The sequence below is a fragment of the Protobothrops mucrosquamatus genome, unplaced genomic scaffold (assembly GCF_001527695.2).
Source record: "Protobothrops mucrosquamatus isolate PMUCROS unplaced genomic scaffold, P.Mucros_1.0 scaffold1367, whole genome shotgun sequence".
Taxonomy (NCBI): domain Eukaryota; kingdom Metazoa; phylum Chordata; class Lepidosauria; order Squamata; family Viperidae; genus Protobothrops; species Protobothrops mucrosquamatus.
Window position 1 is genome coordinate 213307 of NW_015387558.1, and position 72089 is coordinate 285395.

The 72089-nt window shown below is 38.6% G+C and overlaps 2 protein-coding genes across 2 annotated transcripts in view; both read left to right on the plus strand.

Annotated features, from left to right (window-relative positions):
* Window positions 1-12626: 12626 nt before the first annotated feature.
* DCP1B (decapping mRNA 1B) lies at window positions 12627-59083 on the plus strand. The gene is made up of 9 exons (XM_015821626.1): window positions 12627-12779; window positions 18733-18773; window positions 26634-26761; window positions 37856-37922; window positions 41875-42010; window positions 48285-48395; window positions 49180-50004; window positions 57508-57756; window positions 59003-59083. Exons 1-9 carry the CDS (start codon window positions 12627-12629, stop codon window positions 59081-59083), a joined length of 1791 nt encoding a protein of 596 aa, XP_015677112.1.
* Window positions 59084-69532: 10449 nt separating this feature from the next.
* Window positions 69533-72089, plus strand: part of LOC107292530 (voltage-dependent calcium channel subunit alpha-2/delta-4-like) — a gene marked incomplete at its 3' end in the record, with an annotated part of 34378 nt that continues 31821 nt past the window's right edge. Inside the window, exons 1-2 of the mRNA XM_015821627.1 lie at window positions 69533-69564; window positions 70308-70376. Of these exons, the coding sequence (XP_015677113.1) occupies window positions 69533-69564; window positions 70308-70376 (101 nt within the window). The remainder of the gene's footprint in view (window positions 69565-70307; window positions 70377-72089) is intronic.

Consider the following 72089-nt stretch of genomic DNA (forward strand, 5'->3'; position numbering starts at 1 on the left):
TACATGCCAGTTGTCAAGCATAGGAATCAAGGGACCACAGGGATGCTGCAACAGTCGTGTGAGGACCAGTCATAAGTCACTTTTTTGCAAGCGCCCTTATAACTTCAAATGATTGCTAAATGAATGGCTGTAGGTGGAGAATACCTACACTACTTACAGTTAAGCTCTGAACTATTTAATTGGGTTATTTAAAATAACTCTGTTAAATTTAATATCTGCTGGAATAAGTGGCAAAATTTAGCGCCTGTATTCTAACCTTGAATAACTGAGTTGATTTTGCTTTTTACTGAATGTATGTTTTTAATGGTTATTTTCTCCTTAGATTTTGCATGGAATCGGCCAAAGGACATGTTACGTTGAGTCCCTGTAGAGCAGGGGTGTCAAACTCAATTTCATTGAGGGCCGCATCAGCATTGCGGTTGCCCTCAGGGGGCCAGGTGGGTGTGGCCAGGGTGGGTGCAGCCTACTGGATGGGTGTGGATGGAGTGGGTGTAGCCTACTGGGCCAGCTCTACGTCATTCACGTCAAGGGTGTCTGTGGGGGCCTGGGCAGGAGTGGGACAGATCTGAGGGTCTCTGGCAGAAGTGGTGGGATCGGGGCAAGCGCCAAGGCATGGTCCATTTCTTCATTCCTCACAAAGTATGACACCTCCCCAGCATGCACCCAGGGGGCGGGGCTGACACAGCAAGGGTTGGTTTCTCGCTGTTTCTAGACGGCCTTGTGAAGCTAAGACAATGTGTTTCAGCATAGATGGCCATCACAAAATTGTATATTGGCTCCTGGCTGGCCTGGGCCAGGGCCAAGGCAGCAGGGGCCGTTCCCTCACTGTTTCCAGGGTGGCTTCGCGGTCCACATGAAACCACTTCATGGGCCGCATCCGGCCCCCGGGCCTTGTGTTTGACATGTCTGCTGCAGAGCACTGACTCCGGTGATGATACCTGTTTTATCTTAATTCTGCATCTAGCTGGAGGCCAGGTTGTGTTATGCTCTGGCTAAAGTAGAACAATCTCTAACCAATACCTTGAATTTCAACATATCCATGTTCAAGCCGATATATTAGGTATGCACTTCCTGTTTGTTACGTTCAGTATTCTTCTAAGACAGTTCTCAGTTGCTGCTTTACCCGAACCATTTCCATGGCAACCAAGTTCATCAGGATAACATGTCACAGTATTTGTAAAATCTGGTATTAACATATCCATTTTTAAAAAAAGTTAAAAAAAGAGAAAGAAACGAAGGCTAACTTCTCCCTGATTTGAAACAGGGTTGTTTGTCACATTATATCATTTGAAAATGACAGTTATGGAGAGATGTATTATCCTTGTCATAGGTTTGTTAGATTTAAAAAAATGCTCCACAGATGCTATCTATTCTTTGCATATCTTATTAAACACAGCAAAAGGGACATCTGCAGCCATTTTTCCCCTACATAATGTTTCTTAAGAGCATTAATGAAAACGTTAGTATTGATAATTCATTGTCAGCTTAGTTTCAGTGAAGTCCTTTCTCATCATTGTGCCTTTTGAGTTTTTAGAGACTGTGTGGGTATTAGAGCCCAACAACGATGCATAACAAATGTTTTATGCGATTTAGCTTTTCTTGTTGTAAAATTCATAAAAAGTGTCACTACTTGATGGTTGATTAAAGGCAATGTTTCCATTATTAGCGCATGTTTTCTGCAAAGAAATGAATTACCAGCCATTTTAAAATAAGAATTGCTCCCAAGTGCCAATGTCTCGTGAGAAATTCAATTACAATAGAATTAGAAGTTTGTGAAGACCTGCATTGAGATGAGAAATGAAAGGCTGTCTGGATAGATTCAGCATAGTCAGTCCAAAACAGGAACAAAAAACATTTTGAACAGCTTCTCTTAAAATCACTTTTCGCTACAAATAAGAAAATCCAAGGAAACATTTATTTGTGGTCTAAGATTCTTAACAAAACAGTAGCTCTTTAAATTCGGCCTTGTGGTCCTCAATGGAACTGCATCTACATGGAGGGAAGTGTGTAGTGGAGTGCCCCAGGGCTCTGTTCTGGGCCCAGTGTTCTTCAGTATCTTCATCAATGATTTGGATGAGGGGATAGATGGGGAACTCATCAAATTTGCCGACGATACCAAGCTGGCAGGAATAGCCAACACTCCAGAAGATAGGCTTAAGATACAGAAGGATCTTGACAGATTTGAGCATTGGGCGCTATCTAACAAAATGAAATTCAATGGTGAAAAAAGTAAGGTTCTACATTTAGGCAAGAAAAACCAAATGCACAGGTATAGTATAAGTAGTACCTTGCTCAATAGTAGTAACTGTGAGAGGGATCTCAGAATCCTAGTGGACAATCACTTAAATATAAGCCAGCAGTGTGCTGCAGCTGCCAAAAAAGCCAACACAGTGCTAGGCTGCATTAACAGAGGGATAGAATCAAGATGAATGTGAAGTGTTAATACCACTTTACAATGCCTTAGTAAGGCCACACTTGGAATACTGCATCCGTTTTGGTCACCACGATGTAAAAAAGATGTTGAGACTCTAGAAAGAGTACAGAGAAGAGCAACAAAGATGATCAGGGGACTGGAGGCTAAAACATATAAGGAACAGTTGCTGGAACTGGGTATGTCTAGTTTAATGAACAGAAGGATGAGGGGTGACATGATAGCAGTGTTCCAATATCTCAGGGTTTGCCACAAAGAAGAGGGAATCAAGCTATTCTCCAAAGCACCTGAAGGCAGGACAAGAAGCAATGGATGGAAACTAACCAAAGAGAGAAGCAACCTAGAACTAAGGAGAAATTTCTTGACAGTTAGAATGATTAATCAGTGGAACAACCTGCCTCCAGAAGCTGTGAATGCTCCAACCCTGGAAGTTTTTAAGAAGAGACTGGACAGCCATTTGTTTGAAATGGTATAGGGTTTCCTGCCTGAGCAAGGGGTTGGACTAGATGACCTCCAAGGTCCCTTCCAACAACAACAACAACAACAACAACAACAACAATAATATCTCAAGCTGGCAATGCTACAATTGATTTATTTGCTGCAATCTTAGCTCATTGTCTTTTTGGTTTTTTTGATCTAAGCATTTCTCGTCTTGATCTTATCAGCCTTATTACTAAAATTTACGAATTGCTGATTTAGAGAATTTAACATGATATGAATTTCAAATAGGTTTTTTTTCTCATGAGGGAAAATATCAGATGGGATTTCTGGGGTAAGGATCTCTCTCTGTCTTTCTCCTTCCAACTTTATTATTATTATTATTATTATTATTATTATTATTATTATTATTATTATTATTATTATTATTATTATTATTATTATTATTATTATTATTGTAAAAGAAAGCAAAGACAGTAGCAATAGTAATAGGTGCCTTGGATGCAATTCCAAGACACTTGGAGCACCATGTGAACACACTGGCATTGACAAAATTACCATCAGTCAATTGCAAAAGGTAGCTTTACTTGGAATAGCTTACATTCTGTGACGATACCTTTAACACCATCAGACAGCATCTGCCTATCTTAGGTCCTTGGGAAAAATTCAATAGGTGGATAAAAATGCCAGATCCATTCTAAACATTTGCCTGGCTTTGCATCCAACCATAACAATAATCAGATAGTAGAGGATTGACTGGCAATCAACCCACTAGATTTCAAAGATCATTGGAAAGGACAAATTCACATATTGTAGCTAGATTAAGTCTAGACTTTTCTATCATGTGGTCCCTGATATTTGGACCCTATTAATATCCATGCTTTACATGTATTAGTTTGTCCCTAATCTCTTCCTAATGAAGCAGAATTTATATTTTGCATATAAAGCAAACACTCTACTGATTCTTTAGTCTGGATATTTTGATGAGCATTTTGTAGAAAGGAGCAGTGAATGCCATGTGAATGTCTTTTGTAGAGAGGATGAGCTGAAATACATATATGGTCCAGGATTTGAAGGTCACCTTGCTTTTCTATAGATGATCCAGCGCTTTGTTCATTGACTAACACAATTTGTGGAAGGTATTCTACACAAATATTTTGGGTCTTTGATTTGAATGCTTAGTGAGAAACAATTTTGAGGTTGCCTGTCTATCCTGTGACATAAACCCACAATGATTTCAAGACAAGAAAGGAGTTCAAATCCCAAAGTGTTTGATATTGGTTTCATAAGGTGAAAAGAGGAACAGAACCTCTCCATACACAACACACTCCACACACAGAGAGACATTGTTCTTTTCCAGTTTTGTCTCCATATATGTCAGGCTTCCCAGCTGAATCAGACGGGAAACAAGGCTAGATGAGTTCATCCTACTTTACTGTAAAGCCACATTAACAGAATCTTGCAAGTCTGAAGGTACAAACTTCCTGCTGCCATTTTTAATAGAGTAAGTCTTTCCTAAATCTCTTCCTCTGACTACTAATCCATCGGGGGCGCCTCCCTCTGTTGTCTGATTGCTTCCTAGACAGCATTTCTTCCCTTTATCCCCCAAAGTCATCCACACATTCCATTACAATGTACCTGTTCATATACAGGTCTCACACCCATTGGGATTTGGCAAAGCAAAACATCCAGGTATGCACATGTCATTCTGAAGAACATGGTGGTCCCACTGCTTTAAGAAAGATAGTTGATTCATGTGAATGTGCCTTGCAAAACGCTGCTTTGAAAGCGTCGCACACTCCTAATATCTTCACAATGGAGTTCTTTATAATACATGAGAAAACGGCGATTTCTGAGAAATGACAGGCTATACTTCCTTAGCAACAAGGCCAGCTCTGAGAAAAGGAGATGCCCACTCAGGAGGAAACAAAAAAGAAAACCAGCAGCTTTACTTAATAGTGTGCATAAAATATCTCACAGACTCCTCCAATCCTTTTAAAATTGTACTGCTATTACAATCAAACCCAAATCCCTTTTCTCATTGCCTTCCCCTAATGAAGGATGGTGCACTCTGTTCCCAACACATCTGGAGACTAGACAGTAACATTGGATTACTCTGCAATGTTATTACATACTGTATCACTCCCCACTCTTGATCTCTTGGGTGGTACAATGTTCTTACTCAGAGTTCACTCACTCTCAGGCCTTCTTCAGCTTTTTTGTGCTATTAATAAAGCAGTGCTATACAGCGTGTGCATGTGCATTCATTGGTACGACAGCCTTTTAAAATGTACATCACATATTTTTTAATCACCAATTTGCAACAAATAAGGTACAAGATATAAATAATACAAACAAAGGCACCCATGGAAAGTTACTCTGTGAAGCGAAAGAAAATATGGACACCTCCTATGGCTGGCCACTGCTAATAAAAGGGGTTGGAAAGAATTCCCAAGTCCATGGTTTTTGGGTTTTCCCTACCTTATTTATTTAACAAAAGGGGCAGAAATACATCTTTTCCTTTAAATTTTAAATGAACCAGCTTTTTTTTTTTAAAGGAGCTGAATACCTAACATTCTGGCTCATCCATTTTGGCCTTGCGAGTTGTTATGAAATATAGACCGGTACTTTTTTTCATGTGGATCATTGCTTCATGGTCATAAGACCATCACATAAACCACAAATCATCACTCTGGTGCTTATTTCTCAACCAAAGTTTGTTTAATATATTTATATGGTTGCTCATTTCACAGCAGTAACTCTAGGTAGCAAACAGAGGTTAAAATGGAAAAACAGCCCAAGAGTATTGGTTAAAAAAACAACAACCCTGAAAATTGTCAATAAAACACATCCAAAAACATATTCACATGTAAACCACAACCCAAGAAATCAACCAGCATGACTCTCTTAACAACCAAGGTCAAATAGCCAAGAGAACAACCAGAGCATTAATGTCTTTAGAAGGACAACCTTGAGATCCTAATATTAAAATAAATAGAGGAAATTGTTTAAGGCCACCAAAGCCCACAAGATGAGCTGGTGAGAGACAAAAGCAGGATTAGGAAACACATCAGTTGGGTTCACTTATATTCTTCTTTCATTTTTCTTATTTATGATTTGTTGCATAAAACACAGTTCGCGATGTTTATAGAACATGCTAAACCTCAAACACATTTATTTAACGATATGTTATAGTTATGAAAAGCATCCTACAGCAAAGAATGTAGATATGCAAGGCAGGAGTCTTCCTGTCTAGGAAAGAGACCAGCCTGAATAACTGTGCTAATATTTTATTGCCAGATTATTCCCAAATGTAACTCTTACTAATTGCCACATGGGAAAAGAATAGGCACAAAATGAATTCGTAATTCAAGAACATCCTGCTATTATGTAGGAAGACTTTATAGCTACCTACAACTCTGTGACCCATTAATATATTGCAAAACAAACATTTGATATTTGCACATATGACAGTCTATGTTTATATTCAAAACATATATATGCATGTGCATTTGTATTCATGCATATATATACACTGGCATGTACACTAAAGCGTTTAAAGTAAAACAAGAAGGAACTTTATAATGTGCTCCACATTCTTGCTCCTTGAGAAAATAAAGAATTACCAAAACTGCAGTAAGAAAAGTACATGTTGTGTGTAATGGATCACTGAGATTTGATGGATCACTTTCATTAAAGTTTTTGGGGAGGATACCTGCTGTTGTAATATCTTGGTGTTTAGATTTTATGCAGGAGTATAAGTGTGTGTATGTGTATAAATAGAATATTGAAAGCGAACAGAGCTTAATACATGTTCTTACCTAGGTTGAAAAGATGTTTTCAAAGTCGGAAGTGCTCAGTACTTACTTTAAAAAATAAGTCTTAGTTGAGACTTATTATTTTCTACTTAGATTCTGGGCAAGGACATAATTCAGAACCATTTCTCCCTGTGAAAACAATCCTTTTCAATATTCCAGAGTGCACAGCTAATACATACTTATGAATCACAGTTACAACGCTCACAGAGATGTAACAGAGTGTGCACTGCCCACCTGAATAAAAGAAGTCAGGCTAAAAAAAAGTGCTATATTCCACAGGGAATGCTGTAGTGGCATTGCTGGAAAACCAATTGATACAAGTGTTTGAGAGAAAACAAAACAAGAAACAAGTAATCCTATCCCATCTCACAGCCAACATGTCTAGTGGAGGATTCCGAGATCTGGTGCACCTTCATAAATTTGTGCAAACCACTCCCACTTTATTTTAATTCCAATTTATTTTAATTTCAAGACTAATAGCTTTATGTCGACTTCTGGAATTCCCAGTAAGCATCTTCAGCCAATCATTCCTCAGTCAAGACTACCAAACATTGCATTTGGAATTACAGAATTGCAGAATAATAGAGTTGGAAGGGACCTTGGTTGGTCTTCTAGTCCAACCCCATGCTCAAGCAGAAAACCCTATCCAGGGGTTCTCAACCTTGGCAACTTTAAGACTTGTGGACTTTGCTGGCTGAGGAATTCTGGGAGTTGAAGTCCACAAGTCTTAAAGTTGCCAAGGTTGAGAACCCCTGCTTATACCATTTCAGACAAATGGCAGTCCAATCTCTTCTTGGAAATCTCCAGCAATGAAACACTCAAACTTCTGGAGGCAAGCCATTCCAGTGATTAATTGATCTCATTGCCAGGAGATTTCTCCTTAGTTGTAGGTTGGATCTCTCTTTAAAAATTTTCCATCCATTACCGGTACTTCTTGTCCTGCCTACAGGTGCTTTGGAGAATAGGTTGATTCTTTTCTGTGGCAGTCCCTCAAATATTGGAATTGACTGCTATCGTGTCACCCCTAGTCCTTCTTTTTGTTAGACTAGACATACCCAGTTCCTGCAACTGTTCATCATATGTTTTAGCCCCCAGTCTCCTAATCATCTTTATTGCTTTTCCCTGCACTCTGCAATCTCAGCATCTGTTCTTTTGTTCTGTAGGACCCCAAGACCCTATTCTAAATGGAACTGCAGAAGACAAAGCTCTTATGATGATGAGCTTTCGAAAGTTTCAAAAACTCTTCTGTCTTGGTAACCCCAAGCTCACTCTGCTTCAGAACTGATAATCACTTATTTTATGTTTATCCAGTCCTAGGAACTTGCAGAATTTTGTGAATTAACAAACAAAGAGGTGAAAGATCTGATTCGCCAGGGTACCTTTTCAGCAAAGTTTTTTATTTCAATAAATCCTGATAGTAATAAAGCAGTAAAATCTCATTGGTGAATTTCCCCCTGAAAAGGGCTGGGGGCAGGAATCATAGCTGGCAGTTTAATCAGAAAATACATGAGTTCATTGGCACTGGAATTTCTTCTATAGCTGAGGCAAGTGAGGTTGAATAAGGGGAACCCTGAATTGTAGAGAAAAGTGAGAAAGTTGAGTTTTTAGAGTTTATTCCTGTTTGCTGTTGTCTTCCTTGCAGTAGAAAAAGTAAGAAAAAAACAATAGTATACTATTATTCTTGACTAAATATCCACCATATGGTACCTGTCATTGAGAAAGGCACAATAATGCTTTGCTCTAAAGCCCATGACAAATAAATGGAAAATAAAAGTATCAAGGATGTCGAATGGGAATTGCATGATATATTTGCTGAAAGGCTAGCAGCAAAAGATGTACCTCCAATGAATTTTCCAAACGTAAATAGCTCCAGCATGCAGAGTCCCATCTTACAGAAACAAAGGAAATAGGAATATGCAGTCAGAACCAACAAAAGTGAGTATACCTTTTTCCATTTTTACTTGATTCATTCATGAAATTGTCATGCCAAAAAGAGTGGAACTTCAAAGAGTTCAATGAAGGAGAGAGCATCTATCTACGTGGACAGGCCTAGAGCAACTGTATCGATGCAGAACTCACAATTCACAGAACAACACCCAAATCTAAGAAAGTAGGAGAACCTGTCAACCTGTCTCCACTCCACAAGAAGGTTGATCCCCCCCAAAGCAAATGCAGAAAGTTTGAGAAGAAATCTTTTGAGAAACACAAAGTTCTGTTGAAACAATAAATCTGCTTTTGATGCTGCTTATCTATAATTCCCCCCCCCCAAAAAACAAAGGAATCCACAGGGGTGCAATTCCACTATCCAGGCCTCAGTACTATCCATTCTAGATAACCTAAGCAGTTTTGTCTGAGAACTTGATTAGAATATGAAATGGGATGGAATCCCAACTGTCATTTTGACCCCGAGTTCAGTTCCAAGACCCTGGTTTCTGTACCAGAAAGCCACTTTAATAAAAAGGCTAGGAATGACAACCTAAATCTTTTCACCAAAATGGCCTGTGGACAAGTTCTGTTGCCACAAATGTTCGTTCAATTCTGAATTTGGAAGATGGAGCAGGACATGTACAGATCATACGTGGTTCAGCATTTGCCAAGATTTGATTAAACTATTTTAATATATGTGCGCAAATTATTTTAGTATATTTTAACACAGTTAGCGTATTTTGCTAGTAGAGGAACATCAGCCATGCTAAGAAGCAACCTATCGAGCGTTATCTATTTGAATATTATAATTAATCTGTCAATAACCAATGAATTAGTAAAATATTAAGACTTTCTTTGGTTGAGGATAGATTAGAATTTGAGTCTTTCTACTCCAAGTCCTGAACCTTAATCACTGTATCACCCTGGATCTTATTTAGAAAAAAAGTTTGACAAGATAGGTTCAGGATTCTGAAAATACAAAACTCTAGCATTCATGATTTAACTATATGGTTAATGGTATAAAATTCGTTAAACTAGGGCTGGCACATCTGGGCTGCTGATCTGTTAGAAATCTTCAACTCTGGACTACCATCTGGTGATTGCTGGTTGTTTGCAGCCCAGATCTAGCAATCCTAACATAAACATTTCCATGTTAGGTTAAGGACTTAAGGAAGATTTCAACAGCAATTACAGTATTACTTTGTAGGCAGCATTAAGAACAAAGCACTAGAGGGCAGTATTACCCATCTGTGTGCTGTATAAATAAATATGTGCATTTTATCTGAACCCTTTTCTCCCCCTAACCTTCATGAGTAGTTTTTCCAGTATTTTCTGGTTTTGCCAGAAAAAAATTATATAGTCAGAGGGAAGAAGGGTCTCGAATTCAAAATGAACAATCAGATGAAACAAAGGAGCCAATTCACCCTACATCTGTTTCATTTCTATTGAACCAGTATTTACTAATATACAGTATATTGCACATTGATTACGCTGTCATCTAGTTGCCTAGTTAGTTTTCCTATCTCTGTTGAGTGAATAGGAAACCAGACAAACGGGGAGCCATGACACATTGGACAATTGTGTTTTAAAATATGTACCTCTTCCACAGAGATTTGTGATGGTTTCTGGTTCACTACCATGACTTTGGCTGATCTTTTAAACGGTAATCAGAAATAAATCTTAGTATTTGGATGAGGGACTGTAAAGGTTGGAGATGAGACAAAAAAAAATCTAAGACGCCAATGACTAATTTTCCGTGGTCAAGAAAATTGCCTACGTGTGGTTTGTGTAGTTACCAGGCGATTTTACTTTTCCTGTTTTAAAAGAGAAAGCCTTAATGACATGTGGTTAGGCAACCAGAGCATGCTCCATTTGATGGTTTATGGAGGAAAGCTATATATTAGTATGTCATAATTAAAAACAGTTGTTTGGTGGGTGATTTATTATCTCTCTATTTAAAAATGGAGATAAATGGCTTAGTTAGAACTACTGTATCTCAGCTTTGGAAAATACAGACAATCTTGAAACTGCAGCAAAAATAATTTAATATAGAAAATAATTATTTTCTGCCACCTAATGGGCAGCCAGATTCTTTTTTTTTCTTTTGTTCAGTCATGTATGACTCTTGGAGACTGCCTGGACAAGTCCCTGCACTTTCCTTGGCAAGTTTTTTTGGAAGTTGTTTGCTATTGTCTCCTTCACAGGGCTGAGAGAAAGTAACTAGCCCAATGTCACCCAGCTGGCTTTGTGTCTAAAGCAGGATTAGAACTCTGGTCTCCCAAGTTGTAGCCTGGTGTCTTAACCACTGCACTAAACTGGAAAATCAAAAAAGGGAAGAAAGCTATGTTAGTCTCTTTTTTTTCCTAGTATTTTCTCACAATTGCAAGGTCCTTTTTTTCAGATTGTGAAAAAAACACCCTTATGTTGGTTGCGACAGGAATTAATCAACAGGAATTGTCACCCTATGTTAGTTTATGATGGCAAAAAAAAAAAATAGGACACATCTGGGAGCAGTTTTCCCAGCTACACATTTTATTAAAAGGCATAGGTTCTAAGATTAAAGTGTACTGTATTCCCTTTAATCTATTTTATTTTTTACAAAGTTGGAAAAGGTACTCCCAGACTCCTCCGCATCTCTAGTTTATAATAAAAGAAAGTATTTCCCAATATCATCAATCATTTGGGAAATTCTAAAGTAAGGATCCCAGAAACTTAGGGAATTATCAAAAAATGAGGGAGTAGCAAAAATGTCTAATATTTGCAAAAATAATTTTAACATCTCATGAAAAATAAGTTTACAGGATCAATGGTGACTGTGAATTATAAATTTTTATCCTCTCCCTTTCATTTGTTTGCCTTGACATAGAAGCAACAATTTGTAGTTAAATTTTGAAGAAACAAAAGTTGGAAAAACCATCCCGACACACCACCTTAGTATTTGATTTAACCCCAAAATAAGAGCTACTAGTATCTTAAGCTGAAGTCATGGGATGGGCAGGTCAATCAATCTGTCCTTTCAACAGGTTTAGGACAAGTCAATTAACCCACTAGCAGACAGAAGCTTTTCTAGATTAGTAAAATATATAATGGGGTGGGGGGGGGAGAAGGAGGCTGTCCTTTCTTTCAGTGCTGAAGACCATCCTTTAAAGCAATTTTTCTGGAGCTCAGCAAATTTAAGAAGTGAAGACTTGGTGTGGACGGCCTCTTAAAGTTGCCAAGGATGAGAAACAGTGCTGTAGAGAAAGATCAGGTAACTTCAAGATTATCTATTGTTGTGCGGTGGCTATCAGAGTTATCTCCTACTAATCTATCAATCTATAGAAAATTTAATGCAGCAGAATTCTAATTCCTTTTCAGCTTAACTTTTTGTAAAACAGGGCAGTTTGCATCAGCCAAGTGGTATGGTATTTTTTTTTTTAAATTACTCCTAAAGAATTGTAGACTTCAATTCCCAGAATTCCTCAGCAGACTGAAGTCTTCTGGATAAAGACTGCAGTCCTGGCAATAAGATATCAAGATTATACCCAATTGCAAAATGAGAAAATTAATAAAATATTATAAAAAAAGAATATAGGAAACTATTCAGTTCCTCCATCGAAATCTAACGTGAAAATTCAATGATGTTGAATTTTCTCTAATTTGGGGGGCAAGAGATCTCCCCATATTGATTATCTCATTGGCAGTGTCTTTGGGAGTTGCCAAGAATTTGCGTTTTATTTCCTAAATTAAAATCAATGTCGCACGGAGTTGGGTTTTTAAAGTTAGTTGGAAAAATTCTTTTAAAAAATGCTAGAGGGAGGAATCAAAAGCCAAGGAGGGGAAAGCTGGAAGGGTTGTCAATAGCAACAATCCTCTGCTAACGGGCAATCGGTGCTCGATTGTCAGGGCTCCCTATCACCCAGTTTTGCAATTCCGAGCGATCGGTGGAAAAGTCGTCGTGTTGAATCTATTTCTCGGACCTTGATTAGTTGTGCCTGCTCCGAACGCGGGGAGTTATTTTTCTCGGAGGCAAGATGGCTGCGTCAGTGGCTGGGGCTGCCCCACTGGGCAAGGGGTTGGACATCAGCTTGGCGGCTCTCCAGCGGCACGACCCCTACATCAGCAGCATCTTGGACGTGGCCAGCCAGGTGGCGCTCTACACTTTCGGGCATCGGGCCAATGAGTGGGTGCGTGAGCGAGTGCAATCCCGGGACGGTGGTGGGGAAGTGGAAGAAAGACGGAATAAAGTAGCCGTCGTTCCCGTACCGTAAATTCCATAATATAGGAGCGGGAGGAGGAGGAGGAGTCTTTCAAGCCTTTACGTGGCATCCACTCAAACGGGAGGTCCCGTAAACCTTCTAAATGACTCTCCCTTCGCTTTTAACTCGAGGTCGTTTTTCCTATTCAAATTTGCCTTGCGTATATTTTGGGCAGAGATCATTATGCTCATTGCCCTTTTACCGAAATGGTTAAAGGGGGGGAGGGAGCCTTTTTCCAATTTAATGCCGTTTTATTCTTTTTAGGAGGTATTTGACTATTCTTTGCTGCCTGAGCTTATTTCAAAAGGGACAAAGAGGGGTTAGGTCTATGGAGATTCTCAGTCACCCAGGTCATAGTTCTCCCAAAGGTGCTTTTTCACAAGGCAACTGGACTTTCTTGCTGGTTTTTTTTTTTTTGAAGACGTTTCGCTTTTGGGAGGAGAAGTGAAAGGTCTTCAAAGAAAAAGCAAGAACGTCCAATTGCCTTGTGAAAAAACACCTTTGGGAAAGAGGGGTCATCTGCCCAAGGTCTAAAAATCAGGGGACCTCAACCTTGGCAACTTTAAGACTAGTGGACTTTGCTGGCTGAGGAATTCTGGGAGTTGAAGTCCACTAGTCTTAAAGTTGCCAAGGTTGAGGACCTCTGGTCTAAATGAAGCACATGCCAATTTTGCTTGCAGAAATCCCTTTCTTGCATCAGGGAGCACTTTCTGCTGATGAACTCCAGAGATCTGCCAGCAGAACTACCCTGGCTGCCAAGATAAGCAGAGAGGCACTGGAATAAGGAGTGGAGAGGGGCAGCCTGCCAGTGGAGGAGCAGCCAAAGTTACATACCACATCCAACTTCCCATTCAAAATAGACATAGCCACAATCTAGCACCAAGTTAAAAGAGTCCGAGAGTAGATTTAATCCAGTGGTTCTCAACCTTTTTAATGCCGCGACCCCAACCGGTCATAAGTCGAGGACTAAACCGGTCGTAAGTCGAGGACTTTCCCTGCCCGGGAGCGCTGCGCATGCGTGTTTCTGCCCCCTGCGCCGGCCGAGGCATAGCTGGCAAGCGGCAGAGACGGAGCAGGCCGACCACCAGCTGGCCCAGCCCAAGGGAGGTAAGGCACCCACCGGAAAAGGGGGAAAAAATGGCGGACAAAAAAAATGGCAGACAAAAAAAATGGCAGACAAAAAAATGGCGGGCAGCCTTGCTTGGCGACCCCCGTGAAATGGTCGATCGACCCCAAATGGAGTCCTGACCCACAGGTTGAGAACCTCTGATTTAATCAGTTTCAAGAATAATTAACAATATGGATGATCCAAAAATCAATGTCCTAAATCCCCCCCCTTTTCATCTCCTCCGTAGTATAAGATTATGAAGCAGAACAACCCCAGCCAGCCTGTTTTTAGTGCACTTGGCCTTTAGTCACCTAGTATTGGGCTGTCCAAATACATTGAGGTTAATAACTGATGATTGGGATAGGCGTTTTTCAGCTGGCAAAGATGGGAGTGCCTGGAAGGGAGCACCTTATGGCAAAAAGCTTCACTGCGCATCCTCGGTAATCAGGTTTGGGCCTGTTGGGAGCCCCAGGAAATTTCAGATTTGAAGGCTGGCCTGGAAAGTAAACAAATCCCCATTACGGAAGAGTTTTTATTTTAATTGATTATGTGCCATCAAGTCATTGTTAATTTTTAGCATCTGTGTGGATATCAGATGTTCTCCATGATGAATCCTGGAAAACCGCTTCCATAATGGTGCCAAGAAAACTGCATGGGTGTGTGTGCATAATTACTGGGAGCTGACTTTATTTATTTGTTTTATTCCTCCTGTGTTACAGGCAGTCCTCGACTTACAACCGTTAATTTAGTGACCATTCAGGGCACTGTGAAAAGTGACTTATGATGACCATTTTTCACAAGACCGTAGCAGCATCACCATGGTCATGTGATCAAAATTCAAACGCTTGGCAACTGACTCATATTTATGATGGTTGCAGTGTCCTGGGCTCATGTGATCCCTTTTGCGACCTTTGGATAAGCAAAGTCCGTGGCGAAATCAGATTTGCTTAACAGCCGTGTGACTAACTTAACAACTGCAGTGATTCACTTAACATCTATGGCAAAGAAGGTCGTAAAATGGGGCAAAACCCACTTAACAAATATCTCGCTCAGCAACCGAAACGTTGGGCTTAATTGAGGTCATATGACGAGGACTCCCTGTATTTTAATAAATAACTCGAGACAGCGAACATTTTTCCCCACAACAACAAGCCTGTGGGGTGGACTGGACTGAGAGTGACCAAGATCACCCAACGGGCTTTCATGCTTAAGGCAGGACTAGTACTCACAGTCTCCTGGTTTCTGCCTTGGTGCCTTAACCACTAGATCAGGGGTAGGCAACCTTGGCTCTTTTATGACTCGTGGACTTCAACTCCCAGAATTCCTGAGCCAGCATGGCTCAGCTTGGAAACCTCTCCCTTTCTCCTCAGCATGGCTGGCTCAGGAATTCTGGGAGTTGAAATCCACGAGTCATAAAAGAGCCAAGGTTGCCTACCCCTGCACTAGATCAAACTGACTCCCCCAATTTGCTACCTGCAGGAGTAAACCAAAAGTTTTGATTTCAGATTGTTGCCTATTTCCAAGGGAGAGATGATAAACATGTCTGTTAGGTCAGATCTGGGCGTTTTACAGCCACATCCGGCCCTTTGGCTGCCTGTGTCCAGTCCACATGAGGTCAGTTGGAAATTAGAAATCAAATGTAAATAAGTGTACACCGTGCACACAATACAACTGCATGGCTTTTATTTTAAAGGTGAGTGCTGTTTTTTTTTCCAATTACGTATGTGCTTGCATGTGTGCCTACCGCCTTCACAGCTCTGTGTTTTGACCTTCCACAAAGGCCCAGTTTCTCATGTAGTCCCTTGGAAAATCAATTGTCCATGCCTGTGCTAGGTAGAATACACCAGCCTCTCCTTCCACAGACATTGGCAGGGTATAATGCTTTGTCAAAATAATGAAATCAGCATCATGTTTTTGCAGTGTAAGCACCACCTTTTTTGTCTGATCTGTGCAATATGAAGCACAGACAAAAGAGACAAAGCTTGTGGGTAATGGCACAACATGACTTTTGTCATCTGTGTCTCCTTTCCTCCCCTTCTCGCACCTGGAATTGGCTGGGTGAGGGATAATCTTGTTTCCAGCCACCTCGCTCAGAAAGGTTTAATTCTAATTTTGAATTAGTTGCTTTTCTTACCCTTTCCTCTTCAAAAAAGATTACTTGCAGCTACCCTATTAAAGCAGGAAAAACTAACTCCCCCTTTTTTTTCTGTTCAGTCGTATCTGATTCTCAGAGACTGTCTGCACGAGTCCCTGCAGTTTTCTTGGCAGCATTTTCAGAAGTGGTTTGCCATTGTCTCCTTCCTAGGGCTGAGAGAGAGTGACTAGCACAAGGTCACCCAGCTGGCTTTGTGCCTGAGGTGGGACTAGAACTCATGGTCTTCCAGTTTCTAGCCTGCCTTAATCACCACACCAAGCTTCCTCTTAAAATTCCAAATTAACAATAAATAGACCATAACACATCTATATATTTACGCTGTTCATTGTTTTGATGAAGCTCTTTTCAAACAGAAATGAAATGTATAGATCAGTGCATATATCTGACTCCCCTTTCAGTGTCAGTTTATTATTTCTAATTTTATACCACTTCATTAAAATGTTTCAAGTGGTTTTTTTCATTGGTTGATGCCACTGTCTCTTTCGTTCATTGATTTACATAGCACTAAGTGATTCTTCTACTTTTTATTTTCTTTAAGTGACCCTTTCCTGATACATTCCTTGACTCACCACTTCATCAAACTTCTCTTTCCTTTCTGGAATACGTAAAAGATATTTTGCCTGTTAAATTCCAAAATATGACTATTGAGTGTGATTACATTACAATTGAATTATTTGTGCTTTTATTGGACCCAGCATTTATGATCCCCTGTGCATACTAATTCCAAAATCCAGAACTAGACAATATGTTTGTTAGCACTGACCAAAATGGGAGGGAGGGGGGAAAGGAGACATTTTAGACCAGAGGTCCCCAGGGACCGGTTCCATGGAGAGAGGTTTTTCCATGGACCAGAGGGTGCGTGGTTTTGTGTGCTGCCTGCATCCCACAAATGGGGCTTTGCTTGTTTATGCGGACCGGTTGCTGGCATGTCGCGGCCCGGTACTGGTCTATGGCCCAGGGGTTGGGGACCCCTGTTTTAGAGTTCTCCAGAATTCTTCAATACTGGCTGTCCTTGGAAGTCCTTGTACATGATACAATGATTGCTTGTCTTATCTTGGACTCTACATGAATTCAAAATTCAGTTTTTCTCTTTCCTGAATTATATGTACTAAATTTGGAACTCTTAAGTTCTCAGTGTTTCCAGGAACAATCTTTCATATTTGACTGGCATTTTTACTATCTTGACCCTTTAACTTCAACATATTTGACAGGGGATATTTGAACGTATGTGACTTGTTGAAAGTTACATTTCTGAAATAAGGTTTGAAATCATATCTAGAATATGAAAAAAATAATTAGCATTTATTAATAATATAATATAGCTGTCTTTAAAAGGTGGAATATATGTTAAGCATACTATATGTGAATTGTAAAACTCTGAGTGTCTTGTAGATGGCAGTAAAGATAGTTTTTTGTATGTTCTTGTTCACATCCAGATATTTTACCAGCCCGATACAGTATGCCTATTTTATATGTATTGCTATGTAGACTTTTTTCTTTTTATATAGCCTTTTCAGGATAATGGTAATACTAAATTAAGACTAAGGACTCGCTGTATAGGGCAGTGATCCCCAATCTTTCTGGCCTGGCAGACTGGCAGCCAGGGGAGAAGGGACGGTTTTCTGTGCTTGTTTTTGCCTGCTGCTTGCGTGGCCCGGTTCCCAATGGGCTGCGGACTGGCTCTGGGCTGGGGGTTGGGGACCCCTGGTATAGGGTATATAAAAATATTGGTATCCATACCAATTCTTTTAACCTGTTAGTGCTTTCTACTTTGCATATTTTTTTTTACTTTTTTATATTGATGGCTATTATGTGAGGCTTTATTAAAGTCTTTTTTAATCACTTGACAGACTTATTTATACCCAGGAAAATGGATTTCTGTGTTAATGTATTTCTGTGGTCAGGTACACTCCATGCTTTCAGAAATATGGTTTGTCAATATAATTGTTTGTCAAATAGGGCCTGTCAATATAAGTACAATTACATTGCTTATGAATTTATTTTAAATTTAAAATATGGGATATCTGTCGATTGTATATTTTATGGCAAATATTGTTAGTCATATCACTTTTCTGATGCATTTAAAAATCAGATGGATAACAAATGTTCTCATGATTTATAGAGCAATAATAAAGCATGCCCTACCTATAGGAATTCCTTACCGGCACCATGTGTTAAATTTGGTAATGAAAGCATTCTTAGGAATTGTTAGTGTTTTGTTTTGTTTTCTCGAGTATAAAGGTCTTAATACAGGATACCTACCACAAATATTATAATTTAGTAAAGTGCTCAAAATATGGAAAAATGGCCGCTATCACAAAAGAATTAAAACCTGTCTTTAATTCTTCCTAGTGGGGAAAAAAAACATTTCATTTTAGGAGCATGTACTCAGCACACAAGTTTTAAGATTGTGGACTACAGGGGACAAAGGTATACTGGATGTTTTGAAAAATTAGAATGGACTTAGAATACATTAATGTGCTAATTAATGTGCAGCAATCACTTAAAAGTGTAAAAACACAAGTTACTTGTCTCTACATAATAAAACTTTTTAATAGCTTGATTGCACATTTGCATGGCATCAGTATAACAACTAAGCAATTTTAATTTGATTTTAGGAGAAGACTGATGTGGAAGGAACACTATTTGTATATACAAGGTGAGACCATTAAAATATTTGTTTGATTAAAGTTGTTAAATCATTCGATTCTCAAAACAGAAAAGAAAGAGCAAAGGAATTAATTTTTTGAATCAGCAGTTGCTCATTTCAAAATGTTATTTTCCTCTGGTGCAGCTATCCAAATACCAAATAAAATATCCTCGCTTGGCTGTTAATATGATAAATTGATACTTAAAATAACCTGTTCAGCAAATTTATTTTTCTTTGGGACAAAATCCTTCTCTCTCTCTCCTTTTAGAAAAATAGTAAAATTGAAAGAATAGATTTCTTCCAAGTAGTATGTAGCAGACAGTGGAAGATTATATTTGTGTGCCTCTTTATTTGCTGTGAACCTCTGCTGTGTTTGAGGGCTGTGCCAGAGGACCCGTACTAACAGTCCAAGCCTTCTCAACAGTCTTTTGATGCCATCATTCATGAAAATAATCTCTTTCCTCCTCTGAAGTCAGAACTCTGCCTCCAAGCATGTAAGGGGATGGTTAAGGTTACGGGGTCTGGCCTGCAAAAATCAGGGCAGCAGGAAATTAATTTTCGGTGTTCCTTTCCTGCCATCTAGTGGTCATCCAGAGAGTTACAGCCTATAGGTGATATTCATGGGAAATTGCTTCTGAGATCATGCTGTAGATCAGTGGTTCTCAACTTTTTTAATGCCGCGACCCCGACCGGTCGTAAGTCGAGGACTAAACTGGTCGTAAGTCGAGGACTAAACCGGTCGTAAGTCGAGGACTACCCAACCGGTCGTAAGTTGAGGACTTTCCCTGCCCGGGAGCGCCGCGCATGCGTGGTTCCGCCCCCTGCACCGGCCGAGGCGTAGCTGGCAAGCGGCAGAGACGGAGCAGGCCGACCACTAGCTGGCCCAGCCCAAGGGAGGTAAGGCACCTGTCGGAAAAGGGGAAAAAATGGTGGACAAAAAAAATGGCGGACAAAAAAATGGCGGACAGCCTTGCTTGGCGACCCCCATGAAATGGTCGATCGACCCCAAATGGGGTCCCGACCCACAGGTTGAGAACCACTGCTGTAGATAATCCTCAACTTATAATAATTCATTTAGTGACTGTTCAAAGTTACAATGGCACTGAAAAAAGTGACTTATGACCATTTTTCACACGACTGTTGCAACATCCTCATAGTCACATGATCAAAAATCAACTGATTCATACTTATGATGGTTGCAGTGTCCCAGGATCATGTGTTCACCTTTTGTCATCTTCTAACAAGCAAAGTCGGTGAGGAAACCAGAGTCCCTTAACAACCGTGTCACCAGCTTAACAACTGCAGCGATTCACTTAACAACTATTGCAAGAAAGTTCGTAAAATGGGGCAAAATTCCTGTAACAAATGGCTCATTTAGTAACAAAATTTTTTGGTTCAATTGTAGTTGTAAGTCGAGAACCACCTGTATTTATATATTTCACTTCAGTAGGCGGTTTGGGGCTTCTTAAGCACAAGCTCCCCTCCCCTCTGTAAAACCTCTGTTCACTTTGATCCAATTCACACTTTTCATTTCCTATATTTATTTATTTAAAACATTTATATAGCTGCACATTTTATAACAAACCTTGTATGGCTCCCATTCAAGAATTAAAGCTTTTTTTTTTTTTCCCAATGTATATCCAGTGTGAGTGGCATGGTAAAAGGTGCTGCCCCCTATACGTGAAACCTGTGAGATCTCCCCCCCCATGTGATCTTCTTACAAGCACTCTTGTAAGAAAATGTTCACAATAAACTGAATTAATCCTGAGTGTCAACAGGAAAGAAGCCAGGAACCTGTGACCAAATTGTTTCTATTCACTGACCGTATCTCCAAAGATAGTTAGGCTAGCATACTGAAGGAATAAGTTATAATAAGGAAGTAATAAGGAAATCAGTCTCTGTATACATGCATATAGCTATACTTTCTCCACCATAAATATGAATTCTGCAATAAATGTTAATGAACACTTTATTCTGGAGGTGTTTTTTTTTTAATTTTGGTTTGGCCAATCACACCTTCTCTTGCCATCTCCTTCCCCACCCCAGAAATCCCCACTTCTTTTTAAACTGCATATCTGTACATCTCATTTTAAAATACTGTTTGTAAGACCCTTTAATTTTTATATATTTAAAGGGAAGTTGAAATATTACAATAAATAAATAAATAGCAAGTGTGACATTTTGTTTTTATCAGAATATAGGTTACGTAACTGGGCATTGACTGCAAGCTGCTAGGAATCTTGGGATTGCAGTAATTAATAATCGAAGGAATGACACTGAATGCTTAAGAATATCTGAATTTGATTTCTCAGTAATATCAGCCGGGAGCTTATTTAGCCTTGAAAGAGGGACAGTTTTAAATCTAATAAATAAATAAAAATGTTTGCTTTGCTTATGAAGTATTTACAAACAAATATTTTAAAATTCACACGTTTTGTTCTTGAAAAATAACTGGTTCAGTGTGTTAAAAATAAAAGGCATGGTGATGACAGATTGTATCTTGCAGCTGTGGTTATTTGGATAATTAAACTGGATTAGAGATTGCTGCTGCTAAAATTGAGGGGGAAAGAAATGCAATTTAAAATATTAGAAGTTATCCTATTGGAAGTGACAATTAAACAAACTGAACAATCTGCAGATATGACGATGCCTTGATTGTTACTGTATTTAGTTTCTTTCCGTTCCGTTTTTGTTTCATTTTTTGTTGCCTTGTTTCCTGTATTGTACATTCAGTCTTCTGGCTCAGAATGTCCTCTGGGACTATCAACTTGAAACACTTCCCAGATATTTATTCTGATTCTTTTCAGTGGTATTAAATTTGGGTTCAGATTAGAATGTCACACTAGTTTCAATTGCTATGTGCTGAAAATGTACAGGGAAAAACGAGAAATGGTGACAAAGCATCTAGAATAAATTTCTTCTGTGTCAGCTCTTGTGTTAACATAATAGGAGAGTTGGGCTGCAATCCTATAAGCCTTAGGTAAGAAATAATGTTTATTCTAAGTAAAAACCGTAGCTTTATGCTTTATATGCGGAGAATCAAATGAATAAACTGGAAGGAGCCTTCAAGATTGTGAAGAATAAATGTGGGGACAATGCAACATTCCACTGTTTGTATAACTAATTATTACTCTGCAAACCCTTTGCTAGGAATATGCACACTCTGCTCTTTCAAGGTATGCCCCTAATAATTATATAAATGTAAAACAACATTTAGGTCAGTTTTTAAAAAAACAACACACGGTACATTAAAGAAACTACCGTCTCAAAAATGATTCAATGATGATATAAAATCTTAAAGTTGTTGGGAAATATTTTAATTATAATCAGGGATCTCAGTTGGATAGGTCAAAATAATGGTGTCTTGAAGATTTATGATTATATGACCAATGTAAAAAAAAGGGTGGAACTTTAATCATAAGGAAATGGCCAATTATATATTTTTAATCTCTTGTGACAGAATGATTAGCAGACGTCCAGGAAAAAAAAAGAATAGAGTTATATTCCTCATTAGTATTCAGAGTCTCAAAAGCTGAGAAATTCAGACATCAGTACATTTGAATTTTGGGGTGACTGTTAATTTCATAGATGGGGCTCGTATACAGCAGTTAGGCTTGCATGTGCAACCACTAGAAGGCTATGCAGGTGGAGTTGATCAGTGGCAGGTCCCTCACATCAGGACCTATCCTGTACAAACAACTTCTTTGTAGCTGAGAATAAATGAACGTGAAGAACGATTTCATTTATATCTGATAGCTTTCTTTCACATCCCAGTTGTTTTGAATGACAGACTGGCTACAGGCACACAATCTTGATATTCACTAGGAATCAGGGATTGTTCATTTAGCCTCACAACAATGGGAATGCCATTTGATGCAGGCATTGTACTCTTGTTCTCCTCCCCTTCCTATGCTGCTGCTTGAGCCATCTTCATTACCAGAAAAGTGTGTAGATTTTGGCTTATGTTTGTTTTTTTTTTGGGGGGGGGGAGAAGGTTGCACACAGTCATGTGATTGTCCTAGCAGTCTGCTACTTGGAGCCAGATCCTTGCTAAGCACAATATCCCATGTCTACTCAAGAGTTGGCCTCTTTAAAGCAGTTTCTTTACAATAATCTGAAGAAACTATTTGCCCTCTCGCATTTGTTGAATCTGCAACATAATTTTTGTTAATTGAAAAGAAGATACTTTTTCCTTGAAACCAGTTTATGACTTTCGACTTTTCAATTTTCTGACCATTAGAGAATATTACCCACTGCCTCTTTTTTCGGATCTGCTGGACCACCTTCAGAAAGCACATGATTTCACTAAATTGGACTTGAGAGCAGCTTGCAATTTAATTTGAATGAAGGAGGATTATGAATATTTAGCAGTCTTACTAAACTTACAGGCAAGTTTGAGTACAGCTTTTTGGTCTAGTTAATTGCCCTGTTTTTTTCCAAATTCATGAATGAGATATTCTGGACAAATATGTATAGTTTACTCAGATATATTTTGATTTATTCAGAGGATTGTTGCATCTGCTCATGTCAGGAATATGTTAAAGCATCTATGCAAATACAGGATCTGTGCCAAGTTGGAAAGTGGCAGCTGATCTTCCAGCATAGGACACAAGGAGTGCAGATGGATCTGGCCAAGGGGCAACCCATTCTTACATAGCACAGACCTAGAAATGTTAAGGATGTCCGACTTTGCCAACTTTTATAAGTGCTTCTTTCCAGATTTTGCTAAGTGTACAAGACGACTAAGGTCTACCTACTCAAGAACAAGCGGGTTTTTCATGGCTTGAAACTTCACTTGTACCCCCACCCTCTGCTCCACCATTCAGATCTTAGTTGACTCTTTGTTGTGCCTAGTGATGCCTTGAATTCTTCTTTGAGCTATGGCTGCATTTTCGTCAAGATGTCTCCTCCTGACTGAGGGGAATTGTGATCATAAGAATTTGGAACATTACAGAAAGCTCAAGAGCCTCACCCAATATTTAATCAGGTGGGAAGAAATTTTCTCTCACTTTAACTTCATGTAGAGAGTCACAGAGATGTCCCTTGAAAAACTATGCAGAGGTGATTTCAATAATATCTTCAAAAACATGCTTTAAGCCCAGAAACAAAATATTAGGAACAAATTGAGACTGGGTCTGTCCTAACTCTCTTGAGTATAAAACTATAAGTCAGTCTTTCACGATTCTGTTACTATATCTATATCAATAAATATAATTCCAATCATACTTGTGGAGTTTGTTTCCTGATCTGGTCTACTTTGAAGGGCTGATTCTTTTACATTACTGCTGTTCCTACTTCACAAGATTAACTGCCAGATTCTTCTGTTGTGCAAGCCCAAATTTGACGTTCTCTATGCGTCCTCTCTTGTCACAATTTTGAGGTCTGGTAATTTTAGCTCTCCCTTCTGGGAAGGGATATTGCTGAGACATTGGTAGATTGTGAATCTTTTCAATCAGATTTACCTATAACAATAGGATCTATGTCAGGGTTCCAACACATGGCTTCCACGGAACTACGCAGATTGTTTCTCCTTTTATCTTTGGCTGAAGAACTTTTTCATAATGGTCATTTTTATATTCCTCTTCCTCTCTGGAAAGAGGTGTTGCAATTTATCCATGATAATATGTATAGAAATAACCTTGAAGGAATGCAAGAGTAGCAAAGCCCTCAGAAGCCCTACGTTCAATCCTGAGAGAGAAGTGAGAATGAGAAAGAAACTCAGGCAGGATAATCTTGAGTTTCTTCCTCACTCCCTGTTTTTTCTCAGAGTTGAACTGATGTTTCACTTAAGTGGTCTTGCATTACTTCTTCATGGTTATCTCTACACTCTGTACAACAAAAATGCAAGGCATGGGGTAGTTTTTGAGTCATTGCATCTTTGGTTAGACATTTGTAGTTGCAAAGGACAAGAGAAGTTGTCAGAGATTAGTTTTCTTCGTGTCATGTCTGCCATAGAGTTGAGGCTATCTCTGCTAAGCCTGCCAGTTTGCTCCAGCTATTACTTTCCATCATTGGACTATAGGATACAATTTCCCTGATCTTTATTACTGATTTCCCAGATGTGCAGAATTTTATGACCATTCTACTGATCTGTTTAGAAAGGTGGCTCATTTTATTACTTCTAAAGGGCGACCATCTGCTCTGGAAACTGCGTAGCACTTTCTAGGCCACGTTTTCAGGGTCTTAGTAAATCGTGTGACCTGATCTCATGGCTCTCAATTTATACCTCAATTCTGAAAAAACCCTTTTTCAATTACCAGACATAAATATTCTTCTGTCATCGGCACATCACTAGGGATTGGATGGGAACATCGTGCAGAATAATGCAATATTAAAACAATATTTGCATTGCTAAATAGCCTATCAATAGAACAGTTGGACAGATTTGTTGCCATTTGCAAAATTTGCATGTAGCAAGTCTGCATTCCTCTAGTGCAGGGGATGGGCAATCTTGGCTCTTTTATGACTAGTGGACTTCAGGAATTCTGGGAGTTGAAGTCCACGAGTCATAAAAGAGCCAAGGTTGCCTACCCCTGCTCTAGTGCCATGGCTCCTTCCAAGCACTGTTTATCCGCCAGATTGTTTATCCACCAGATTCTTGCTTCGGTTCTTTCAGCCTCTGATTTCCCAAAGAAAAAGACACAGCACAGCTCATCTTAAGGGAGCAGCTTAATTTGGATAAGGGCAGCCAGTGCTTATATATAAGATAAGATAAGATAAGATAAGATAAGATAAGATAAGATAAGATAAGATAAGATAAGATAAGATAAGATAAGATAAGATAAGATAAGATAAGATAAGATAACCTTTACTGGCACACATCAAAAAATGAAATTTAGTTGCCCGCTCTCAAAGTAAACATATACATGACACACACCTAAACATACTATGAACAACATATGTATAGACCCACATCCCTACATATACGTAGCAAATAAATATTAAATATTGTCCATCTTGAATAGGACACAGGACTACAAGTGGGGACTTCAATGGAACTGCTATGGGGGATTTAGTATGGTTTTTCATTCAGTTTCTACCTTCCTCCCATCAGTCCAAGAAACTCAACTTAAAGTTTTTGGCCCCCTTCCCTTTGAGAGCTCAAATCAGCCTGGTAGGCTTTCATTTGCAATTGTCCACTATTGTGAAATACAGTGTTTCTGATTTTAGAAACGGAAGAGGGTTTGAAATATTTAAATCACTGGAAGGGCTATCCCAAGGGTAGGCAACCTTGGCTCTTTTATGACTCGTGGACTTCAACTCCCAGAATTCCTGAGTCAGCCATGCTGAGGGGAAAGGGAGAGGTTTCCAAGCTAAGCCATGCTGGCTCAGGAATTCTGGGAGTTGAAGTCCACGAGTCATAAAAGAGACAAGGTTGCCTACCCCTGGGCTATCCTGACATAGAACAATTGTGGAAAGTGGAGAAGCACGGGCAGTCCTCACTTAAAGACCAGTTGTTCAGCAACCAAATTATGGTGTGTCAGCCTTCCCAGATAAGCCAGATAGGAAACATGACCAACTCTGGGAAGCAAGTTGTTCAATTGATTAATGGCTTTTTATTCTAAAGTTCTCCTTAGTTCCAGGTAGACTCTCTCTTTAATGAGCTTCCACCCGTTGCTTTTTGTCCTGCCCTCGAGTGCTATGGAGTATAATACAACTCCTTCCTCTCTGATTGCCCCTCAAGTACTGGTACTTGCGGCGGCAGCTCTTTGTTGAGGTTTTTTGAGAAAATAATAATTTCCTTGAACTATCAAAAATTAACTGATGATAAAAGTGTTGGTATTTGAAAAGATTTAAAAATATTTATCATACTAATAATTGAATTATTTTTAGTAGATAGTTGATGGTTTCAACCTTGGTCATTTTCAGATCAGCTTCGCCCAAGTATGGATTTACCATTATGAATAGGCTGAGCATGGAAAATCGGACAGAACCCATAACAAAAGATCTGGATTTCCAGTTGCAGGATCCTTTTCTACTCTACAGAAATGCTAGATGTGAGTAACTTACTAACGCACGAACAAAATGCATTGTTATATAAAATGGGCTTCTTAAACACTGCTTCTAAACAACCTCTGTTTAGAACAGCATGTTTCAATATTTTACCAATATTTTGCTTGTCAGAAAGTCACAGAAGGTGATCACCTGACCCTGGGACACTGGAATCATCATAAATATGAACCAATTGCCAAGCATCCGAATTTTGATCACTGACCATGGGGAGGCTGCAACAGTCATAAATGTGAAAAACGGTCATAGGTCATTTTTTCAGCGCCATTGTAACTTTGAACACTCACTAAACAAATGATTGTAAGTCAAGGACATCCTGTATGCGCTTTAGCCTCTCCTCAAGATTCTCCCTCCCAAAGGAATTATAAGGACAAGTGGCACAAGAGCTTATTTCTGTAATACATGGAAAGCCTCCTGTTTTAGGAAATTTTATGGATGAGGATCCCTAAAAAAATTGAGCATAGTTTATAATGCCATTTGGCTGGCGTATGAACTTTGAAGAAATTGAGAAAAGTTCAATTGTTTTCTAGGTGACTAATGTCTCAGTAGGAGAAAATATATGTAGTCAGGATTGAATTGTGGAATACTTGGTGCAGCAAATATCCAAATAAGCAGGGATGAACACCAGGCAAACAATCCAGCAGAAAACAATGTCTTAATCAAGGATCTACCGAAGAGAAAACCAATCACCACCAACACTGGCAGGGCAAGCTTATATATATATATATAAACAGGGAGCAAATCTGATATTACCTAGTTGAGCAATGCAACATCTGCAAGCAAACAACCAAGCTTCGACGTTTCTTCACAGATTTTCTACCCCTAAGTATATATTAAGTAAAATATATTTAGGTCTGGTAGTCCCTCATGCAAGTAATAACATTTCTAGATTTTCAAGAACAGTTAAGGTCAACTAGCTACTGCTATCCTAGCTGGGTCAAATAAAACAAAAAGATGGTAATTAGGGGCTTTTTGTTTTCTATTCTCATGTTATGAAAGAGCTGTATGTATAGACAAAGGGCTTGACAAATATCTCAGTTTAATATGCTAAGATACGATCTTCTGAAAGCAATCTTGTTTACCTTTATTGTTAATTACTTAGAATATATTGTTTGCGGTTTTCCTTCAAATGAACACTTTCCCTATTCCAATTCAAAATGTTTATTCAAAAATAGCTTCACTTCATCTGTAAGTACAAATAAAGTCAATAATAGCTATTTTCTTGGTTTAGCTAACTGTAGCTGGGAAGCAAAATTATTGCTTACTGTCAGAAAATTACCTTTTTATGCCCTGTTATTAAATTGGCTAGTACTTAAATTCTATGAACTATATTTCTGTTATGTGTAATTTTGACTAACATTCTGTCTGCATTTTAATGCCGGTTAACCAGTTCTTTATATTATAAAATGAGAATGTGATATTTTAAATAAAAAAATTAGAAATAAGTAATTATTTAAAAGTAGATGGACTATTAATTGGAAATATGTGATGTAAATTAAGAGTTGGCATTACATAGACCTTGTTATTTTGGATTAAAACCTATCAATCACTATTGGCTGTGCTGGCTAAGTCGGGTGAGAATTGGAGTTTTTTTAGAGGGCATGAACATGTGTGAATTATTAGATTTTTTTAATGGCTAGCTAGGAATTCTGGGAGTTGAAGTCCACAACTTGAAGATGTCATGATTGAGACATACTGTTTTAATGATTTGAAGAAGAGACTTTCATTGATACTCATGGGCTTTGCAAAAATTATTTGCTGGATCAAAATATTTGTGTAGCTTTGCAAAAACTCTGGTGATGAGTTGAAGTTCTCCTAAACCAGGGGTAGGCAACCTTGGCTCTTTTATGATTTGTGGACTTCAACTCCCAGAATTCCTGAGCTAGCATGGCTCAGCTTGGAAACCTCTCCCTTTCCCCTCAGCATGGCTGGCTCAGGAATTCTGGGACTTGAAGTCCACAAGTCATAAAAGAGCCAAGGTTGCCTACCCCTGTCCTAAACCATAAACCTGGAATTTAAGGGGAGGTGGATGTAACTCTGTTCAGAACATACTTTATAGTTAATAACATTTAGCTACGAGAATGCTGTGAAATTAGCTTGCCAGCAATATTAGTTTAGTTCTAAATCATACTTGGATTAGAGTTATTTCAATAGTTGATCCAGCTGTTGCAATTCCAAATTAGTAGAAATGATTGATGGGTTCTTAAACAGCTGTTGTGCGTATGCCATTTTTTTTCTTGCTCAGTTTTCTTATTCCATAGCAAGAGTTTGTTAAGCCCATACTGCTCTCAGAATGTAATTTCAAGTTGTGAAGTGTCACACAATAATAAAGGTCTCTGGTTGCCATCCGCCCAAGTTTTTTAAATAGCAAAATGATAACCCTTAGTGAATAATTGACCTCCATAAATGAGATGGTTTAGCAAGCCATTTCCAATACATTTCAGTTGGATTTCAGATTAGGTTAACAAGTAAAGTGGGTATTATGAGAAGTAAAATAGGTGGAATATACAAGACATTTCACAGTCTTCCTTACATAGCGTTACAATAAAATTGTTAAGAGTAGAATATTTTCCAAGCAGAAGCTCAGAGGCTAAAAGATACAGAACTGTGTATGCTTTTCAACTGATCTTTCAAGGCAGATTCAGGTAGTCCTCGACTTACGACCACAGTTGAGGCCAAAATCTATGTTGCTACGTGAAACATTTGTTGAGTTTTGCCTTATGTTATGACCTTCCTTGCCCCTGTTGTTAAGTGAATCACTGCAGTTGTTAAGTTAGCGACACGGTTGTTAAGTGAAACTGGCTTCCCCATTGACTTTGCTTGTCAGAAGGTCGCAAAAGCTGATCACATGACCCCGGGACACTGCGACCGTCATAAATGTGAACCAGTTGTCAAAGGCCCAAGTTTTGATCACGTGACCATGGGGGTGCTGCGACGGTTGTAAGTGTGAAAAATGTCATAAGTCACTTTCTTCAGTGCCGTTGCGATTTTGAACAGCCACTAAATGAACTGTTTTAAGTGGAGGACTACCTGTACTACTTTACAACTGCGGCAATTATAGGTGTTCCTGGTCAAGACTAGAACTCAAGCTTTTCCCCTCAAAAATCCCAAGATCATCTGGGATTTAAAAAATCCAGGAACTGTACTTACCGTATTTACTTGGCATCTTAAAGAACTGCTATGTGTGATAGATTAACAAGCATGATAGATTAATTAGTCTCAGCAGTTTGTGTACAGTAATAAACATATCAAACCAATGGATATTTTGTTCTCTTTATTTCTCTTGCAAATGTATATGTAAACTGTGTTACTTCGACAACATGTGAGTTTAGACCTAATTCAGATGTAGAGCTTTTAGACTACAACTTCATGCTTAATACTGTATCAGAGTAAAACTATGCCATGTGAGAAGGGATGAATTCAAGAGCCTAAGATAACAAAACTATGCAGACTGTCAGCAGTTAGTAGCAGTTTTGCATTGGGGTATTTTTTTTTCCAGCTTCATTGGGGGGAGTGTCTAATCCATGTGAAAGATTATGTGATGGAATTTTGTTTTTTTTAGCTTTTTAAAGATTTGTGAGAGATTCATACAAGCAATTAATTCATTTAAAAGCATTTCCCCTTCATGAAGCTCAGCACATAGGTAACATTTCAGATTGTTTGAAAATTTGGGGGCGTGTGGTGGTGGTGGTAGTGTTGGAATATATTACCAAGTTGGAGAATTCTAGACATTTCTAGAAGATAAGGTAGTCCACATTAAGCAGACAGTAGTGGAAGTTGAAATACTGTTGTATTTTTAAGAAGGACATTTCAAATGTCTTTCTATTTATCTTCTATTCTGCCATTGAATACTTACAGACAGAAGTGATTTTATGCAACTAGATAAAATCAGTCAAAAGTTGGTGTGACTATGTACCTACCATTGAAATATGAAATACGAAAAAAAACCAGTGTGATATTTGAAAATCAATCTTTTCTTACATGTTTAAAAGATGACTGCCATTCCTTAGGCTGTTATTATGCTTAAGTCACCAAAAATGTGTAAATTTCAATTTTAAATTTAAAAAAGAATAAATGAGGCGGGCTTGGAGAACGACAAGCTTCAAAAGAATATTTGTATAGAATACGTGTACATTTTTTTCTGCAGAGAAAATAAAAACAAAACTGAATATGAAATTGATGCACATGAAATTTTAATCTTAAAATGTATAAATCTCCTCTTTTGAATTAGATTACAGCCTGTAAGTTCTAGTCCCAAGTACATTAGGCAGTGCAAAACAATTCTTTATCTTGATATATAGCAGTATATCTCTTTTACTATAATATTGTAAAATCTATAATTTATTTTCATATTCCCCTAGCAATTTCACTGTAATGTCTTCTCTGGGTAGAAGCCCATTCATTTTAATTAATGTTTTGATTTGCTGAGCCTAAATTGCTCCAAAGACAACTATTAGAAAACATATAGGCTGAACTTTAAACATGGTTCTTCACTACCCCAAAGCAGAATTTGAACAGAATAATGAGTTTATTTTTGTAGAACACATTACTCTGAATCCTTACCTCCAGGTGGAGTATAGAAGCAGCTGAGTTGAGTTTCATGAACCATCTTGCCTGCATATTTCACCCCAGGTTCCCCTGGCTGATGTGTAGGTAGCGGGCGATACGCCGAAGTTGCTTTCCGAACGAGGGTGGTAAACATCTTCTTCTGAATGCACAATCCAGATAGATAAAACGGATAAATAGCAGGAAACAGTGCTCTAACTTAATGCTCTGCAAAAATTGCTATCTGGCCAAAGTAGTCAGATTGCCACAAAATATGTGATAATAGTCAAATTGGGTTAATGCTCCTCCTCCTCAAATACTATTAGGAAGGCACTTTAAGTAAAGTTCTGTGCATGGTTCTGTTTTTGTTTTTTTCCTTTTAGGTTTTCCTTCCAGGCTACTCTTTAAAGTCTGTGCCTTATGGTTGCTTGCAGTCCCTTTCTCCTTCTGTTAGTTTTACACGAAAACTTATATTGAGAAGTGGGGTTAATGGACTCCATCTGCCTGTCAGCTCATCACCTCCCTGAGCCATGCAGGCCTCTGGTTGTCATACATCATCACCACCTTGGCAGTTTCTGATAACATAGCCTTGTTTTTGAAGATAGAGTTTTTGGGTTTTCTGGGTTTCACCTAGTAAGAGAACATATTTTTCCCCAAGCCATAAGTTGTATGAACCAGAACAGTTGAGTTATGACGTAAGCCCAGGCAACGTATTGAGTCAGTATGAAATGCAGAGCATTGCAGGGGCGTTTCCTGATCCTTACATCTATGTACAATATGCCTTGATATAAGGAGTTTGTTCCAGGGCAAGCGCCTTCACATATTTTCCAGCAATTAAAAAAAAAATAAGTGCAGGATAGCATCCCCTTAAAAGGAAAGGCATGCAGTCCATTTTGTAATGATGCAACCTTTCTAGTGAAATTATCTTGAGGTTGCAAGTGGCTTCACAGACTGAGCTCAGAAGATGGTAAAGAGGCTCAGTTTTTTGTTCCTTGGGAACATAAATCATGCAGTGACCAGCACGGCCTTTGCTTTATTTTAAGACTTCATAGATTGATGAATACAAATGAATCTAGTCTCCTCCAGACAGAGAGAGTCTTCTTGTAAAAGATTCTTTCTTATTGTATATCCTAACAGGACTCCGGGTTTTGTTTGAAATTCCCCTTGTTTCTGTTTTTAGAACAGAATTTAAAGGACCTTTAAATTTAAAGGACCCTTTTGCTCTTCTGAGCCCATGGGCTTGTGATATATCAGCATTATTAAATCAGTGCATACTTTTATAGCTTCTTCTACTTACAGCCTCATATCCACCACAGATTTCTTGATCATATAGGGAGATTTCTAATCTATATCTGGTTATAGTTGGGTAAGATGGACTTGATTTGTTTTGTGGCTCTGTTTTAAGTCTTTCTTTTCGTATCCAGAATGTGAAGTATGTTAAGTGGCATTTGGCACCCATTAGAAAATATGCAGCTACACTTAGGTGTGGGTAAGTGCATTGCAAAATCACAAGGATTTTCATCATATAAAACAGGAGAAGATGTGCCCCACTGATGTCTTCTTAAGGAGACATGAAAGCGTGGAAGAGTTACTTTCTAAGTACAGATAGTCCTCAAGTTACGACAGGTCATTTGGCAATGGAACAAAATTACGCCAACACTCCCCCCCCAAAGGTACTTATGACCCAGCCCCAAAGTTAGGTCTGTCGCAGCACTTTGCGGTCATTCATTCTTGTGACCATCTGCAGAAATGCTGCAACATGTCCCTCTCCTTTCTATTTCCTCCCCATCTGGCTTTGTCGAGTCCCCGAGGCACTGGGTCTGCTTTGCCACTCTACCCCTGTCCACCCACCACCCATCACCAATTGCTCACTTACTTTTCGAAGCTGTCCAGAGCTCAGAAGGTTGGGATACAGAAGGAGGACAGGGCACTTCGTTGCTGGGCCACGTGGCAGAATTCCACAAGTAGCCATCACTGATATACTGCTAATGCTGGGGGAGGGAAGGCTGGTGACAAGCGAGGAAAGGAAAACCAAGAGCTTTGCTAGCATTTCAGAAAAAGACGACTGCTTGTGGAATTCTGCCATGTGGCCCAGCAATGGAGTGGCCTGTCCTCCTTCCATATCCCAACCTTCTGGAGACCTTCGAAAGATAGGTGAGCAATCAGTAACTGGAGGGGGGAGAGAAGGGAGGAGGCCCAAGTGACTGGGGAGACCGCAAGGGGTGGGAAGTGGAGCATGGGGTATCTCGGGTTGGGGGAGGCGTTGGAGGCTGGAGGTAGGTGGGTTTGTGCCTGGACTACAGTTTCCCCTACACCCGAGGCACCCCATATTCTACTGAATGACCCGCACATTTGTTTAATAAATGTATTGAAGGAAGCAGGGATGGGGACTTGCTAAGTGAGGTGGTTCATTTAACGTCCTCCCAACTTTCGGTTGTAATGGGCAGGCTCCATTATGGTCATAACTTGAGGATTACCTGTATTAGTAATGAATTCTTCCCAGGAGATAAAATATGGGGATTTCCTCTGTATCCTGTTCTGGCCAAAGAGAAGATTTATTTGTTTGTTAAATAAATAAATAGATAGATAGATAGATAGATAGATAGATAGATAGATAGATAGATAGATAGATAGATAGATAGATAGATAGATCGATAGATCGATCGATCGATCGATCGATCGATAGATAGATAGATAGATAGATAGATAGATAGATAGATAGATAGATAGAAGGAAGATCAGCCACGTTTGAGAAAAAAGTGTCAGGCTGTCTCTCCAACTCATGTAAGTGGCTTCTGGTTTATATTTTCTTGCTTGTCTGAACATGGAATAGACTTGTTCTCACTCCTGGCAAAATGTTTTTGCTTTGTCTGCTTTAATAGGAGCTGGGGTCTCTCCTGTGAATACAATATGGTCTATTTTTCCTCTTCCCTTTAGACCTATATTGATGGGTAGTGTACTGTTTGTTCCAGATATGACTTGCATTAATAGTATTCTTTAGGTATAGTTCTATTTTAAGACAGTCCTTTTTTCAGTATTTTAGATCTGTAGCCCCAAACAATTGGATGTTTTGATTTACGTTATGATAAATAGAAAGGGATTGAGTCATACCTTGTCTGGTTTTAACATTATTGGAAAAAGTTATAGGGAAATATGTTATAAATATTTCTTTTTAGAAACATTTATTATAGAATTAAGCTTATCCTTGGATTTCCCAAGGACCTTATAAATAACAATGAATGATTTTTCATATATAACCCATCTTTATATTCAAAAAGAACACAACTAGCAGATGTCTAGTTGATCAACTCATGCAGAAACATCACGTCTGCTTTTCCATATGGTGACTGGGCTCATATGTTGGATAGAACCAAGGTTTATTTATCCATGATTCATTGAATAAACTATAATTACTTTATAGTTTGCACAGCAAGCTAAGCAACACATAATAATTTATAAATCACAGTAATTGATTCACATAGCATTCTAGGCCAAAACCAAACTACATCATCAATGCAATATTTATATCGGGCCATTGTGAAAAAGCAGTGATACACTCCCATTTGTTGTCCTCATAGATTTGTCCTCTAATTTAGAATATATTTAGAGGTACATTTGATATTCCTCAAATTATATTTCTGCCTCACATGGATAAGAAAGGAGGCTTGATATCAATTATCCGTTGGCAAAAGTCCAACTAATTCTTTATTTTAAAAAAAATCAGACAACTTTTTGACTCTTCTATGAAAAAATATTTTTGATAAAGTTATATCAGCAATGGAAGAGGTCTCTGAAAAGGTGTAGTTTTATGTTCTAGAAACTAAACTAAACTAAACTAAACTAAACTAAACTACTGTAGGGCGGAAATGTGTAATTTCCAGTGAGCCTCTCATTGAGGCAGATGGATGGTTAATAAGTTTGATTAAAAAAATAAAATAGAGTAAAATAATATAACTACAGCCCTAGAGTAAATGGAACCACTTGTTATTTCTTTTGTTATTTAATTTATGTATGTTATTTTATCAATTTTTTCTTTGTTTTCACTTGTATTTTTTACATGTTATTATCTGAAAGAAGTCATAATAGGAAAATTCTCCCCCTTCCTCCCCAAAAGAAGTAGCTGAAGCTTTTTTTTCTTCAGCAGGAGTCGTTGTTTCATAGTTCCTTCTATTAATCAGAAAGAACTGTATATTTTTAAAAGCATAGTGTTTTTTTCAGCAGGTAGTAGAACTTTGGATTCAGAAACTAAGCAAGATTGGGTGTAGTTGATACTTGGAAGACAGATCACTGGGGATTCCCAGAACTGTAGACTAAACAAAACAAAACAACAAAAATTAGAAGACAGGGACAAACCATTTCTGTAGTGTTGTCAAGAAAACTGCATGGATGCATGGTTAAAGTCCTCGCATAGTCAGTTCTGCTCAGGGGCATTTTTTTTCCTCTTATTACTTAATATATATTTTTTTAAGAAAAAGATACAGAGCTTTTGTTGTTTGTTTACACCTGCAGTCTCAGTATCAAAGAATCCTCAACCAAAGAAAAATATGATTATTTTTTCAAGCAAAACACTTCCTTTTTGCAGTCTAGCTATATGGGTGAGCAGACAGGATTGCAGAAGGCAGTATGGGAGAGATGTACAGGCTAGGAAATGTCAAGTGAAGTTGGGGAAGGCAGTAAGGATGGGAGAGGATAGGGAAGTTAGGGAGACATCGGGAAATATTGAAAAGCAGAGGAATATAGTGAGCAGATAAAGAAGATTGGAGATGGCAGGAGGAGGCAAACCATAGCATAGGGTCAGAAAGTGGTAAACAAGTGTCTGTCTGTCTGTCTGTCTGTCTGTCTGTCTGTCTGTCTCTCTCTCTCTCTCTCTCTCTCTCTCTCTCTCTCTCTCTATCTATCTATCTATCTATCTATCTATCTATCTATCTATCTATCTATCTATCTATCTATCTATCTATCTATCTATCTATCTATCATCTGGTGATGTTATATTACCCAGGAGACTACAGTGCTAATGCAGAATAGTTATTTGGCTGCCTTAAGACTGCTAGCCCATTCAGTTCACACCTGAAAGAAAGAAAGAAAGATGACCGGCATCCTGCAGTATCATCTGGGACTTTCTCTCTCCACTGAAGTCACCTCGCAAATGGGTGTCACATCCGGGAAGGACCAGTGCTGGCGGGGACCTGACGTCCGCACAAAGCACCAGCTCATCTTCCCACCAAAGTGGCCCCTATTTATCTACTTGCCTATAACATGCTTTTGAACTGCTACTTTGCACCACAAGTAGTCCTTGACTTACAATCATTCATTTAGTGACTGTTCGAAGTTACAACGGCGCTGAACAAAGTGACTTACAACCGTTTTCACACTTACAACAGTTGCAACATCCCCATGGTCTGATCAACGTTCGGACCCTTGGCAACTGGCAAGCATTTATGATGGTTGTGGTGTCCTGGGGTCATGTGATCAGCTTTTGCAAACTTCTGACAAGGTAAATCAAATGGGGAAGCCAGATGCGCTTAGCAACCGTATCACTAACTTAACAACTGCAATGATTTTATAGTTGTTGCACTAATTGTATTCTTACCTTTAAACCTTCTTTGATGTAGCACCAGGATATAATTGTGGCAAGATAAGTTGTAAAATGGGGCAAAACTCACTTTAACAACTGTCTTGCTTAGGAATGGAAATTTGGGGCTCAGTTGTGGTTCTGAGTCGAGGACTACCTAAAACATAAAATATTTTAACCTGATCCTGCTTGAGTTTTTCTAATTGTTGATATAAAATATAGTGGTTTCTTATGAGGCTCTACTATGAAGCTAAGATTTGTAGAGCTTGAATAATATAACTCTTAACAATGGAGTGAACTGTAACAGTGGAACTCATTTATCGGGAAACACATAGAAATTTCAGGGATTTTTTTTCTCTTTGGGTAGATATATTTTTAAACAATTATTTCAGAAAGCCTTTAAGATCTCTTTGGATCCTAGGACCATTTTAAGGAATAAAGATTATGCTTCAGAGTGTCCCTTTGCTTTGCTAAATAGTAGCTTCCCCTTTTTAATTGCAAAATAAAATAATGGGGACATAGAATATGGTAAGTATTATGATGAGTTCCAGAAACAGAGGAAGAAACATAGCCGATGCAGAGTATGATAGATGGATGAAATTCATGGATGAAGTCTAATCATTTCCTAACAGAATAGTTTTCTAAGCAGGTCAGTAGAGAGTGTTCTGGAATTGTGAAAGACATTACTATAGAGAGAATGGTTCATTGTGGGAGACTTTCACCTAGTCAACCAGGTCTGGTTGCTATAAATGTTGTGATTGCATGTCTGCATCATATAATAAATGGTAAATGGAGAAGTAGAATAGAAACTAAAATGCAACTGTTTGAATTTTATAGACTTATTTTTAAAGCTTTAGAACCTCCTCTGCAAGCAACATTCATTGATTCTTGCTAATGCCAAAAAGGGCAGCTGGTGTACATGAGGCTCTGTTGTTCATCATTTGTGTTTGATGTGCGTTTACAGTGTCCATTTATGGAATTTGGTTTTACGATAAGGAAGAATGCCAAAGAATTGCAGAGCTGATGAAAAAGTAAGTGCCAGTTGGCAAAGACAGACTGGCAGGGTGGGGGTGGAGGGACAATGGTATTTTTTTTATGTTATGTCACTGTTACTCTAATACACTTTTTAACATTAGCTTCTTTTAAACTGAGACTGCTGACATAGAGACACAGAACACATTAAAGCAGAATATCAACTAAAGTTATGGTCTTATGAATGTTTCTACGTGGGAATAAATCCCTTGGAAAATGTCTATGCAGATTCTCAGTCGTCCAGGTCATCGTGGTCCCAAAGGTGCTTTTTCAAGAGGCAACTGGACTTCCTTTGTTTTTCTTTGAAGACGTTTCATTTCTCATTCAAGAAGCTTCTTGGATTAGAAGTAAAAGATCTTAAAAAAAAAAAAAAACAAAGAAAGTCCAGTTGCCTCTTGAAAAAGCTCCTTTGGATCTCTTTGAAAACATGGCATTCACCCATGAATCAATCTACATACAATTACATTATAAAAAGCATCATTTAATTTTGTTGCTTTGAAGAAGGAAAAAATGTTCCTGGCACACGATGATTTTTGCGTTTCATTCTTAATGGTTTGAGTAGCTGTTGATCTTTGCTCTGATAAATGCAAAAGTCTGTGTAGTTATGGTTGGGTTATGTTATATATATATTTATAGATGGGTTTGTGAATAAGTCTGAGTGGAATGCAATAAATATTATTGCATAGAGGTACTTTCCAATTATAACAGGTTCCTTGTGTTAATTCTTCTAATATGGATACACTTTTTAAAATGCATTGTCTCTGTCCAAGTGATGGATAACAGTACAATGTATAAACAGTCACAAATAGCCCTGCAGGCTCTAAGCAAAGATTCAGCATCTTTTTCCATATAGAGAAGAATCAGATCCTCCCAAAAAAGCCACTAAGAGTATATGAAGGAAACATGTTCTGTCGTTTCCCATTTCCTAAGGATATGATATCCAGCAAGAGAGATTGTTCTGACCATAGCAGTTTCAGATAATTATATAATTATCTCCATGAATGTTCCTTAAGCACCCCCAAGCCATACCCGCCAAACAATCATCTGTAATCTTGTGGTAAATAAGTTCAATATGTCTCATGTCAAATAGTTTCTTTGGCTGTTGTTGAACTGGCTCCTAGTTGGATTGGATGGCCTCACATTCTCCTATTATGGGTGCAAGCAGGAGACTCTTTCTCCATTCAGTCTCACATTCTGCTGCTCCTGCGTTCTCATCCACCTCTCCGTGTTGGTGCATTGGTTAGAATACACTGTATTGCAGGCTGACTCTGCTCACTGCCATGAGTTCGAACTGCAGCCATTTTTCATAGGTTTTAGTCTCCAGGCCTTTGATTATTTTAGTTGCTCTTCTCTAAACTTTTTCCAAGGTCTCAACATCTTTTTTGTAGTATGGTGACCAAAATTGGTTGCAGTATTCCAGGTGTGGTCTTACTAGGGTTTTATAAAGCGGTACTAATACTTTGCATGATCTTGATTCTATGCCTCTGTTTATACAACCCAGGATTGTATTAGCTTTTTTGGCTGCTGCTGCACACTGCTGGCTCATAGTCAAGTGATCGTCCACTAGGACTCCAAGGTCCCTCTCACAGTTACTGTTTTTGAGCCAGGTCTCGCCTAATCTGTACTTCATAAACTTCCTTCCTACAGAACGTAGTCTGAAGTTGTTTTCAGCTACCTCTTTTCAAACCTTTATTGCAATGACATTCTTTTTGTAAAATGTGGAATATTGTATTACAAATTAAGCCATGGGATAAATTTATATATAGTAACTGTAATATCGGTAGTTCTTTTCCCATGATCTTTTCTGATTTCTAATCTTGATTTGTTGTTTTCGGTAGTCCATCATGCCTGATTAATCATCCTCAGTTCAAATTTGGAATGCAATGTTTTTGCCAATATCTATATACACATTTCTTTTGGGTTAAGGATCATGTTCAATTTTCTCATCTTTTGCTCGCTTTGAGGAACTCCTTTCTGGATCTCCTCTGCTTTGTATTTCATATCATCAGTAATTACATGCCATTTGCAATTTTGCCTTCACTGCACACATCAGATTTCAATTCCTGTATGAATAAATTAACACAGTCCCAACAGAACTCTTTGGGGGAGCCCCCTGCTTATTTGTATCTGTTATTAAAATTGTCATTCTTGTCTTTTTGCTTTCTGATCTTAAATGGTTGTCAATCCATAACAGATTGCCCTGGCAACATTCATCTAAAACAGATATTTGCATAGCTGGCAAAGTATGTAGCTGAAAAAAACCCTGTCCTGAGCCAAAACTACTAGAGGTTCCAAGGAGTGGTTGTGTTGGTTCTTTTCAGGCACCAACAGTGAGCACAAACTTTTTTCAATTTGTGAAAACTTAGAGTGGCATGCTTGGGTAGCATAGAGATAAAATTAAACATGATTAAATTTAAATTAAATAAACATATTAGAACAATTAATTCTCTATGTGTGTGTACATACATATGTAAATATATACATACATACATATTGTTTCCTTCTATCCTGTTAAAAAATACGATTCATCAGCAAAATTTAGAGAGCTCTAGGGACTGTATTCAGTACTTTGGGAATTGCAATATAACCCTCTCTTAAAGGCTGACCAGCTTATAACAAAACTACTGATATATCTTGCATTTGGGACTCATTAATAATAGATCCCCCCCCTGTACCTGCATATCCTAAATTAAAATATTATTTTTATGTCTGAACACTGTCCCCTACTTTCCTATTTTCTGTGGTAGGAACCAACACCTTTGGAAATAGAGAAATCTGAGCTTCTGGACCATGATTCTTATTATAGAAAAGGAGGACTCAAGTGACAATGAGACTACATTCTCTGCTCTGCCCTTTTGCCAATGTGTCTTATGAGAACCCCCTTCACCATTACATCAAGCCACAAGATAGGAAGAAACATTCTGACTTCTGTGGAATGCACTCATGCAGAATAGATCTTAGCTCTATTTAATTCCCATTTATGGCTCCTCCTACAGAGGTTGAATTTTATATATACATCTTATGACAGTCTTACTTTATCCTCAGTTGATTCCAGTGCCCTGCTGTAACAGTCCCAGTTTTGTACTCAGCAGTATTTCTGCTATTTGTGAGATCTTCAAATAATGAAAGGACTTTGCTTTTGTTTGGTGTCTGAATTGTAATGTTGCCACATCATTTAAAAATCCTTCTGGGCTTAGCCACTCACAGGATATGACAAAGTGAGCTGTGATTCATGGAAATTTATTCCATAGCTTGTTGGTTTTGAAGGTATCACAGACACAATGTTTTTGTAGCAAGAATGTTGAAGATGATATTTATAAATTCTTTGTCCATCAAGAACATTATATGATACTAAGTGATAAGTAACAGGTCAGTTAAAAACAATAACAAAATAATTTTGAGGAGAAAGAAGGTCATCCACCCCAAATATACCATATATTCTTAATAAATTATGTTTTGAAGCCAATATCCTGCCATTGTTGGTTGTTAAAAGTAGCTCCATAAAAGACTGCTGGGGAATATTGATATGGTTGTAAATATATTTACCGGTATATGATTGTAAATATATTTATATCAGAAGAGCAATGTTTCATCTAGTTAAGTTATACTATGGTTCAGCCAATGTACTATGTGTTAAAATTTTCAGTTCTTTGAAGTAATTATAAAACAGCTGGGGCAGGAAATTGGTCATTTACTAGTAGTTAAATATTTATTTCCATTCTATTCACCAGCTTACAACCTCCAGCCATCATAAAATGAGCTGTGACTAAGTTGGGGAGACCGAAGTCTTTTAAAGCCCAAGTGCATAAAATTGGAGAATCCACATTATTAGCTTTAGCCAAACCTTAGCTTTTCATCTAAAAAGTGTTCTTAACGTTGTCTAGATTATTTGAAGTGATTGGAAATTAACTCATTTTCTCATTCATTTTTGACTTTACCCTTCATTTCCAGTTTAACTCAGCAAGAACAACTGAAAGCACAACAAGGATCTGGCATAGGAATTTCACCAGTCACCCTCAGCTCTGGTGACAGGAAAGACATGGATATCTTACAGATGCTCACCAGAGCCAAAGATGAGTACACAAAGGTGGGGCTTCTGCTATTTAAAGTATTATATTTTCTTTTTTTACATGTTTGATCTATCCATTCTTTTTATGTACAGTTTGCAACTGTATCTGACGAGAATTTCTTGTTTTCTCTAATATTAATTAAGCTTGTGTTTTACACTATACATCTAAGCCAGGTATTAGTAGGTATTATCTTTAAACAAATGTCCAATCCATATTGCATTGCAACTTCCAAATTTCCCGTCTTGTAATCCAACACCTTGCAGACTGGTTTAGGTTGGGATGAGCTGCTCTAAAACCATTAAGCTCTGGGAAATTATTTAAATATGGGGAGCAACTGAAGCTTAACAGGAATGAATCTCTCCCGCCACCCCAATCTTTTTCCTTTGATAAATACAGCATAAAAATTGAGAAAGACAATTATGGATCACTTTTTGTGCCTGACCACCACGGTACTCATCAGTGCTGCTGAAAGCCACACTAACAAGTATATATTCCTCAACTTACAACCATTGATTCAGCAACTATTTGAAAGTATGATGGCACTGAACGAAGGGACTTACGACCCATGCCCAAAGTTATGACCGTGGTAGTGCCCCCACAGTTGCATGACAAAACTTTGGGCCCTTGGCAGCCTGCATGCACTTAAAACTGCATGCAGCCTGCATACACTTGAACGGTTGCTGGAATTGGGAATGTCTAGTCTAATGAAGAGAAGGACGAGGGGTAACATGATAGCAGTGTTCCAATATCTCAGGGGCTGCCCCAAAGAAGAGGGAGTCAAGCTATTCTCCAAAGCGCCTGAAGGCAGGACAAGAAGCAACGGATGGAAACTAACCAAAGAAAGAAGCAACCTAGAACTAAGGAGAAATTTTCTGACAGAACAATTAATCACTGGAACAACCTGCCTCCAGAATGCTCCAAAACTGGAAGAGACTGGACAGCCATTTGTCTGAAATGTATAGGGTTTCCTGCCTGAGCAGGGGATTGGACTAGATGATCTCCAAGGTCTCTTCCAACATCATCATCATCATCATCATCATCATCATCATCATCATCATCATCATCATCATCATCATCATCATTATTATTATTATTATTATTATTATTATTATTATTATTATTATTATTATTATTATTATTATTATTATTATTATTATTCTGTATGGATACTGCCGTTCCCCTCATCTGCCTATCTTCTCTCTGATTAGGCCACCCTGCACAGTGAAATTCAGCTGCAGTGTCAGGGCTGGGCCTAAAGTAAAGGTCCAGAGTCTTTAGCACTCTCAGCTAGCTGCCACCACTTCAAGGCCTTGAACTTCAGAACTAGTATCACTGCTCCCACTGAAAAATATTGCCTCATGCCCTTCCTTTTTGCTCCACTGCCCGGTATACCCCAGGATCTGCCGCATGCCACCACTCGTGTTCAGGTGTTTGTTTTTTTCTTCAGCTGAGAGGCTCGCATGGCCTATCCAAGGCAGCTTGTGGTTACACAAGACCTTCTTTCCTGAAACTGCATCGCACCTTCCTGCAAACCTCGCACATTTAGAGAATGAGATTTCCAAAGCACTGTGTGAAGGCAGTCCCCTGCCCACCTGAGGCACCCCACCCTCCTTACTTGGGACTCCATCTGTTTAACGACCCATTTAACAACAACAACTGGGAGAGCGGGGCTTGCAGTTGTTGAGACAAGCAATCAGAAAGTGACATCCCACTTAATGACTGCTTTGCTCAACAACTGAGATTCTTGTCTCAAATGTAGTTGTAAGACGAGGACTATCTCTATTCTCAAATTGGGAGTGGTTATCACAGACATTCAGAAAAATCAAAATAATGACAATGTAACAGTGACTAAATTCTTAGAGCTTTTGCAGTTCATAATATACTCGGAAGACATGTATATTTTTTTCCATGTAAATAATATCTAGATTTTACCAGTAGTCCTCGTTTAGCAACCACAATTGGGATTGGCAGCTTGTCTGTTAAATGAAATGGCTGCCCAGTGAAACGCCATGATTTTACAATTTCATTTCAACTTTCCTTTGCTTTACAGAGTGCAGAGATCATAAATATGAGGATTGGTCACAAAGTTACTTTTTATCACTGTCATAATTGCATATTGTTACTAAATAAGGCAGTCGCTGAACTACGATTGCCTGTAATGCTTTTTTGATGCCTTTTGCCCTCCGTCAAATTTAACTTCACTTCCTTTGTTAATTTGATTTCCTTTTCCTCTTTTTTTAAAATGACAAGTATTCTTAGAGTTCAGTCCAGTCCAATTTTAGCATTTCTCTGCCTCAGCGACAGTTGTGTCTTTATGGAAGCTACAACCCCCTGGAGCTTTGGTCACTGGAGAATCCAGTCTTTGTGATTCAGGCCATTTTTGGTAGAGGCACTGTAGAATATGCTGGGGAAGATTGAAGTAGAAAGCAAGATGGGAAGAGAAAGGAGACCGGGCAGAGACAAGGGGCACAGAGAGCTTTGGAAAGTGGCAGAGAAAAATTAATGGGAAGCAAGTAAAGCTATTGATGCCTCTAATTTCTGCTCAGTAATTTGCCCTTAAGAACCAATGGCAAGCAGTCACCGCTCATGAAAAAAAATATGGAAATAGCAATAGAAAGCAAAATGTAGATGATTACAGAAGCCAAATCATGGGCAAATCATGGGTATTTCTCTACTTTTCCTATCCCTCCATTTACAGTCAATTCCTAATTACCAGCAGCAGCTGACTCTGTCATCAAAATTTGGCAGAGTTTTCTTGGAGGAGCAAGTTCTGGTACCCTATTTATAAGTTAAATTTTGAATTCATTCATTCCTTCAAAGAAAATTCATTAATTGACTCAAAGAAAATAGTTCTTTGCTGTTATATTTAATATGAAATGATTCATTTGAATCGAAGTGATTTTGAAGCTGTTATCTTTAGCTGCGGCTTGCTTAATGCCACCAAGTTCAACTAGTTTTACTGGGAAATCAGCTCTAATAATATCAATAGTTATTTCATTCTGAATACAGATTGTTAGGGATTACCAAGCAAGAGAGCCAGAAGTAACGATTTAGACAATGGGATGATAGTTTTCATATTAAGCTATATAATATATTATCAGTTTGAGCAGCCCTTATTGAAAAAGCTACTTAAAAATATAGAAAGATAGTGATATCTGCTGACATCATATGCACAGCAGATAAAGTATAAAGACACTTGTTTGTCTCCTTACCCTGAAGAGTATTCAGAAAAAACATACCATGCATTAAAGTCTTTTCCCTGCCATTGTGTACTGTGTATCATTCAAGACACTTGTTTGGAAACAATTCATCTGAAGAACGAATCAATCTATTAGTGCTGCTTAGCTTCTCCACCTAAATTTCTTTATTATAACTGGTTACCAAGGAAATATTATGCCACAGAGAAATTTATCTTTGGCAATGCAGTGAGATGCAGGAACAGCTGTCGTCCCAAAGCTGAAGATAATCTGCATTAGGATGACAATAGGTGACACTTTACAGTTTCCTCTGCATCAAATGCATCATATTTCATACCCATTGTGTAAAATAGTGATTTTTCATTTCATCCTTTTGAGAGCAAAGGTCCCATGTGTTACAGTCAGCCTGTCAGAGAGAGAGACAGAGAGAGAGAGGGAGGGAGGCAGGAAAGAGAGAGGGAGGGAGGGAGGGAAGAGAGAAAGAGAGAGGGAGGGAGGGAGGGAACACTGGGAACAGGAATAAGAAAATTACTGAATTTTTACAGGGGAATGCAATGTGCTAAGTTTTATTGATGAAAGTTGGGTGGACAGACAGATGGATGGACTTTCTACTGCACTATTAAGCAGACAGGTTCATTTAATGATTTGATGTTCTCCAATAACTTCCAATGAAAGAGCAGAAGAGGACACAATGTACTTCAATCAATAAATAACATCTATCCACTTCAGACTATCTCTATTTCTTTCCTTGATTCTAGCTAATAAAATGAAGTTTATGTATTTATTAAGTTTTTAATCTCACTTTTCCACTAAGAACTCAAGGTTAGCCCTCTCTCCTCCAGCCTTTCCTCACAACAAACCTGTGAGGTAAGCTGAGTGAATGTTAGCGACTGACCGAAAGCCATACTATGAGCTTCAATGGCTGAGGACGGACTTGAAGTTGGATCTTAGTCCAGTGCATCATACTTACTCTGGAATATGGAAGGTTCTTAAGATGAGGGTGTTAAACAATGAACAAATTTATTCCTATATAGTGTGATATCTAGTCATGTCATACCTGTATGGCTATTCCACCTTAGAAAGCCATCCTAAATGCTCAAGCAGTGATTTAAGACAGTCTTACCCATCTTGGTGCTTTCCATATATGTTAGATCACAGTTCCATAATATATAACAAACCATGCTGTTGGTGGTTTTGTTCTGTGAAAAATCTTGTGGCTGTAGTTTCCATCCCTTCCATGAACGAGGTTGAGGAAGGCTGAGCTTAGAGTCTGTTCTTTGAGATGATTATTAGCATAAAGCCAATAAGTCTCTCATGCCTCTGGCCATTTCGAAAAATGCCTTATGATTGGAATTAACAAGCTATCAGAGGTGCCTTTGAGAGTTGTTAGATTGCCGTTCTGTTCATTTTAGAGTCCAGGTACCTTTTTCAGGAACAGATAATCATTATTGAAAAATGATTTAGTTTTGTCAAGACAAATAATGAGGGAATTTGGGAATAATCATTTTCGAACAACTTGCAAGGCCTAAAAATAGTGATACCTCAGCATGAAGTAGGAGACTAGTAATGAGGTTTGCTTTTCTGTTCCTCTGCTGTAAGAATCACTAGAAATTAGACGCAGTGTTTCTCAACCTTGACAATTTTAAGGCATGTGGACTTCAACTCCCAGAATTCCACAGCCAGCATTGCTGGCTGTGGAATTCTGGGAGTTGAAGTCCACATGCTTTAAAATTGTCAAGGTTGAGAAACACTGAATTAGAGATTTGTTTGGGCCATCTGTTGATAAGTCTATGCTTCTTTTACTCCCATGACTGAGAGCTGCCTCCCTCAGAATCTACAGTACATCCTTTAATCTGTTTTTTTCCCCTTAATTTTTTTCTTTATCAGATGCCACTCACAGGAACAATTTTATATTCAGCTTCTTAATCTCAGCATTTTAGTTTCCTGGATGCAGAATACATTGTGGCAGTAATGAGAGTTCATTTTAACTTTTGGATATTTGAATGCAAATTTATACCAGCGTTCCTTCTGTACAATTCTGAATCTTGAGTATTTGAAGAGTTATCTTTCTATTTTTTTGCTACTGTATGTGAGGCTTCCAAGACTTCTGAACTCTTCTTTGCATCTTTCTACCCAGTGATGTTCCATGACTTAAAATATAGGATAAGACCATTTCATTTGTGATGGCCCATACTATATATGAAAAAATATCTCAAGAGAAACTGAGAATGTCAGTTATTTTTGCTCAGCACTCAGCTTTTCTTTGATTTGCCTGGATTTGAATAGAGAACTTTTTAATTTTGAGGTCTATTCAGATCTCATAATTTGTACAATTTTGCATTTTCCCTTCTCTTTTAATATCAGATTGTATATAATTTAGGTCAGTTGAATTGAAGTTCCTTAACAGTATAGAGTTTTTGTTAAAAAATCGATGCCTTCAAAACCTTGCGATGAAGGTCATACATTTATGTATCTTCAGAAGCTGTGAAAATCAAGTAATAACATCTGGAACCTGAAACTACTCTTGTTCAAACATTATGAGTTGCTTTAAATGGGTCCCTTGCTCTTAGTTTGTTTTTACATGTATATTACATGCAAACTGAGGAGATAATCAGGAATAGAAAATTACATTTAAAAAAATCTTTCATGGAAATTGGCATTATACTTAGGTTATGGATTGCATGTGCTGTCTATTCCTGTAAAACGATATTATGTTCCTTTCAAGTATCCTTCATTCTCATGGTCATTTTTCAACCTGGCAGTTTCTCTTCTGAATTTAACTATATTTGTTTCCAGTGATGGTGTTAATCATAATGGGCACAAGCTGCAGCTACCTAATTTTTGTTTCGGTATAAGAAAAACGTTCTGATAGTAAAATCTGTAGAAAAAATGAAACAACCTTTTAGAGAGTTTGTTAAGAATCACTGTCTCTGAGATTCTCTGAGAGAAGAGGCTGGACAGTCACCTTTAGAGGGTTGGACTTGATCTTTGCAGTCCCTTCCAATTCCACAATCTATAGTTCTATCAATCTTGAGATGAAACGTTGCTTTTTTAATAAAATAATACTTTGTGTGTGTGTGTGTGTGTGTTGCAGTGTAAAACATGTTCCGAGCCAAAACAAATGACCAGTTCTTCTGCTCTATACCACAATCCCAATTTGATCAAACCAATCCCTCTGAAGCCCAGGGAAAGCCAGAAAGTCCAGGTATGTGGGCATATTCGCATTCATGATTAACTAGCCTATTCATGTCAACTGGTTAATTTCTTAAGTACAGTGGGGTTTGTTTTAATATAAGTGTGTATAGAATCATCTGTGGGAGATTTGGACATGTCTTCAGATTGATAAAATAAAACCAATGGCAGAAGGTGAGCTTGATTCAATGGGGTTTTTAAGAGGCTTCTGCTACTTATCAGGGAGTGACGGATCATGCATCCTTGGTGGAAACAATTGTGATGTCATAGCAGGAAAAATATAGGCTGCTTGCTATCTGTCAGGTGCAAGGAAGAACCAGAACAACTTGTGCGTAGGGCAAAGTGGTGTCTTTATTGTGATACCTCTACATGCAAGACGTTTGCCAGACTAACTGCATTCTCTTGGGAACAGGCAGATAAAGGCTTCAAGGGTCTGGCCTCTGTTGCTTCCTCCTGCCAAGTGACTCCAAGTTGAACCCCCTCTTTACTCCTCCCTCTTCTATATCCAGAAATTTTACCACACTATCACTGTACAAGTGTGCGCCGAGGGATCACTGGACACTAGAAAAATATGTGACCTCATTGCCTTATGAAACTGTAGCCATGGCTAGACCAAAGCAAATCAATATAAGTAGGGGATAACTTCAGTCTCCTACATGCCATTTCCCCTCACAACTATCTATTCCGATCATTCCCTCCCCCCCTAGGTTCCGGTGAGGATTTGTTTTTATTTATTGTTGTTGATGCAGCTACCCAAGTCAGATTTGGCCTTAATTATTCTTCCTTCCTTCTTTCAGAACACAGATTCTGAGCCTCAGCACCTATCCCTTATGACTCTCTTTGGAAAGCAGGAAAAATCAAGTCTATACCAAAATGTCTCAGAGAAGCTCCACCAAGACAATTTTCCTCTGAGACAAGGAGTTGTGCGCTCTTTCTCATACGAGGAGCCTGGAAGACACTCGCCCACAGCAGAAAAGCAGCTCTGCCCGGCCATTCAAAAACTGATGGTGCGTGGACCAGAGCTTCACCCAGTCTCAGAACTCCCAGAGAGCCGCCTATGCGAGAATGGCAGCCACCCTTCTTCCGTAGGAGAAGCTTTCACTGGGCTCTTCCAGCCTGTGACTTCACAGAGCGTTGGGAGTTCTCATCCTGCCCAGAACACCGTGTGCGCGAGGAGCCTGCTCCAGCAGTTGCAAGGCCAGTCTGAACCGATGACTAAAGTGGAAGCTAACAGCATAAGACTAGCAAATTCAACTGCTCCAGGCTTCAACAGGACTCCAGCCATCTCCTCGATGGCCCAGGTAAACAGTGTAATACAGCCACCCATGATGTACTTCAATGGTTCCCTGCCAAGCCAAGCTCTTGGTAAAGAACAATCCAAACCTGCTAAGCAGTCACATCCTCTTCCTGGGAATCACGCTGGAAATTCTGGCATAATTTCACCTCAGGAGTTGTTGAAGAAACTGCAGATAGTGCAGCAGGAACAACAGCTGCACATAGCCAGTCGGCCAACCTTAGCTGCTAAGTTTCCTGTAGTTACTCAGGCCTCCACCACTCTGAAACCTTTGGATTCTTGGATGGACAAGGCTTCAGCTACAGAAAAGCAACCCCCACTTCTTCAGGTAAATCAACGATAAATGTGATAGCACCTAAAACGGGTGAGCAACTACAGCCCGTTTATGACCTGTGGACTTCAACTCCTAAACTTCCTGAGCCAGCATAGCTGTGTCAGGAATTCTGGGAGTTGACGTTCACAGGTCGTTAAAGGGGCCATAATTGCCCACCCCTGATCTAACATACTGGATTCCTCAAATGGTTCTATTTTAGCATTATTATTAGTTTCTCTTTGAACAACATAAGCAGATCTTTTCCAATGTTAGGGACAATGCCTAATCCTTTAGCCACATTACTGCTTTGCAAACACTTTTCTTAGCTTATCTAAAAAAGCACAGGATAAACCTTAATGACTTTCCCAAGTATTCAGAAGAAGGATTTAAAAATCCCAGGACTGCAATTGGGAGATTTGTTTTCCTCTCACAGATGAGATTATCTTTAGGAAAAAAAATGTAATTTTTTTTTTTGAATAACAGCATTGGATGACTTAATTCGTTTATAAACAATCATTGCAGATATTCTAAAGCATACATTACAGTTGCCAAGCTCTATTTGCAAGAATCTTGCAATGATAGAAATGTAGAGTTGGAAGGAACCCTACAGGGTTCATCTAGTGCAGTGGTTCTCAACCTTTTTAATGCCGCGACCCCAACCGGTCGTAAGTCGAGGACTACCCAACCGGTCGTAAGTCGAGGACTTTCCCTGCCTGGGAGTGCCGCGCATGTGTGGTTCTGCCCCCTGCGCCGGCCGAGGCGTAGCTGGCAAGCGGCAGAGACGGAGCAGGCCGACCACCAGCTGGCCCAGCCCAAGGGAGGTAAGGCACTCGCTGGAAAAGGGAAAAAAAAATGGCGGACAAAAAAATGGCGGACAGCCTTGCTTGGCGACCCCCGTGAAATGGTCGATCGACCCCAAATGGGGTCCCGACCCACAGGTTGAGAACCACTGATCTAGTGCACTGTTTTTCAAGTATGGCAATTTTCAGGTGTGTGGACTTCAGATCACAGAATTCCACTGCTAGGAATGGGAAACACTGATCCAGTTGAATCCTCTGCTCACTGCAGGATCTAAGGCCCACCCAGCCTCTGTTAAAAAAACCTGTAGTGAAGAACGCACCATTTCATATGGCAACCTGTTCTATTGTCCGACAGTGGGACCTTTTTAGGACCTTTTGCCATCTTGGCAGCCCTCCTGTGAATTTGCTTCAATTTGTCACTGTTCTTGTTGAACTTTTCAAAAGGCATTTTGAAATGATAATATGATCCCCTTCCAACCTTCCTGCTTCCATCAATACTAAATGGTTTGAAACTCCTCAGAAAGTTCATATCTGAATAATGGGCTTTGTGTTCTTAGGAGGTATTGGCCTTTGATTTATTCATTTCGTTATGATCTGCCATTGGTCAGACCCAACCCAGCAGGTAACAGCCAAGTATTTCTTTACAAGTAAAATTGGGAAAAGAGCTTATCCTTAAGCTCTGCAAGTTGAAGTAATGTGGAGCGTGAAACCACAAAGGATGTGGAAAACAACAATTGAACAGATGACTCATTTTCTGTTTAAGGATATTTTTTTTTTGAAGGATGCTTATGACATTTTCATTAGAATTGAATGGAAAAAACAACAGTTCAGGACAGCTTTGAGATGTTATGTATTTGACAGATAATAAAAAATACACTTAGAGGGTGGACTCTTTTATTCCATAACCAGGATTAGGTTTGGGAGTTGGAGATCTTTATGTTTCAGGGGTTCCTTGCAGGACTCAGTTGCCATGATGCAACATTCCCAATTTGTGGAAGTAGCTTTGCCCCAGAGCAGGGTACAGACAATGGGGTCTCCTACATGTAGTGCAGGGGTCTTCAAACTTGGCCCTTTTATGACTTGTGGATTTCAACTCTCAGAATTCTTCAGCCAGCATGCCTGGCTGAGGAATTCTGGGAGGTGAAGTCCACAAGTCATAAAAGGGCCAAGTTTGAAGACAGACCCGTGATGTAGTGCTTAACTTTTTCCCCATAGGTGATATGGTAGAGATGTATAAGTAGTCTTTGATTTACAACCATTCATTTAGGGGCCATTCAAAGTTACAATGGCATTGAAAAAACTGACTTACAACTGGTCCTCGCACTTACGACCATTGTAGCATCCCCACAGTCACGTGATCAAAATTTGAGTGCTTGGCAGCCAACAGGTATTTCAGATGGTTGCGGTGTCTGAGGTCACATGATCGCCATTTGTGACTTTCCCAGCCCGCTTCCAACAAGCAAAATCAATGGGAGAAGCTGGAGTCACCTATCAGTCACATGATTTCATTTAACAACTGCAGTGATTTGCTTAACAACCATGGCAAGAAAGGTGGTAAAATCAGTGTGGCTCATGTAATAACCACCTTGCTTAGCAGTGGACATTCTGGTCCCAATAGTGACTGTAAGTCGAGGACTGCCTGTACTTCACATAGGATAATGAAAAAGATACTGTAGAGCAGGGGTCCTCAACCTTGGCAACTTTAAGACTTGTGGACTTCAACTCCTAGAATTCCTCAGCCTACTCTGGGAGTTGAAGTCCACAAGTCTTAAAGTTGCCAAGGTTGAGTACCCCTGCTGTAGAGATACTACAATAGTCTGCTCCTGATTATATCATTTTCTATGAAAACCAGGCTTTGCTACTTAGGAGCAAGTTACTAGCCCCTGCAAAACAAAACCATCTTTCCTTCTGCTCTTAACACCGCTTGCCTTCCAGAATCTTTTCATGGGCAAAAGGCAACTTCCAACCAGCCAGATTGGCCCTTGCCAGGGCTCCTGGAGAACACTTGTTTCCTGGTACCTCAACAAATATTGCTGAACACACTGGTGAAATTGTTCTCTCACTATCAAGATTCCCAGGACTTAATTTCCCAGGTCATCAGTAAGATTAGCTCCCTATTTTATCTTTCTGTCACATTCTATATTTACCAGCCATAAAACCCCAAAGTCATGTCCGAGCATAAGGATAAATGCCTAATTTCAAATATCTTATTATCCCTGTTATGCAGCAAGATATATATTTATGAAGACAATGGGCTGATTATTATTGTTGTCCTGTAGCACAGTGCTCTGCCTTGCACAAAGACTTTTCTTGTCACCCTAGCTAAGGACAAAACATTTCCAGCAAATAATATTGGCAGACTCACATTTACAGATATTCAGGCAAATCAGAGCAGCCCTTTGATAATAAAAACATTCCCCAAATCTGTTCCCTAGAATTGTTTATCTTAGTGAATTGCATCTGCTCTCGCAGTCTTTCAAAGGACAGTGGACCAAATTTTGCAAAGTCTGCCTGGTATTGCCTGTTGCCTAGACAACATCTTGAATATTGAACTGAACAAACATGTATTTAAAGAACTCATTATGATTTCCTTCCGTAACTAGTGTCTGTTGTTTGTACTTCCTTACCAGTAGGCATCTCATAAGTCTCGTTTCAAATTGGCTTGTATTGCATCTCCATATGGCTTAAAAACCATAATCTGTAGAATGAGGCTCAGCAGAGTGGAAATATATGCTACTGAAGCAATTAACAAAAACAGAACATAATTGGATTTGAATTTATCCAGAAAATAGACATATCTGATCAAATTTAAATCAGATACATAGACACTGTATGGTTAGAAAAAAAGCAATGACTAAAAATAAATTCAACTTTAAATGGAGTCAATGGGGTCTTTGGTCAATAGAGGCATTAAGGGAATATTCAAGTCACACAAAAAACTCAATTTTTCACTTATGTTCTCATAGTGAAGGATGAATACCATGTGCCTGACTTGGCTCTTTGCAATGAGGAAAATGAAACAGATGGTAGGTGAGGAGCTGAAGTTATGGGGATTATTGACAAATTAAAAGCCAGCAACTCACTGGATCCAGATGGCACCTACCTAAACACTCTTAAAGAATTCATATGGGAAATTGTTTATTCTATTTTAGGTATTTCAGATGTAAAATTTAACATAAGAACATGCATATTAGCACAGTGTCTGGGGGAGGCTGGAAAGTCTTCAATGCAGAGACCTGATTTGGTGTAGTGGTTAAGATACCAGACTAGAAACTGGGAGACTGTGAGTTCTAGTCACAAAGTGAGTTGGGTAACATAGGGACAATTCCTCTCTCAGCTCTAGAAAGCAAAGCCCATCCAAAAACATGGCCAAGAAAATTGAAGGGACTTATCGTCATCCATGAAAGATCAGGTCCACATGTGAAGGTCCCATTAAACTAATTTATTGCTAATCATGTCTATGCATAAGTATCTTCTCAATTAATAGTTAACACCTGCTTGGCATTAGATAAAGGACAAAAGAATTCAACGGAAATTGGACTTAGTTTGCTTGTGGTTACAACGGGATTCTAGGCTGGTGCCTCTTTTATCTCTGCCCCCAGGTTCTGCCACTCCTTCTCCTACACTTGTCTAAACAGTTCTCAGAATCAACATTGATTTAAGGGTACTCCAACACCCCCTTCCAAAAAAACCACATACACAAATATGAACAAAGAAAAGATTTCCTCTCAGTGTGTTAATTCTTAGCAGTCCTCCACTGAATTAAAATTCTGACAGGTTCAGAACTGATAAAAGGAAGGGCACTTAATACAAAGCATGTTTAAATTAGGAAATTGGTTCCCATCCTATGTGGTGATGTTCACCCATTGGGATGGTTTTAATAGGGTGCCTCTTAGAAAATTTATGGAAGCTGGAGCTTCCAATGACTATGGATCTTAGTGGCAGTAAAGTATTTCTTGGATCACAGACAGGATTGCACTTAGTGATAAAAAGCCAGCTAGGTGACTTTGGGCCAGTCACTCCCTCTCAGCCCACCTCACAGGCTTATTGTTGAGCGGAAATTAGGAGGAGAAAGGAGTATTATATATGTTCGCTGCCTTGAGTTACTTGTAAAGTAATAAAGGCAAGATAAAAACAAAACAAAATATCCCTAAGTTTTGATAAACTTTCAAATCTTCTTAGGCAGAAAGAAAGGCTTTTCTAGCTAAAGCTGCATATCAGGTTTTCTTCTTTAATTACAAAATTTGTCTCTCATCAGCGGGGGTCAGCAAGATGAGCTGGCCATCTGTGTGATATTTCATTGCTGTTTCCCAGCAATCTGACCATGATAATGTGGTGTGATACACAACCTGCTTTCCAAAAGAGGCTGTAGTTCATAACACAGCAGGTGCTGCCAAAATATATAACTGGAGGCCACGCGCAGCCAACCCTGGCTTTGGACAAAATGAATTAACGTTGTCTAATGAATAGAAATGCGTATCAAAGACCAGATTCAGCAACTAATAGACTTTCTCATTTAATTTAACATGATGCTTGGTGTCTTGGATTCTATAACCGAATGCATTAATATGGCAACGGTTTGGGATTTTTGAATTTTAAACCCTGCGTCAGTCCTTGCTTTGATGTATTCAAGGAAATGCTGGCTTTTGTAGACAAATAAAAATCCTCCTCTATCTCTGAGAAAACAGCTGGTTTTAGAGAGACGATGTCTGAAATTAATTTGGATTTTGCAGTCTCCCAGCTAGCCTTTGTTCAGTCTGTTGAACTTCAAGAAAGTGATTGCATTAGAAACCTAATTCTTGGATATCGGTGTTTAAGACACAAAATATATATTTATTTATTGCTTGGTTAAGGTTTTGGCCTGGCATTAGAGACACAGACCCAAATTGTAGTCTGCCCCCGAGCACAGAAACTCACTTTCCATCAATCTCTATCTCAGCCCAATGTACTTTGCAGCATTGTTACTGCAAGGAAAAAATAGCAGAAAGTGGAAGGTACCTCACCTTGAGTGCTTAAACAAAAGACAGGATTTAAATCTAATACATAAAACAAGATTTGAATATGTAAATGATGGGGAAACCCCTGCATTTATATACATTAGAAAGCATTTTGAATTTCCTTTAATTCAGAGAGTGCTACTTTATGAAACTCAAATTTTATTCAGTTTGGCTACTTTAATTCTCATGATTGTTAAGTACTGTTTATGGACAATGACTGCAAAAGGTCAAAAACCAGAATAGTCCCTGTCACGGTGAGGTCAGTATTGCTCTGCATAGTTCATAGCATGCTCCATAACTGCCAGCTGTTCCTTACATTGTGCAGAATTGTGCAAATTATATTTACTTATACTGTACAGGTTTTATCGATAACATGGAATTTGTACCATCCAAAGCACAGAATGTAAATGCCATCGAATGTGTCCACATTTGACTCTTAAAAAGGAAAGAACAGCATCTTGGAGATGAAGGGAATTATCAATCTGCCTTTTTGTTCTTTCAAGGTTTTTGCAATTTGTGTTTTTTCCCCTGGTACTCGTGAGCATAAACATTGTTGGCTGGATAGCTGATGTTAGTATGAGAATTTCGGCATCCTATACAGCAGGGGTGTTAAACTGGCGGCCGGGAGGCCGGATGCGTCACACACAGGCCACGCCCACCCCAGCTCCCCAAAGGCAAAAAATGTTGTGATACATCACGATACATCACATGATGTGATCGAGTTTTACACTCCTGCAACCCCAGCTATCCAAAGAAGCAATGTGGCCTTTGTTGACATGTTAGGAGTATTTAGATGACAGAACTGCTGTGGCAGTACAATCCACAGCTGGGTTAATTACTTTCATGGCTTATACTTCTAGCCTAATATTGACATATAGGGCAGCCACCTTCATACAGGTAGTCCTCGACGTACAACAGTTTGTTTAGTGATTGTTCAAAGTTACAACAGCACTGAAAAAAGTGACTTATGACTGTTTTTCACACTTACGATGTTGCAGAACCCTCATGGTCATGTGATCAAAATTCAGACGCTTGGCAACTGACTCATATTTATGACGGTTGCAGTGTCCTGGGGTCACGTGATCACCTTCGGACAAGCATAGTCAATGGGGGAAACCCAGATTCATTTAACAACCGTGTTACTAACTGAACAACTTCAGTGATTCACTTAACAACTGTGGCAAAAAGGTCATACAATGAGGCAAAACTCACTTAACAACTGTCTCACTTAGCAACAGAAATCTTGGGCTCAATCGTGGTTGTAAGGCAAAGACCCACCGGTATCTAACATGCCCTCTTAGCCAATAAATGCTTCTGCCACCTGTATGTTCTAGTTGTTCATCATCTTATATGAATATATCCAATCTATTTTCAGAGGAACACAACAAAAAGTAGCCTTTCTCCAATTAAATAAGTTATGTGGCCCTGGCCTGTTGTTGGCCCTGTTCACCACCTTCAGCACTGTTCTACTCTTCAAACCAGAAATGATTCTGTAATCCCAGTTTTATAGAGTATTGCTGCCTCCAAGATAATGATGCTGTCTTCTCAATGTGATTTCAATCCAGAGAATTGGCAGCCTTTTATTAAAGTAAAACTGTTTGCCTCAACCTACCTATTTTTAATGCTGAGATTACTGTTATTCAACCCCTGCTTTGCATGTCTATGAGTTGAATTCATGTAGTCATTGAATTAATGTATAATTCCTTGTATATTGGGAGTAGGTCATCTCCCCGCAGCGGATTCCCGCTACTATAGCTCCATCACTGCTGATGTCCCCAATGGTATTTAGTCAGAGTGCCCCACAGCTGCCAAAACCAAGTGAAAGTGGATGGCTGCCCGTCATGAATCAAGAAAGTACTTCTGGATCAGCAAACCTTCTTCTGCCTCTACAGAACTCAGAAGCAACCATCCCAAAGAGCAGCCCACTAACCAAGTTACAGCTACAGGAAACGCTTCTGCATCTGATCCAGGTAGGACATCCTGAACTCTTAGCCACCTGTACCTTTGTTGTGCGTTAAGTTGTACAATGTAGTCTTCTTATTGCTATTGTTAGATGCTACAATGGAATTACAGGGCAGTTATAATACTATTGTTGTTAATGCAGAAATTCTTCATATATTGAAATCGACCATTGGTTTTAGAAAGCCACAAATTCCTATTATGTGTTCTGTGAGGTTAGCTAGAAAACATCATTTGATTGGTCTGTGACTGCTTGATGAGCTTTATAAAAGAGAACTAGAATCTGGATTTCCCAGCATTATCCTTGCAGTTTCCATTTGGATGTCCTCTAGAACTGTCGTCTATGGAAATGCTTAACCACCCAAGTCCTGGTTGTCCCAAAGGTGCTTTTCCAAAAGGCAACTGGACTTGTTTTTTCTTGAAAACATTTTGCTTCTCATTCAAGAAGCGAACTGAAATGTTTCTTGGATGAGAAGCAAAACCTTTTCAAGAGAAAAAACCCCAAGAAAGTCCAGTTGCCTTTTGGAAAAGCACTTTTGGGACAATCAGTACCAATGTATTCATGAAGACTTCTCATGATGTTGACATGATTTTCTGAGCAGACAACATTACGTAATAAAATACTATTTAAATAAATAAATGGAAAGTTGGCATTCCAAAAATAAAACATCATCCTTTAAAATCATGGGCCCATAGGCATTCCATAAAATTTTTTTTAGTCTATCTTAGAAAATAAAAATTGTAAGAAAGCTTTGCCATAGGGCCACAAAATTTTTGATGATCATTATATGGTGCCAACAGAGAGTTATATAACATTTTAACTTAAATCTGGATTTTTGCAGCCTAGATATGATAGTTATCATACTACTCCCCAGTGTTTTATTGAGACCATATTCACATATGTTTTTAAAAGTTATTTATTAAATTTATATGCCGCTCAACTCATTGTCAGGTACAACATAATAACTTAGGGAGAAAAATCACATGAGTTATTTGTCTGATCTTTGTGTGTGTGTATGCTCTGTGTGTGATTTTTGCCAGGTTTTTTTTAGCATTTGTAAATATCTGTATGTAGTTTAAGTAATTTATGTTGTTTTCCATGGAGTGTCTATTTAATCTGTTTTCTATGTGTATAAGTGTGTGTATTTTAGGGCTACCCTATCAGAGCTGCCGTCATCCTAATCCCCCAGAGTTTAAAAAAAAATGTGACATTATGATTTCCTTGAGATTCTTTTTAACTAATGTGTTTGTTTTCAGAATGACGACAACTTTCTAAACGTCATCTATGATGCTTATCTTGGCAGCATGAGAAAAGCAGCACTGAAAAAGCCTATCTGAAGCATAATGTTTTAATTAAATGTAGCCTGATTTTCATGTTTGGAACAGCAACACAACGGAAGAGGGTTTTTAATCTCTCACAAGACTTTAAATTATCTTCATTGGAAGCATATCTTGTTCTAAGAAATTAGTAAATGGGATTAATAGTGCCTTCCTGATTACAGTGTGAAAATAACATCAAAATAACTTATACTGTGGTTCCTTTAAAAAAAAAAGTGTAGATTCCGCAAAAGCCGCCCCTTTTATTAAAATGACAAAAGCATCAGAATGTTGTTTGTAAGCTCCTCCCTTTTCATGCGTGCATATATCATGATGTGTGTACTCAAGGCATGGAGCTTGCATTGCATCAGGGCAGTCCCTCTTGTCCTTTGCTTTCCACCTGGGTGCCACTGCATTAGCGGTATGCTGCCTTGTATAAATAGGATGGCTTTGGTTTTTCCAGGTTTTGTGGGTTTTTAATTATATAATGGCTATTATGTGGGTACTGAAAGGCCCTTCCTACTTCAAAACTTATTCAGAGAAGGTTTCAAACTTGATATGAACACAGAATCTATTTGCTATTTGTTAAAGACATTTCATTATTTTCCCAGGCTTCTGCAAGAAAAAAAAAAAAGGATAATGCGAAACCAATCCTCAGCTCTTAAAGCAGCAGCACCTTTTTTCTGGCGGGGGCAGAAGTCTGAAAAAAGTGGGGATGCTCAATTAATAGAGAGTTGCTGGGTGGCACAAGGTCTGAAGGCTTCTTCTGAATTCTTTTTGCTAGAGTCAAATGTTTTTCTACTTTGAACTATTTTAGAAAGAATAAATATTGAATAAATATTTATTGGCCACCAGGTGGCAGAATAGGTCTGTTGTTTTGTTATATCCGCTTTTAAACAGTAGTATGAGAGATTTTATTTTCTATCAACTGAACTACCAGCAAGTTGTTCAGAAACCAACAAAGCGTACTTGATCCTAGATGATTTCTTGAAGGTAGGGCTACCATATATGGGCTGCACAAATCTGGAGGGCAGCAAGCCATTTCATAAAACTTTAACGCTTTGATAGCATCTAGCAATTATTTGGATTTTTGCGCCCCAGATCTGTTATCTCTAGTAAAGATAATGAGTGCACATAGTACAGCCACCTTGTTAACACGTTTGAAGATCTCTAGAGTAGACTCTAAGCAATTATTTTTGTCATCTCACTTCAGTGTTTCAGAAACAGACATTATCTGGCCTTATCCCCTAGATAATGACTTTCATGTTTTTAAAATGGCATTCATATCATGAGTTGTGGCAAACAGGGGGGGGGGGGGGGAAGGTTTAGGGCTATCAGATCCAGGCATCAGGAAAGAGGTACAGAAAACTTTAACTGGATTTTTCAGTCCTGATCTGATAGCCATACCAAGATTAGGGTAAGATTTATTAGTGTAGTAAACGTATATGCCATGATTCCAAGAGGCCATAGATATTTATGTCTGTTATTCTGTGTTTTATGAGTTCTCACCAATTGCTAAAGAATCTGAAAGACAGAGTCAGTTAAGAGAAATACAAAATTCCCATTTAAAATATGGGTTTTGTTAAAGACACCATTTGGATTATGTCAACTGCAGTGAAGCCCACATTTATCCACAAATTATGAAAGGCATAAGATTGTTCTCTTTTTAAAAAAAAAAAAAAGAAATTGTAAGTAGGTCTTTTATATTTTATAATGATTATAAAATTATAACTCTTCAAAAATAAACTTTTGTTTCCACTATTCCTACCTTGTGATGTATACAACTGTTGCCTTCCACTTGCATTAAATTATAACGCCCAAACTTCCCAAGGTGGGGAACCACGGTCCTTTTATGACTTGACCTCAATTCCCAGAATTCCTGAACTAGTCAGTCTGGGAGTTGACTGTCCACAAGTCATAAAAAGAATGTAAAGGTTGTAACAAATACATCCAGAGGAACTGTGAGAAAGACTGATATAGAAATAGGCCAACACCTGTCGGAAATTCTTTTAAGGGAGGGCTGTATTGTTTTAAATTATTAAAACCAGGACAAAGAATGAATAGTTTCATTTTTATTGTATTGTTCCATGAACAGATGGGCAGTGGTTTGGTGATCTATTTGTAAAGAAAATAAAATGAAGAACAAATATTGTTGTGTCATCTCATTTCTGCATTGTGCTTTTTGAGATTTGTCATTTTAAATATTAAGTTTAGTTCTCTTTAAATATAGTGGATATAAATCCAGTACCCAAAGGATAAGGTGTTACCCAATTTAGAACATAGTTTACTTCTTTTGAAGGGAGGTGCCTACAAATCATTCTTGTCTCCTGGTAATTCCTGAACAGGTCCCTGTAGTTTTCTTGGCAAAATTTTGGAAGTGGTTTACTCTTGCCTCCTCCTTTCTAGAGCTGAGAAAAAGTGAGTGGTCCAAGGTCACCAGCTGGCTTGATGCCTAAGGTGGGACTAGAACTCACAATCTCCCAGTTCTTGGTGCCTTAACCATTGCATCAAACTGGCTCTATAGTTTACTTTAGACATATCTAAAATCTGAAATCAATTATTCATCTGCTTGTCCATTGTAAATTATTTACTGAGATGAATGGAAGTTCACTATTAGAAAAATAAGAGTATTCTTTATGAATTGAGTCACTATTCATTGAGTCATTATTAAGAATAGCTTTTATTAATTCCAAGATGTCAGAAATTCCACACAGATAAGAATGGAAAAATGACAGAGAAGATGACAGGTGTTCTGTTCCAGAGGGAAACATCCACAACAGAAATCCTGGGCATACAGAGGAGAACAAGATGATCGGGGGCTTTGTAAGAAAAGCTTAGGAGGAAAGGTGGAGGTTTTAGGTCTGTGGTGGCGAATCCATGGCACGCGTGCCACAGGTGGCACACAGAACCTTCTCTGTGGGCATATGCACCATCGCCCCAGTCCTAGGCCTTCAGCTGGGTTTTATAAAACCTTTTCGCTTTAGGCCTCCGCCACTGTGTGCAAAAAAAAAAAAAGGTTCAATCAATCAATTTCAACTCGCGGGGAAAAAAAAATCTCGCAAAGTTGGAATTGATTGATTGAACTTTTTAGTCCCACCCAGTCTGCCATTACCACCGCAGCCACACCCACTCAATGGGCCACGCCCACCCGGATACATGTGGGTTTGGGGTTGCAGTTTGGGCACTCGGTCTCTAAAAGGTTCGCCATCACTGTCTTAGGTAGCCTGGAGCAGTAAAAATTGCAAGTAGACATGATAGTGTTATGTAGAAGACAGAGCACAATTATTCATTCCAGAAGACAGAACATGAAATGAAGAAAGGAAATTTTAAAGTATAGCATAGACTTTAAATTTTTAACTCAGATGATACTTGCAATTGATCAATTCTATCAGCAAGCACCAATTTTAGAGAATGGTTAAAAGACAGGAAAGCCCTAACAGTGGCCCCATTAAATTATGATTTCATGAATCAATCTGACTGTTGAAGTAGGTTTTATTTATTTATTTACACATTTTAGTTAGTTTAGTTTAATTTATTTGGAATAATCCAAAACCTAAACTAAATAAATGTAATATTTTTACTACAACCCATAAAAGGTAATTTTTTTCTATAGCCTCTTAGATTTAAGAACTTCAAGGTTATTTGGCCTTAATCTGTGCCCATGCAGAAATTCACTGTTACAGGATCCTGGATAGTGACTATACTGCCTCTATCAAATTTCTACAAAGAAAGATTATTCTAAGGATTCTGAGAAGTCTATTCCAATGCCATCAGCAGTTATTTCCTTTTCTTGTTTATTTAGGAAACAACCTGCTTCATCCTCTGTTCTCAAAGACATACTTGTAATAATCAACTTTGTTGCCTGCCTCTGAACAAATTCCAGTCTTTTTTTATCTATATTTATGGGCAGCTTCCAAAATTAAAATCGCTTATCTTCATTTTCCCAATCTCAGTGCGAAGAACACAGAACATTCTTTGCGTAAAAGGAAATAAGTTTGGTTGCCTTGGGAGGAAAGTATTATTTCTGCAACAAATATTGTATTATGTATTTCCAAAGATTAGAAATCATAGTCTTTCATCCAATAAGAAATTAGTCCTGGAGTACTTTGATGTTAAATTTTTATCAGATTTATTGTGCTACTAATTTGAAAAAAAATTAAGTTGTTATATTCCATAGCAAGATTTACAAATTCTTGTCATCTGTAGGGAAGACTTATCCATATAGTGATCTCAATATTGGACTCAAATATACCTAGTGTAAATGTATTGCTAATAATTGTTGGCAACATATCTTCATAGTAAATGTTTGGTTTTTTATGTCATGCTATGTAACTCAAGTGCTGAGCATCAACATCTGTCAACCAGACTGACACGTGAAGAGTTCAAACTAATTACTTTATTGCCTCTGCCTATAATACAGGAATCTCCCCAGACTAGCAGCTTTCAGCTGGGAAAGGCCAGATAAGGCTCAAAGGCATTCAGGTGCTCTTTTGTGTTTTATGTAGCGAGTCTGAACTAATTCCCTGCTTGAACCCCAATTCAGATAATTGGTCTCCAACAATATCTCCATAAAATGTACCATAAAATATTTTAGATGCAGACAAGGATCAACAGTTTGACAGAAGAATTATCAGTTTCATCAGGATGACAAAAATAACATAGACACAGAAATTAACGACAGTATATTTTTCATTGGCCAAGGTATATGTAGTGTTCTACTATGTCTTTGAACTATGGTGCCGGAGAAGACTCCTGCGAGTCCCCTGGACTTCAAGGTGATCAAACCAGTCAGTCCTGGAGGAGATCAACCCTGACTGCTCTTTAGAAGGCCAGATCCTGAAGTTGAAACTCAAATACTTTGGCCACCTAATGAGAAGGAAGGACTCACTGGAGAAGAGCCTAATACTGGGAAAGATTGAGGGCAATAAAAGAAGGGGACGACAGAGAATGAGGTGGCTGGATGGAGTCCCTGAAGCAGTAGGCGTGAGCTTAAATGGAGTCCAGAAGATGGTAGAGGACAGCAAGGCCTGGAGGAATGTTGTCCATGGGGTCGTGATGGGTCGGACACGACTTCGCAACTAACAACAACAACCACTATGTCTAGTTCTCCAGATATAATTTTTTTCTTTGGTGAATTTATTAAACATAACCTGGTTCTTTTTCAGGTTTATTTTTAAGCCAAATGGTTCTCCTGCTTTGTGTAGTTTTTGTATGTATCTTTGTAACTCTTCCGGGTCTTGTGAGAAGAGAACAATGTCATCTGTAAAATAGGTGTTATTGATTTTTATTTTTTCTTTTGCCCAGTCTAGTCTGTGAAATACTTCTTCAGTGCAGGCTGAGAAGAAGATAGATGATATTGTATCACCTTGTTATACACTTCGTTCTGTGTAATTGATAATGCTAATGTGTAACACTTCAGGTCAATATTATTTCTATTGTGAACTTCTTTAAAACAGTATTAGAAAACAGGTACCTGAATCAGGCATGAGAACAGGTATATGCTCTTATAGTGAAGTGTACAACAGATGAAGAGGAAAAATAACTACAGTCAGGGCTTTTTTTCTCATAGAACACCCAGAACGGAGTTCCGGCACCTTTTTTGGATGGAACCTTGTAGGATAGGCAAGGTGGGTTATATGACGTGTGTGAGTTCCGGCACCTTTTTTTTACACAAAAAAAGCACTGACTACAGTACAGTAATAACTATCTCATGATCTTATTTCCTCTTGAGGAAGAGAATTCCAAGGCATGTGAGCTCCTATAAAAGAAGACTGCTGTTCTCTAATGCCTTGTATAGTTGTGGGCCTTCTTGAGATGTTCATATCCAAGTCTAGAAAGGTTTTATTTAAGTTTTCCATTGTCTTTCTAAATCTTCTTTTCCAAAGTGATCCCAACTTTGAAGGGTTTTTTTTTTTTTTGGAAATAATTGTTTCAGCTATTTCCAATTTAAATTCCACCATGTCTAGATTTGCCCAGTTCAAATGTCTTAAAAGTTTCATTTACAAGTGGAAAACCTTGAGTAGACATTCATTATATTAGAGCTCCCTCTTGTGTTTACAAAAAAAATCTGATACATTCATAAGAAAAGAAAATTTAACAGATGACATGCAAATTAAACCAAGCTGGTTCCGGGACAATGAACTAAAATTTATTATTGATTACCCCACATTTATTATTTTTATACAGTATTTATTTGCATCCCAACTTTATTATTTTTACAAATAATTCAAAGCAGCGAACATATCCAACACATTTTCTTCCCTAACCCTAACCCTAACCCTAACCCCTGTGAGGTGAGTTGGACAGAGAGAGTGACTGACTCAAAGTCACCCAGCCGGCTTTCATAACACAAATAGGATAATATTTAAAATAAACTGTTTTGAGATTGGTAAGATACTTATTTGTAGAATTATATTAAATATTCAGGGGTTTTTTCTATCCAAGTTTCTCTGGGTTTTTCAGGAAAAAAAGAAAAATAGCAAATCAGATCAAAGATACACTATCTGCTCACAAATCCTTGTAGTGTTGACCAAATATAATTTGTAACTATTTAAGGTTGTAGTTCTGAATCTGTTAAAAATAAATAAACAATTGATCAGTAATAAAGGAAAAAGTCTACAGAGTCCGTTTGAGAAGTCAATTAGGCTGTCCTCTTGAATTATGAAAGTCTAAACTGTTAAATTCCTGAATTAAAGAGAAAAGTTCAGAAATTTAAAGTACATATAAAGAAAAAGAAAGTAAGATTATTCAGTGAACTAAGGTTTAATTAAAACCTGAAAATTCAGGTTGCTGCTCTCGTTGATCACTAACTATTGTGTAAAGCTATGAATGATTTTCAGAAAAAAAGTATAATCTTCAGGATTTTAAAGTGTTCTTGTTCATCCTTATCGCTCCTCAAAAGAAAATGGCTCTTCTGCCAAGTTTCTGACAGTTAATAATAATGATAAATGATTTTTTTCTAGTCAGGATAGAAAAAATGTGAAACAATTTCTCCTTCATCTCCAACAAGTTGCCATTTTGAGTCTCCCTTGTCATCGATTTCTTAGTATACATTACATTCAGACCAATCTGCTTGGATAAGTGACTTTTTCTGGCCTTATCATCAATCTGTCATATGGGCTTTTAAAAAAAAAAAAAGTTAAGCTGTCATCAAAGTAGCTATTGTGCATGGAACACATTTCTTTCTTACTGCTCCCCAAAGCTTGTGAGGACCCTAAAAGAGCATGGGGTGCCTCAGGGTGAGGAGGTATTGGGAGGTCTGGGGCAGATAGGCTGGGCCTGTGCTAGGCCTCCCAGGGCATCCCCCATCCTTGAGGCACTTTGTGCTCCACTTAACGACCCACACAGATGTTTAACAACCACACTGGGAGAGAGCAGGGGTGGGGGTCATTAAGCAAGGAGATCACATGGTCACATCGCTTAATGACCCTCATGACTTGCAACTCTAATGGGGGCTGCAGTATGGTGATAAGACTACCTATACATTTTTTAACCTCCACCTCCTGATGTGCAACTAGATAACAACTAGGAATATGTAGTGGTTTCAGACATGGGTTTTCTGAACTTAAAGATACCGTTCTATTTGAATCCCATTACCTCACCCTTAACACACTATTACTGCACACACAGTGCACATCATGTAACCCCAATCAATGAATCAAAGTCAAATAAATTATATATTCTAATTTGGATGAGTTTGTAGGGAGACACTAGAATCCCCTTTTATCTTTAGACTTATCTATGCCTCCAACATTGATTCATAAACTGATTTATGCTTCAGTTAATGTTTGCCAATCTCTGGTTTAAGTTTTGCAATTAAGGTTATTCTAAAAAGTAAGGACAAGAGTTAAGAAGCAAGCCAGTTATACTAACTTTGTTCTCCAGACTTGAGACCCAATTAGGAGAAAAGCATTCCTATTTGTAAATTGATTAAAAATAAAATCAGTGGGAATAAAAAAAATTGAAGTATTCTGGCAGTTCTTTAGAAATGTGTTGATTGGTGAATACCTTGATGTAGAGAGAATGAATATGATAAGAGCTGATGATAAAATGACATTTCCTTTGAGACAAAACAAGAGAAAACAAAACAAAAAAATCCACAGTTTTAAATTGATGTGTGTTTTTTTTAAAAATGACTTGGCAGTAGTGATTGGGAGAAGGACCTGGGTGTCTTAGTAGATCACATATTAAGCATGAACCTATAGTTTGTTGCAGCTGTCAAAGGAGCCAAAGCAATCCTGATCTGCATCAACAGGAGTGTAATGTTGAGATCACAGAAAGTGGTAGATCTGATGTGGGTTTCATTGTATAAAAATCAGGAACCTTGAGCTGTACAAATTTTAGGGAGAAGTGTATTCCATAGAGACAGAGCAGCTATAGCAAAAGTTTTCTTGGCCTGCAAAAGATGGTGGTGATAAAGTTTGTACCTAGAGCATTCCTTCATTAGTTAACTGAATGGGGTAGTACAGTGATGGCAAGTGCCCAAACTGCAACCCAAAACCTACTTACGTACTGTCGGGTACCGGGTGGGCATGGCCCATTGGGTGAGTGTGGCCCATTGGGTGGGCATGGCTGTGGTGGTAATGGCAGACTGGGTGGGACTAAAAAGTTCAATCAATCAATTCCAACTTTGCAAGATCTTTTTTTTCCCCGCGAGAAATTGATTGAACCTTTTTTTTTTTTTTTTGCAGATGGTGGCGGAGGCCTAAAGCAAAAAGGTTTTATAAAACCCAGCTGAAGGCCTAGGACTGGGGTGACGGCACACGCGTGCCATAGGTTTGCCACCACGGGGGTAGTATAATAGCTTCTTCCAAGCGTAAGACAGTGAGGGCAGAAAATTTACAAATGCAGGTTTTTTACCATAGCATGTAATTTCTTCAGCAAATGTCACTCATGGCATGAAATACTGAAATGAAAGGAGATGAGATGAGATGAAGTGAGATGATGAGATGAAATTCTAATTAGTGTTAACAAATATTTTCCCCACGTGTTTCAGTTTACCTCTGTCAAGCAATGTGTTACATCTTTGCATAGGAGTATTCTGCAGTGTTAAATCTGCTGCTATTGCAGCTGCAGAAGAGGTTATTTCATCTACTTGACCCAAGTTGTTGGGTCAAGTAGATAAAACACCCAACACATAAGCCATAAAGCCGTTTGTTTAGCTGTATGTTTAGGAATCTAGTCATTCTAATTTATGTACTGTGATTATGACTTAAGAGGTTATGCAAATCTAAGCAGTTGTGGCTTATCCTATCACACCATAGATTAACAGAACCTAGCTATTGTCACCTTGTGTGTTTTGCTGTCCATACGCCATAAAATTGGCTGCTCTTCTATTCCACCCATGTCCTTTCCCAATCATTTTACACAGGAATTCCATATCCTTTGTGAAATATCTTGTCCACGAGAGAACTATTGCCAAATCTGCTTTCCTGATATGTATATGTAGATGACTGGCCTTAAAGATTACATTTCCAATGTTTGTTTAAAAAAACAAAAAAATAATAATATCAGATTTGGCAATTACTTGCTTGGGACAATAGGGAAGTAGTTCTCAACCTGTGGTGCTGGAGGGCTGCAATGTTGTCACAGGAGGTACACGAAGGCTTGAGTTTAAATCTTGAGTTAAGCCTTGGAGGACCGTGGCAATGGTCCATGGCCACAAAAGGTATTTAAAGGGGGTGAAGAAAAGGTTGGGAACCACTGGTTTAGAGCAAAAATATGCCTCCCTGATCCTTTTGAAGGAAACTTTAAGAGTTACTTCAAGCAGGAAGATTACATTTAGAAACACCTCTGCTGTTATTCGGATAGTTATTAGTATTCAGATAGATAATTCATAGATATTTAGAAAGGGCCACTTTGAATCCTTTTGTATTTTCTCCATTGTGCATGGGTTTTCCATTTATTTGGTACCCACATCTCATTAACATGACTTTTCTTTCTCCCTTGCAACAGACTGATGAGGACACAAAATGAGGAGGCTTTCAAGCTGATGAATCCCTGCCTCCCTGGATGCTTCCCACCAACTCAGCCTCCTGCTGGGATCCCTTTCTTCTCCATTCAGCCTTTCAGACACTTTTCAAAGTACAAAGCAGGGCAATGGTGCACACTATTTTTTAAAATCAGTGTTCCTTTTCACAGTAAATGAGCTTGCATGAAGAAACAGGGAAGAAAGCAAAATGGATCCTGTCTTTTGTGTGCCACACCAAGAGATGGAACAGAATAACAATTTGTCGAAGAACATGTGTATTAATCTATTGCAACCCTGCACAAAGAATGCTCAGACATCACGCTAAGCCTAGATGAGTAACAATGCTCCCAGTCTGCATATGTCCCCAACCCCACCCCACTTTTGCATACACCAAAACACCCCCTGAATTTTTAAATTATTATTTTTGGGGCAAAGTAAGAGATAAAATAGTAAAATTGATAAAATGTAAGTCATTGATTAGGGTTTTGATTCTGCCAGACATGTCAAGTAGTGGAATGTTCTTAGGAAAATGGTAATCCCAGAACATCTTATTGTCTTCGTGCAAAACCTGTACTTTGGAAAGGAAGTCACAGTCTAGACCAGGGGTAGTCAACCTTGGCTCTTTTATGACTCGTGGACTTCAATTCCCAGAATTCCTGAGCCAGCTTAGCTTAGCTGGCTCAGGAATTCTGGGAGTTGAAGTCCACCAGTCATAAAAGAGCCAAGGTTGATTACCCCTGGTCTAGATGAAACATGCCAAAACAGGCTGTTTCTCATTGGCAACAAAATGAGACAACACTGTATGCTCTCTCATTATTTATTCAACCTGTATGTTGAGTATATTTTTCTGGGAAGCTGGACTGGAAGATGAGTGTGGTTTTAAATAATCAAGAACCTGTGCTATGTTTATGACACTACTCTGATAGCTGAAAATGCAAATGATGTACAAGCTCTAATAATAAAAATCAAGGAGCACAGTGAAAAAAATGAGTCCGTAATGCTGAGAAACGTGGAAGGACAGAAGAAAAGTTATGGTTTTTATATTGTGGATTTTAAGGTTGTAAGCGGCCTGAAATCACTTGTGTGTGAGTTGAGTGACCATAGAATGATAGAAAACTGATATTCAGTAATGTAATCACACACAATTCCAGGAACAAAAAAAATGATGTCTGGAAGCAGTTGGGCCCCCTCTACTCTCTCTGCTAAGTGAAATCCAAAATAATTCTTGGTAAGTCTCTATTCCACTTTCTTTAGACACTGCCCTCATATTTTCAGGATCAGAGACTCTCAGCCATCAATCTCAGCAGAAAAAGCTTGGTCCAGCCTTTTGTACTGTGTGAGCAGGTGAGTTGGTCAGTTCCATTCAGTTTTTGACTAGCTTCTGAACGCTCTCACAAATACAGTGCACAATGAATCTTACAGAAATATTACTGGATTGTCAATGTCTTTGAAGAGACAGCAAATATGATGTGGGCTGCACCAATCTGGATGAACATTGGATGGCAGCAAAGAGCTACAGTTTATCATATGTCTGCTGTCTTCAAAGTTTTGTAGCTCAGAGTTGGTAGATCTGAGGATAGTATCTTGTTCCCATTTCCACCCTATGTGACAGATCGGTTGTTTTCACGCATCACCAGAATGTCCAATAATTTTGCAAATCTTGTGATAGAGGGTCATTGCATGTGCTAATTCCCTCCTGCTTTTAAACTAATTAAACTTAATATATCAGCCTAATTCTCATGCTTTTTGCATTAATGTTTTCATAGTTTACAGTCCACCAGTTTTTTTTTCCTGAGGGGGAACCCCAAAACAGAAAATAATGCAGCAGAAAACAATATAATACAAAATGTCAGGATAATGATCAATACTATTGTGTGCCTGACCTAAATTCTCTCTTTTAATCAGACTGTCCTGGGTAATAGGATTTGGGGTTCAATATATTTCATATTTTCATGGTGATGGGAAAACATTAGAAGCCAAGAAATAAATTGGATTCAAAGACCAGAGCAGGGAATATAGTAGATAGCACAAGACAAAGCCTTCCATGAAATTGGGAGCTAAGGATTCTTTGGAGGGATCAAAAGTCAGGAGGTTTGTTTAAAGTTGTGAAATTTTGATGCCATGCTGCTTTTTTTTTTAAAAAAAAAAAGACTTAAAGTTGGCTAGTTCTGGGTGCTGGAAGGACAGATTGATGCATCGTGTCTCCAGAAATTAGAGTAATCCTGGCTGATTTTATCTCAGCCCACTTCCTTAAATCTGCAGCTGCTTCTGGTATATGAGGGGATTAAAAGGCTGGCAGTGGATTATGTATATCCTGTGGCTTTTGCTGTTTACGGAGTTCCCCTTCTAGTCTGCCATTCCTACAGGGCATGGATAGTAGCTTCTCTCTGATACCCTTCATAGCTATGGAGCAGAGTATTCCTTGAGATTCTAATCCAATCCAGAAGATTCTCGTGGTCCTCTCAGGAAGCTGTTGCCCATCTGAAAAAAGGAAGGAGAAAAGACACAAGGATAAAAGCATGAAGGGTTAGATGTTTCTACATCTACCCTGATTCAAGTTGCATCCCAGCAAACCATGATATTAGAGACTCGTTTTTTGGAGCCAGGAACAACTTAAAAGGAAAGAAATGGGGTAAACATTCTGTCTACGCAACTGATTTTGCTGCTGATAATTTGGACACAGAGGATGCTCCTGTGGCTTTTTTTCTCATTCAGCTGCCTCCTACCCTTCTCAAGGCCCCAGATGAAAATACCATTTGAAACGTAAGTGGCCTACATTTTTTAATGTGTTTCTGTTATTTATACTGTTTAGCTCTTCACCCTTTAAAATCTCTCAACGCTGCTATTTTATACCCCATCTCCTAACCAGGCCTTTCATGTTGTATAATATAAATTCCATTTTTTATATCAGGATTTCTTCCATATATGTACATTCTCAATTCTTTTGACTTGTTTCCTGCCCCATCTCAAAATGGCATTAGAGTTGATGCAAACATTTTACTCATAATTATTCATATCTTATTAAAACCACCATTTTAATTGAAGAACAGCTGGCAC

Bases quoted from the DNA above. Each gene is read 5' to 3' on its own strand.
- DCP1B (XM_015821626.1), top strand. From the start codon at position 12,627: ATGGCTGCGTCAGTGGCTGGGGCTGCCCCACTGGGCAAGGGGTTGGAC. The intron at 42,011-48,284 runs GTGGGGCTTCTG...TGTGTGTTGCAG, and splicing joins CCAAAGATGAGTACACAAAG to TGTAAAACATGTTCCGAGCC. The intron at 57,757-59,002 runs GTAGGACATCCT...GTTTGTTTTCAG, and splicing joins CGCTTCTGCATCTGATCCAG to AATGACGACAACTTTCTAAA.